The sequence below is a fragment of the Nycticebus coucang genome, chromosome 1 (genome assembly GCF_027406575.1).
Source record: "Nycticebus coucang isolate mNycCou1 chromosome 1, mNycCou1.pri, whole genome shotgun sequence".
Taxonomy (NCBI): Eukaryota; Metazoa; Chordata; class Mammalia; order Primates; family Lorisidae; genus Nycticebus; species Nycticebus coucang.
Window position 1 is genome coordinate 50,626,600 of NC_069780.1, and position 72,089 is coordinate 50,698,688.

General features: G+C 38.0%; 1 protein-coding gene across 1 annotated transcript; it reads right to left on the minus strand.

Moving 5' to 3' along the window:
• Window positions 1–10,805: 10,805 nt before the first annotated feature.
• Window positions 10,806–53,800, minus strand: LOC128590263 (uncharacterized). The gene is given in 6 exon segments (XM_053597547.1): window positions 10,806–11,182; window positions 15,555–15,635; window positions 48,549–48,680; window positions 48,683–52,166; window positions 52,169–52,651; window positions 52,653–53,800. Coding segments are annotated over 6 exon segments (5,643 nt in total). The 5' UTR covers window positions 53,739–53,800.
• Between the last annotated feature and the right edge of the window lie 18,289 nt (window positions 53,801–72,089).

Genomic DNA, 72,089 nt, shown 5'->3' on the forward strand with positions numbered 1-72,089 from the left:
TCTTGATAGGATCAAAGTTCAAAATGTTCAGGAAGAATATGAATGTCAATTATCAAGCCGATCATTATGAGCCATCTGTGCTTGACTAATCTCTGTGTTTTAGTGTGGTAAGCAAGCTCTAATAATACTGCTACTAAATTATTTTGTAGGTCATAAAATGAAGTAGTACAAACTGGGCTCATTCCCCTAATACACATATAAACATGGTTTATAGTCAGCTTTTTGAGAAATAAAAATTAATTTTTCCACTGATTATGACTTTCTTTACTAAATGACTTAATTTGACACAATTAAAATTTTTCCATGTAAATTTTCTATTTTTTTTAATAGCTGTGTACATTAGTGCAATCAAGGGGTATAATGTGCTGGTTTCATATACAATCCGAAACATTCCCATCAAACTGTTCAACGCAGCCTTCATGGTATTTTCCTAGTTATTGTATGTAGACATTTGTATTCTGCCTTTAGTAAGTTTCACCTATACCCATTCCAAGATGCACTGTAGGTGTGGCCACACCCATCACTCTCCTCCACCATAACCTTATGCTATAGTTGGGCTATAGCCTTCATGTGAAAGCCACAGTTTAGCTTCATAGTAGGGCTGAGTACATTGGATACATTTTCTCCCATTCCTGAGATACTATGCTAAGAAGAATATGTTCCAGCTCCATCCATGTAAACATGAAAGAGGTAAAGTCTCCATCTTTGTTTAAGGCTGCATAATATTCCATGGTATACATGTACCACAATTTGCTTGTCCATTCATGGGTCGATGGGCACTTGGGCTTCTTCCATGACTTAGCAATTATGAATTGGGCTGCAATAAACATTCTGGTACAGATGTCTTTGTTATATTGTGATTTTTGGTCTTCTGGGTATAAACCTAGTAAAGGAATTATAGGATTGAATGGCAGGTCTATTTTTAGTCTCTAAGTATTCTCCAAACATCCTCCCAGAAGGAACGTATTAGCATGCATTCCTACCAGCAGTATAGAAGTGTGCCCTTTTCTCCACATCCATGCCAACATCTCTGGTTTTGGGATATTGTTATGTGGGCTACTCTTACTGGGGTTAGGTGATATCTCAAAATAGTTTTGATTTGCATTTCTCTGATGATTAAGGATGATGAGCTTTTTTTCATGTGTTTGTAGATGGTGCATCTGTCTTCTTTAGAGAATTTTCTCTTCAAATCCCTTGCCCACCCTGAGATGGGATCACGTGTCCTTTTCTTGCTAATATGTTTGAGTTCTCTGTGGATTCCAGTTATTAGACCTTTATTGGAGGTATAACCTGCAAATATGTTCTCCCATTCTGAGGGCTGTCTGCTTGCTTTACTTACTATGTTCTTGGCTGTGCAGAAGCTTTTTAGTTGGATCAGGTCCCAGTAGTGTATTTTTGATATTGCTTCAATTTCCTGGGGAGTCCTCCTCATAAAATATTCACCCAGGCCGATTCCTTCTAGAGTTTTCCCTGCACTCTCTTCTAGTATTTTTATAGTTTCATGTCTTAAGTTTAAATCTTTGATCCAGTGAGAGTCTATCTTAGTTAATGGTGAAAGGTGTGGGTCCAGTTTCAATCTTCTACAGGTTGCCAGCCAATTCACCCAGCACCATTTGTTAAATAGAAAATCTTTTCCCCACTGAATGTTTTTAATTGGCTTGTCAAAGATCAAATAACAGTAAATAGCTGGATTCATCTCTTGGTTCTCTATTCTGTTCCAGACATCTACTTCTCTGTTTTTGTGCCAATACCATGCTGTTTTGATCACTATCGATTTATAGTACAGTCTCAGGCCTGGTAGCGTGATTCCTCCTGCTTCGTTTTTATTGCTGAGTAATGTTTTGGCTATTCGAGGTTTTTTCTGATTCCATATAAAATGAAGTATTATTTTTTCAAGATCTTTAAAATTGACAATGGAGCTTTAATAGGAATTGCATTAACATTATATATTGCTTTGAGTAGTATAGACATTTTAATAATGTTGATTTTTCCCAGCCATGAGCATGGTATGTTTTTCCATTTGTTAACATCTTCAGCTATTTCTTTTCTTGAAGTTTCATAGTTCTCTTTGTAGAGATCTTTCATGTCCTTTGTTAGGTATACTCCTAAATATTTCATCTTCTTTGGCACTACTGTGAAAGGAATAGAGTCCTTGACTGTTTTTTTGGCTTGGTTATTGTTGGTATATATAAAGCTAGAGATTAATGGGTGTTGATTTTGTAGCCTAAGACATTGCTGTATTTCTTTATCACTTCTAAAAGTTTTGTAGTAGAATCCCTAGTGTTTTCAAGATATACGATCATATCATCTGCGAAGAGTGAAACTTTGATCTCCTCTGACCCTATGTGGATACCCCTGATCGCCTTTTCTTCCCTAATTGCAATGGCTAAAACTTCCATTACAATGTTAAAGAGCAATGGAGACAATGGGCAACCTTGCCTGGTTCCTGATCTAAGTGGAAATGATTTCAGTTTAACTCCATTCAGTACGATATTGGCTGTGGGTTTGCTGTAGACGGCCTCTATTAGTTTAAGAAATGTCCCTTCTATACCAGTTTTCTTAAGTATTCTGATCATGAAGGGATGCTGGATATTATCTTTTTTTAAAAAAATTTATTTATTTATTTTTTTATTAAATCATAGCTGTGTACATTAGTATGATCATGGGGCACCATAGACTTGGTTCATAGACCATTTGACACATTTTCATCACACTAGTTAACATAGCTTTCATGGCATTTTCTTAGTTATCTTGCTAAGACTTTTACATTCCACATTTACTAGGATTCACATATACCCTTGTAAGATGCACCGCAGGTATAATAAGCTTTTTCTGCATCAATTGAAAGAATCATATGGTCCTTATTTTTTAGTTTGTTTATGTGCTGAATTACATTTATAGATTTACGTATATTGAACCAGCCTTGATACCCTGGGATAAATCCCACTTGGTCATGGTGTATAATTTTTTTGATGTGTTGTTGGATTCTGTGTGTTAGGATCTTATTGAGTATTTTAGCATCAATATTCATTAGTAATCTTGGTCTATAATTTTCTTTTCTTGTTGGGTCTTTCTCTTGTTTGGGGATCAAGGTGATGTTTGCTTCATAGAATGTGTTGGGTAATATTCGTTCTTTTTATATATTTTTGAAGAGGTTTAGTAATATAGGTACTAGTTCTTCTTTAAAGGTTTGGTAGAATACAGACGTAAAGCCATCTGGTCCTTGGCTTTACTTTTTAGGGAGATTTTGTATAGTTGATGCTATTTCAGAACTTGATATCGGCCTGCTCAACATTTCCACTTCATTCTGGCTAATTCTTTGTAGTTGGCATTCTTCCAGGTATTGGTCAATTTCTTTCAGATTTTCATATTTCTAAAAGTAGGGTTTCTTGTAGTATTTGTTAAGGATGTTTTGAATTTCTGAGGGGTCTGTTGTTATTTCATCTTTACCATTTCTGATTGATGAAATTAGAGATTTTACTCTTTTTTTCCTTGTTAGGTTGCCCAAAGGTTTATGTATTTTATTGATCTTTTCAAAAAAACAACTTTTGCATTTATTGATCTGTTGTATAATTCTTTTGTTTTCAATTTCATTTAATTCTGCTCTGATTTTGGTTATTTCTTTTCTTCTGCTGGGTTTGGGGTTGGAATATTCTTCCTTCTCCAGTTGCTTAAGATGTCCCATTAAGTTATTATCTTCCTCTCTTTCCGTTTTTTTGAGGAAGGTTTGCGGTGCTATAAATTTCCCTCTCAGGACTGCCTTTGCAGTATCCCAGAGGTTCTGGTAATTCGTGTCTTGATTGTTGTTTTGTTCCAAAAATTTGGTGATTTCCTTCTTAATCTAGTCTATAACCCATCTATCCTTCAGCATAAGGTTGTTTAGCTTCCATGTTTTTGTATGGGTGTGCAGGTTCCTGTTGTTATTGAGTTCAACTTTTATTCCATGATGGTCTGAGAAGATGCAAGGAATAATTTCTATTTTTTTCAATTTGCAGAGGTTAGATTTGCCTAGAATGTGGTCGATTTGGACTATGTTTTATGGGCTGATGAGAAGAATGTGTATTCAGTTTTGTTGGGATGAAATGGTCTCTAGATGTCTGTTAAGTTCAGATGTTGAATGGTTAAGTTTAAATCTAAAATTTCTTTGCTTAGCTTCTTCTTGGAGGATCTATCCAGCACTGCTAAAGGAGTGCTGAAATCGCCGACTATTATGGAGCTGGAGGAAATCAAGTTGCTCATGTCTGTTAGAGTTTCTCTTACAAATTGAGGTGCATTCTGGTTGGGCGCATAAATATTAATAATTGAGATTTCATCATATTGAGTATTACCTTTAACAAATATGAAGTCTCCATTCTTATCCTTCCTTATTTCGGTTGGTTTAAAGCCTATTGTGTCTGAGAATAGGATTGCAACACCTGCTTTTTTCTGCTTTCCATTTGCCTGGAATATAGATGACCATCCCTTTACCTTGAGTCTATATCTGTCTTTTAATGTTAGATGTGATTCTTGTATGCAGTAGATACCTGGCTTGAGTTTTTGTATCCAGTCAGCCAACCTGTGCTTCTTTTGAGGACAATTTAAAACATTCACATTGATTGAGAATATTGATAAGCCTTTTGAGAGTCCCATGGGCATTTTTGATCCTTTTTCGACTGTGGAAGTTGGAATTTGATCAAAATTTTCTGGGTGGGTTTACTTTTGTGGTGGAGGATTACGCTGGTTTATGCAGGATAGGTCTGAGAATATCCTGGAGAGCTGGTTTAGTTATGGCAAATTTCTTCAACATGTGAATGTCATTTAAGTATTTAATTTCTCTGTCATAAATGAAACTCAGTTTAGCTGGGTACAGGATCCTAGGTTGAAAGTTATTTTGTTTTAGGAGATTAAAAGTCGATGACCATCCTTTTCTAGCTTGAAAGCTTTCAACAGAGAGATCTGCAGTTATTCTAATATTCTTCCTTTTGTAGGTGATGGTTTTCTTTCTTCTGGCTGCTTTCAGAATTTTCTCCTTCATACTAACTTTAGTGAAATTGATTATGATATGTCTGGGGGATGTCTTATTTGAGTTCAGTCCTGCTGGAGTTCCGAAACTGTCTGCTATCTGAATTTCAGAATCTCTGGGCATGTCTGGAAAGTTCTCCTTCATAATCTCATGGAGCAGGGCCTCTGTGCGTTGTGAAGCCACTTTGTCACTTTCAGGGATCCCTATAAGACGAATATTGATTTTCTTTGAATTATCCCAGAGCTCTCTGAGAGAGTGATCTGTTTTTGCCCTCCATTTCTCTTCCTCTTTGAGAGTTTGGGGGCGTTCGAAAGCTTTGTCTTCAATGTCAGAAATCCTTTCTTCTGCTTGCTCCATTCTGTTATTGAGGGATTCTACTGTGTTTCTCAGATCTTTGAGGGCTGCAACTTCTTGTCTCAATGTGTCAAAATCTTTGGTCATTTTGTCTTTGAATTCGTTGAATTTTTGAGATATCTTTGGGGTTACTGCTTGGGATTGTGATTCAATCCTATTTGCTTTTCACATTCTGAATTTGATTTCTGACATCTCAGCTATTTGTTTGTGCATGGGATCTTGTGCTGTGTCTGCCCCATTGATCCTTGGGGGAGTTGATCTACTCTGATTATTCATATTGCCAGAGTTTTTCTGCCGATTTTGCCTCATGATTGTTTTTCATGGTTGCCTCTGGCTGTCCTCAGAGTTGGAGAGGTGTCTCTCCAAGATTAGACCCCAGCAGGATCACTCTATTGTTGCTGGATCTTTGTAGGGAGTGACCGTGTATGGTTACTCTGTGGCTGCCCCAGCCAGGGAGTTATGGTTGTGGAAGCAGCTCTGGAGTGCAACACACCCGGATCCAGCAACAGGGTGGGAGGTGGTGTGCATGATTCTGGGAGTGCCTGGCACCCAGTGACTTTGGCACAGAGAGCCCAAGGCTCCAGCAGTCTCTGTCCAGTAGAAGGGCTCTGAGCAGAGCCAGGGAGGTCTCTGGAGGGCATGTGGCTATCAGAGTCCCTGGCCAGATGAGTGGGCTGGTGTGGAGGCAGGGAGGGTACAGGAGGGAGGAAGCAGGGTTGCAAGGCTCCCACAGTTCCTGGTCAGGGCATGTGGAGGTCCAGCAGGCACAGGTCGCGGGTCAGGGTTCACAGTGCAGCTCTTATGCATGTCCAGACAGCACCAAGCCCAGGAGTTTGAGGTTGCTATGAGCTTTGACGTCACAGCACTCTACCCATGGCAACAGCCTGAGGCTCCCATGTGCCAAAACCAGTGTCACTCTGCCCCTGAGGGTTAAGGCTGTAAGGCAGCTCAGTCCCCGCCTTTAGGTTGCTCAGTCACTAGGTTACTAGTTCCCACCCAATCCTTGCTCTGCAATCCTGAGGGTGGAGCTTGCCAGGGCAGTTCTCTCACAATGGCTCCCTGCAGCCCACAGCCAAACACTATTAGCTCCATCCAGCTCAGTGGCTCAGTCTGGGGCCCTAGATAATGCCCAAAGTTCTCCACACTCTTGCTCAAGCTCTCCCCAAGGCAGTTCAACTGAGTGCCAAGTCCAAAAACACCAAAATGGTTCACAGGTAAGGCCTTTCCAGGTTGCAGTCTCACTGCTGCTTGTATGTATGGCTGCTGGCAGGATTAGGTTGATCGAACACATGCAACCACTTGCCATTTTTCTACTGTTTTTGTCATCCTCTTGGGGTCCAGAAGTCCCTTGCTGACTCCCTGTATCCTCAAAGGGATGATTATAGGCAGATCCCACCAGCCCAAGATGCCTGGAGTCTTATCTCCCCAGACTCACCATGCCCAGTTGCAGGAAAGCTGTTACTCAGCCGCCATCTTGGTCCACCCCCCTCATAATTTTTCTATTGATAAAATAAATTAGTATAGTAAAATAATGTTAGAAATTTTAATTTAATCTCCTCAAACAGTATAAAGGACCAAAGTTATCCAATTCTTTATTAAATTTTTAAAATCTAGTAACGTGTGTTTAGCGAATGAAACTATAAATTATTTATCTATAGAATAATTAAATTTAGCCTGCATAGGCACAGGTAATTTTAAAAGATATAATAATTTAATTTAGCTTGGCACCTGTAGCTTAGCGGTTACTGTGCCAGCCACATACACCGAGGCTGGCAGGTTCAAACCAAGCCCAGGACTACCAAACAACAATAATGACAACGTCAACAAAAAAAATAGCTGGGCGTTGCGGTGGGCACTTGTAGTCCCAGCTACTTGGGAGGCTGAGGCAAGAGAATTGCTTAAGCCGGAGAGTGTGAGGTTGTGGTGAGCTGTGACGCCATGGCACTCTACCTAGGGCAACATGGTGAGACTCTGTCCCCATCCCTCCCACAAAATAATAATCTAATTGAATTTATTATTTTGAATGTTTATGTTTCTATTCTCTAAAAGAAGTCCATACTATCTTAAATTAGTCCAATAAATTTTCCAGTATTATGTGAGTAGAGATATATAACAACTTCTTACTTCTAAAAAAATAAAAAATAAATAAAATGCAAGAGATGAATAAATTATCTTAAATAACAAAAATGCATCACATGGTATACAACTTTTATTTTTGAAACAGTCTAACTCCATTGCAGAAATGCAGTGGTGTGATTATAGCTCACCTCAAACACCTGTGTCCTCCTACCTCAACCTTCTCAAGAGGCAGGACTATAGGCTCATATCAAGATAGGCTCATATCATCTTGCTGGGTGAATTGTGTTGTTTTCTGTAGAAATAAGGTCTTCCTATGTTATCCAGCCTGGGTTTGAACTTGGCCTCAAGTGGTCCTCCTGTCTTGGTCTTCCAAAGCCCTGAGTCTATAGTCATGAGTTGCCATGCCCAGCCTGATACACACTTATTGACATGATTCTAAATGATATCAAGAATATGGGGGTTGGTGCCTGTGGCTCAGTGAGTAGGGCACCAGCCCCATATACCAAGGGTAGTGGGTTAGAACCTGGCCCCAGCCAAACTGCAACAAAAAATAGCCACGTGTTGTGGAGGGTGCCTGTTGTCCCAGGTACACAGGAGGCTGAGGCAAGAGAATCGCCTAAGCCCAAGAGCTGGAGGTTGCTGTGAGCTGTGATGCCACAGCACTCTACCAAAGGGAATAAAGCGAGACACTGTCTCTAAAAAAAAAAAAATATATATATATATAGAATAAGTGATTACTGATAAAGGAATAAATGCATAGATATACACATAAAGGGTGACAAAGAGAGACTCTGCCTCAAAAAAACAAAACAAAACAGATCTATAATTGTTACAATTTTCATGTGCTATGGAAATTCCATAAAACAGGATTGTTGTTCAAAAACATCTATATTAACTGAAGATCCAGATCTAATTTCCCAAGAAGATATGTGTGTGAGTGTTTGAGAGACAGACTCAAGGAGAGGAAGAGACAGAAGGAAAGAAAGTAGAAGAGAGGTGTATTTTGAGAGGTAATGCTTCGCCCTGAGGAATGAAAATTCCAGGACCCCTGGTTGGTAGCAGGGATTTCCTGACAATAACTGTCTGACAGTAGCTGGTAGACTAAAAGTGCAAAAAAAATTCTAGTTTGGTGCAGGCAAAATATACTGCAAATTTGGGTACAAGCATTATTTTCTTTTAAAAATAATTTGAATACTTGCTTTTAGAAGTCAAGTTGCATAGAAAATATAATAATTTACACTTGTAGGAATTGTTAACCAGGTGCCACATAAAGTACTTCATTGGTGTCTTGGGAGTTCTGTTCCTATTTAGTGGCTATTGAATCTATGTGTATTGACTGGTTTATACTGATTATTTAGCCTTTCATCAATTTTTGTGAAATTAATAAATTGACAGAACAGTTTCCTTGTCAGTTGGAGTCAGACTTTGACACACAATTTAGAATACTCCCGTATAGCTGGATTTTTTTTGGTCTAGAAATAGTTTAGATTTATATAGTTCATGTATTTTGGCCCTCAGTGAGCCTGCTCTCTCAACAATCTCTAACATAAACTGCCTGTCTTTAGTGAGCCCATGGTAGATCTGAGACAGCCGGAGGCATAGACCAGTATCTGAAGCACTCTGGGCAGGAAGAGTGCTGAATGCCAAGGTGGCCCGTGACCCCGGCTACTGGAGGAAATGCCCTTGGTTTTTGGTTACTATCACCAGGCAGGACTCTCAATAGCTTCAGGCTGCCCTGACTCTTAAATTACAGGAATGTCCCCTTAAGAAATGTAGGGTATCTTTGCTGAGCTGTTTCCAGTCAATTATTTGTATTCTCATTTCATGAGTTCTTTGCACTACTTATTTGCTATTTTGGTGGTGAACTAAAATGAAACACTCAAGATGCCAGTCAGAATTAACATTCTTGCTAGTCTTCAAAGCCAGGCCAGCACTTTGTGGTCTAACTCAGCTCATGTGCCATTCCACAAAGGAAACAGGACTGGCTAAAATCTTTCTGTACTCCACTGCATTTGTCAGTGGGAAGGTCAAATGAACAATCACAGGCTATCTTAAGGATAATCATCATATAAATGTAAGTACACTTTGGGGGAGAAAAAGGATACGAAAATAAGACATATAGGGAAAAGAATATATTTATCTAAGACACTTGAGGATGTTAGATACATCTACTGGTGAAAAACAATTCCAAATCCCTAACATCCCCATGAGCACCAGCAGAAATAAGGTCAGCTTCAGCTTAGTTAAGTCTTTGTAACTTAGTAACCATAACAATATCTGTTGAAAAGCTACCTCCCCCAGAGTGCCAAGTACCTAATGTGCATGCGATAGGGATGGTTGATGACCCTGTCTTGTGTGTCACCAATGTATTACACATATCCTCAGGGTGCCACACATAAGCCATGCAACAAATCTGAGGGTTTTCCCCCAAAACATCCATTTTAATCAAATATTTGGGAACAGGCAGCACCCGTAGCTCAGTCGGTAGGGCGCCAGCCACATATACTGAAGCTAGTGGGTTCAAATCTAGCCCGTGCCTGCTAAAACAACAATGACAACTGCAACAAAAAAATGCCTGGGCATTGTGGCAGGCACCTGTAGTCCCAGCTACGTGGCAGGCTGAGGCAAGAGAATGGCTTAAGCCCAAGAGTTTGAGGTTGCTGTGAGCTGTGACGCCATGCCACTCTACCCAAGGTGACATAGTGAGACTCTGTCTCAAAATAAACAAACAAACAAAACCCCAAAATATTTGGGAACAGATGAAAGATTTTAACTTTTCTATAACATACATATTTTCTCATCAAAATCAACATGGACATATGTGGAGTAGAAGAGAAATTTATGTGAATTTCAAAGACTGAAATATAGATAATTTTAAGGAAATGCCAGAGGTTCAGAGAGCAGTTTGCCCATTTTACAGTATCCACTCTCACTCTTATGACATTAGAGATATATTAAAGAAAATGTTTGAGAGGCATTGGTATAGGATTTAAAAAGTCAGCATTATAAAAGATTACTTAGCAAATACTTCTGCTACTAACTAGAGAAGCCAGGGAAGAAGGCACTCAGTGGTGTACATTTACATGTAGTAAAAGTGCATTAGATGCTGCCCATGGCCCTCTCAGATGCTCCTTACTTGGACAGGGAATATGTGCCCAGCTCCTGGACTTACTGGCTGCTAACCGCTGCCCCCTATGGTTGAGAATTGCTTTCCACCAAGGACCATGTTACCTGGAATGCCATAGCAGCCTCCAGGCAATGAATGGCTGACTGATAAAGAAGGACTTTTCGTACTCCAGGATTGATTGTCCCTGGGTCAGACCCCACACTAAAGGGTGAAGCTAGATTCCAACTAAGACCAAATCCATGCTTATCTTCCTCCAAGACATTGCTGGCTTTCATCACTCCTTGTCTCCGGAGAGAGTTCTCTGAATAAATCACTGAACTTTTGAATACCCAAGAACACTGCTTGTGGAGAATCACTCCCAGGCATCATGTTCGTGCCTGTTTCCACAGCTCCTCTTCCGTCTGTGATGTGCTTAAACCTCTCTGTAGCGCATCCTCCTTTTACACAGCCAGGGCTTTCTGAGCTTCTACCCTCCCCTCGGTTCAGCTCTCTGAACACTTTCTCCCACAAAAATTCCTGGCTCCTGTACTGTTTCTTTATCACTCTGCCTTTCTCTTGACCTTCTCCTTCTCCCTGGATTGGTCTGGGTGAAGCATTATTTTCCTGGGCCTGGAAGGGAACTTCAGAGATAACTTCAGAGTGTCTGAGCATACGGACAATCAACCCATTTCAATGTTTTATCATCCTTAAAATTAGCACATTTATCTTCATGTCCAATTAACATGTATCTTTCTTGACTTTAAGACCATTTTTCTGTTTATGGATCTAGTTACTTGTGCACATAAAGAATGGCTCCCAAGCAGGTCCGTCATAAAGATTGACCCCTGAGGTCTGTGTCTGGGTCGTTTTCCTAAAAGCTAGTTCTTCAAAAGCCAATACACCAGTTTGCCAAGTTTACTTGTTTCTTCTTTCTTAAGCTATTTACTTTTAATTGGCTGGTTCTCGTTTGGTTTTCAAAACAGGCCTACAGATCCAGACAAACAGAATATTCTTTGTTTTTTGTTGTTGTTGTTGTTTTTGTTTTTTTTTGAGACAGTCTCAATTTGTCGCCCTTGGTAGGGTGGCGAATGTCACAGCTCACAGCAACCTCAAACTCTTAGGTTCAAGCAATTCTCTTGCTCAGGCTCCCCAGTAGGTGGGATTACAGGTGACCGCCCCAATGCCTGCTATTTTTATAGAAAAGGTCTCACTCTGGCTCAGGCTGGAATATTCTTTATAGCACTTTTATGTGGGTATCCTGCAAAATAGTCAACCAAAATTAAATGCTTATAAGAAACGAGTACATTCTACAAATTGATCATTCTAAGGATTATGTTTGGCTTTTAAGAAACTGTCTTTTGGACAAGTGCTTCCTTCTGTTATATACCTGAAATACATATTCTTAATTTCCTTCTTATTTTCCAATATTTAGAACTAATTTCCACCTATCCATGATCATCTAAACTTTATGAATGTCAAAAACATTGGGATTTAATGTGTCTCCAAATATGTTCAATTTTTTGTTATTTTCCTATTTACTAGGATACACATTATTTACCACTTAAATTTTTCTATGTCATCCTATAAATAAACTACTTGAGAAGTCCAAGGTAAAGATTTTTTTTTCTTTTATAAGAATTTTTTTTTTTTATTTTTTGAGATGGAAATGACACTTGTCCACTGATGGTAGGGACTATGAATTATTCCCAACTATCTGGAAAAGAGCCTGCAAGTATTTGTTAAAAGACTGAAAAAAAAAATCTGGTAATTTTCTTTTTTTTTAAAATATTTTTCTATTTTCTTCTAGAAATTTTCTTAAAGAAATAATCATCCATGAAGACAAAGATTTGCTGAGACATTAATTAGAGTTTTTATGAAATTTTAAATGAGAAGAACAGGCGTAGGTCTAGTATCAGAAATAGATGAATTCAGAATTCAAAGTTTGCAGTCAATAATTCAACCTCTCTTTGCCCCTAGATTCTATTCTTCTTGATTTTTTTCATGGTGGTCCCCAGAACAATATTTCTACATCTGACACTCAGTCATTGACTCAAATTTGTCTAGAGAGCCAAAATATCTTGATTATTTTAAACTAAGAAATATCTCTGACAGACCAGAAACAATCCCACCCAAATCATAGGTTGAGAATAAATGAAAATTAGTGACTAGAAGGAAATTTGCCATAAAAAAAATGAAACATTTTCTAGATACAGAAACTAAAGATGCCTCTCTACAAATGACATTAACTTGCGATGAATTTCAATGTAGCCATTAAAAGTCAAATTGTTAAGAAACATTTCATTATACAAGAAAATATTGAAGACTAAATATTACATTAAACAAAAGCTGGGGAAGTAGCCAAGTGTGAGTGCCTGAGGCAAAGTAGATTTTGACCTGTGAAGAATGAAGAGCCTTTTGAGCTCAGGGACAATGGAGAGAAAATATTAAGTAAGACTAGAGAGATGGGCAGAAGCCAGATTATGAAGTGTTTCTAGACCAAAGCACTTATTTCACTTTTTGTGCCAGGTTCCATGAAAGGCATTATCAAATGTCTAGCAGTAAGTTTGCAGGATACAATAAATATTTTTAAAAGAACAATGTGACAAATGTACGTAGAATGGATTAGAAGGAGACAAGTAGGAATTAACATTATTTCCCTAGGAAAACCAGCACCCTTGTTTCTGTTTAGTTGTATATTTAATCCATATCCAATTATCTCACCCCCACCTTTTTAAGTATTTAGCACTCTACCACATACACATCCGTGTCCTTGGGAGCAGGAAACATGTCTATGTACCTTGCGAATCTTTCTACATCTAATATATACTAGGCAAGGGATCCTTGGTTGTGTGTTTCAACACAAAGTTCATGATTGCAAAGATTGGAAACTTTCTATGTGCTTACATATATTTTAACTTTTTTTTCTATTATCAAACATTACATTAATTAACAAAGCAATTCCATCTTATCAAGCAGGCCTTTTGGATCTTAAACAATTAATTCAATACTTTTTGAGAATTTATAGAACCCAGATTATATTTGTAAAAAACTGTCATAAATAATTTTAAAAAATAGCATTCATGTAAAAATTGACTTGACTTTCATCATTATCTCTGTTGTTTTGGGGGGATTAATAACATTTTTATAGGTAGGTACAACATAAAATCCTTCAGAAGATCAATAAAATAGTCTATTTGTCATGAATTCTCACATGTTGAAGTTGTTTCCCTGTTATCAAAGCATATATACAGTCAATTTTGTCTATGTTTATAAATAAATTTGAAAACAAAAATGATTGAGATTTTTTATAAGTGGAAAATATTAGATGTAGCAGCCCATGTGGCCTATGGCTGGGAGGAGTGAGAATTATAAGAAATACCTGTAGAGCTCAATGGAACACCTTGGTGAAAAGGGCATGGAGAGGGATTTAGTGCTCCTAACAAGCACGAGAGCTCACGAGATGAGAGCAGTGGTGAATTGGCAGTCTCTACACCTGTGGTGTCGAGAGGCACCTTATGTTAGGCTGGAGGAGAAGGCAGGTGGGAGCATGCGCATTCCATCACGGACCAGCTTACTCTGACTCTGTCCCCTCTCATACCTGTAGAATGTCAGCACTGCGTCTCTCTGCTGAAGATCACCAAGCTTCACTAAAGACTAAGATCTATCTTTCTAAGAAGACTGCTTTACTCTAAGACTCTCTCTCTCCCCTGTGAAAGTAGGTAGCCCTCAGGCACCTAAGAGAAATTGTTCCTGAGCAAGATAGCTTAGCGGTCCATATCTGGAACCTAGATGACCTGGCCAGTCCTAGGCCCTGGCAAGTGGTGGCAGCGGTGGGCTGTGACAATTAGGCACTTAATATTCACCCAAATCTTTTATAATCAGTATTATTATTCCTATTTTAAAGTTAAAAATATAGGAAATAAGGACATTTCTCGGGTTATTTAGATAATTGGTGGATTTAACTTTGATCTGTACATACACTGACAAATTACAAAGTTTTGGAGGGAGGAAATGGCGGACTAGTGGCAGCCTGCTGCACGTGGTTCCCAAGGAAAGAAGTTAAAGGTTCAGGCAGCTGCCTACACACAGATTGCTCTTCTTTGAAGCAGCACTGTGAAATCATAGAGAAGCAATGTGGGACACTCAGTGTGGAAAAAAGGTGACGAGATGGTGTTGTGCTGACTGAACTGCAAGATGGCTCCCCCCACCCCACAAACCCCTTACCTGGTGGGACTGTGGACCTACCTGAAATCTGTGCATAGTCATTACATCAGACAACAGGGACTGTGGGGGTCGGGCAATAGCTAAAGCCATTCTGAGCTCTCGGGTGCACTGTGCCAGGTCTGTACTGGGCAGGGGGATGACTGACTTGTGGCTTCACTGAGTCATACTCTGCGACTCAAAGCCAATCACTTCTTCCATAGACCACAATAGGATCTGGGCCCAGGAACTGAGGAGAGTGCAGCAGGCGCCTGTCTGAGAGGCTTTGAGTGACTGGTTGGGGGCGTCTCGGGTAGGGTGTGGAGAAATGACGGAAAACAAGGAAACTTCCCTCCATGAAGTCAATGAAGCCTCAGTAAATTGGTTCAAACAAATAAGAACAGTTAACATCTAAATCTCTGGCTGATGACCCAAGAGCTTGCTAAAATATTTGCATGGGAATTCAGGGTGACGGATTTCCAAGCATCAAGTGGTTGGCTCAAGAAATTTCAGCTGTGACATAAGATCTCCCAGGTCTTGTGTGATGAGTCCAATGAAGCTTCAGTAGAAGTTGTGCAAAAGTTCACTAGAAAGTTCTTAGATTTTGCCAGAGGCTTCAAAGGTAACAGCATTTTTACCACTGAAGAATGCAGACTCTTTTAAGGAGCTGCCTGACAGAAGTCTTGTCACGAAGGGTGACAAATGCAAGAACAGCTAACTTTCCACAGAATGTGTCACAGTTCTGCTTTGTGCTAGCTCAGCCAGAGAGATACAAAAGCCCTTGGTGATTGGTAAATCAGCAAAGCCACTTACATTTAAGAACCTGAAGACTGAAACCTTCCTCACTTGGAGATAAACAGAGCGGGGATGACTGGCGCTCTGTTGGAGGAGGGGCTAAGTGATATCAATTGAGAAATGAAGAAGAAACTGTCTACTGACACTAGACAACTGTCCTGGCCAGCTGCAAGGGAATCAGTCATCTCAGAAACATGACCCTGAAATTTCTGCCTCCAAACATGACCTACTGTGCCCCGCTCCTGGAGTGGGTCATTACTAAAACAAAACCTGTGGGCCACCTGTGGCAGCAACTTCATCCACTGCATCATTGAATACCCTGGGTGCTGGATCAATTCCGCTTAGAATGAGTTCAGCTGGAAGTGACAAATAAGTGTTCTGAGAAAGTTGGATATGTCACAATTTAAGAGCATGATGTTTGGGCCCCATCATACAATCCATCTCCCATAGCAGAATTCAAAGGAGTAGATTTTGAAGGTTTTGTTGCAATGGGTGGTGAGGTGACAGCCTGTGATGAACCTGACCCAGAAGCAATTTTCCAAGTGACATTGCTGGAGTACAGACCAGTTTAAAAATGCATGAAGTAGCTGATGAGTGAGAAAAGCAAGTGAGGATGACACAGAAATAGCAGAGACTCCAAAAGAAGAGGATGTCTGACAATGCAGGTGAAGTCATTTGCTGTGGGATAATTTCCAGGTGTGCTAAGTGGTGTAGCCAGTGTGGAGTGCTTTCTCCACTCAACGTTTGTAATATGAATAAGAATTGGACCAAGATTCTTTTTTCAGAAAGAACGATTAAGCCATGAGAAAACAGTAAATGTACTGATTTTGTATGATGCTATATGTATGATTTTATTATGTTTTGATTATGTATGATTTTATATGATATTCTCTAATAAAAGGTGTACGGTCAGGAAAGTAAAATGTATGTACATATCAGTGTAGTAGGCCTAGTTCCCCATGTTGACCACTTCTTCATGTTGACCAGTCTGCTACAGTCCCTTGGGTGGTCAACTTATAGAAGTTCTACTGTTAGTACACAGTTATCTCAAAGAACTAAAAGTAGACCTACCATTTGATCCAGTAATCCCATTATGGGGTATTTACCTGACAGAAAGAAAGTACTTTTATCAGAAAGTCATGTGCACTTGAATGTTCATGGCAGCATAATTCACCATCACAGAGATGTGGAACCAACCCAAGTGAATTAAGAAAATGTGGTATATGTACATGTACCACGTGGTATATGTACCACAGAGTACTACTTAGTTAGGAAAATAAATGGTGAACTAACATGTTTGTAACAACCTGAATGGAACTCAAGACCACTCTTCCAAATGAAGTATCAAAAGAAGGGAAAAACAAACACTGCATGTATTTGCTATTTAATTAGAACCAATGGACCGTCACACCTGTGCACATCGAGTAGTAAAACTCAATGGAAACCAGGTAGGAGAGGGGAGGAGAGGACAGGTATATTCACACCTAATGGGTACAATGCAGGCTCTCTTGATGAACGGCATTCACTTGGACTCAAATGGCACAAAGGCAATCCATGTAACCAAAATACTTGTTGTACCCCTGTAATATTCTCAAATAAAAAAAATTGTAAGTTTTTGCTATTCCTGTAGTTTCAGACATTTTCAGTGAACACTGAACTTCCTGTAGTACCCCTGTAATATTCTCAAATAAAAAAATAATAAGTTTTTGCTATTCCTGTAGTTTCAGATGTTTTCAGTGAACACTGAACTTCCCTATTCTCTCTGGTTGTCTTCTGGGCCTCACAGTACTTTATTCTTGCCCCAGATACTGTATTTGTTCGCTACATCTTAGCAGCCTGTTCATTTGCCTGTTTCCCCAAGAAGATCATAAATGTTCTAAGGGTAGGGATTGTGTCTTGTCTCTTTGGCACATGGTAGACACTCAATTAATATTAATATTTTAAAGTAAATGATGGTTTATATATATTTATTTTTTTCGTAGTAGCAGATTGGAAAATCAAAGTCTTATCACTTAAGGAAAGTATTCAGGGAACTACAGTAATATAATTTGTTAGTGCTATCCCGTGGTGAGAGGAATTTGAAGCATATTCAAAGGAACACACATGTAATGTGCAGCATTTTTTGTGAAATAAGACCATTTGGCACTACCTTAAAGAAGCCTCCTTTGGATTGTTCTCAAGTACACATTTGTGAAGAGGAAAAAATGGGAGTGGGGAGATGAACCTGCATATAGGCAAATTGACATCATTTGTCCTTGAATTGCATTTCAGCCAAAGAGACTCAAGTCTATGTTTACGTAGCCAAATAGCATGTAATGCCACTTGTGGGCATTTCAAAAATTTCATGGAAAAAAAATCGTTCTCAGATTTCTTATTTAATAACATGGGAGGCTGCCAGCAACGAGAAAATGCCAGACCTATTTCAGCTTTGAGGTTTCAAATCTAATTTACTCAAAATCAAATCTTATCAGATCTCCTAAAAATTAGTTGCTACTGGAGCTTTATAGAAGTGTGTCATTTATACACCCATTTATACTTGCAGAAATAATGCTAAAAACTTCTTCTAACCTAAGTTTTTTTTTTTTTTAATGCAGTGCGACTTTGTTTAAATGTACTTTGTTCCCAGCAAAAAAAAAAAAATGACATGCAGAGAAAGGAAAGGTGGATTTTCCAAAATTGGTTCCTATAAGACTCAGGTTTTGAGTTAGAATTCACAATGTTAATTTAATTCATTCAACAAAGATTGCAAAGTAGTTCACTGAAGATTACTATCTAGTAAATTGTTGCATTTCTAACTTAGTCTGTGTGTACCTTTTAAATACACTCCTGATACTTTGATTCTCAATTAAAGGGTTGCTGGGATCTTAGAAGTGCGTTGTCATAGTGGTTCATCTATTTATTGAGTAAAATTGGATAGATGATTATTTATATAAATGTAATATATATTTTTCCTCTTAACATAGTAATTAAAATAGTGAGTAATCACATTGACTCCTGAAACTTCTCCAAACCAGAAAGAAAGATCTTTTAAAGGTTCATTAGTAGCCTCTGAGGCAATAATTAGTGGCATCTCACCTCTGCCTAACATGCAAATTACTTTACCCTTTTCCTTTTATGTTTTATTTCCATTTCTCCCATTCATCATCTAGCTTCCCAAGGTCTTTTGTTTGTTTGTGTTTTTTCCTTTTCTTTATTTTTTTTTCTCTTCTTTATGTTACAATTGCCAGGGAATCTCAGGTTAGTGTAATTTAAAGCCCCCTGTGAAGTATTGTGTAAGACCGACGTCACGAAGTCACTCAGGGGACAAGGTCTGTGCCTGGCATCCTTTTGTTCACTCCGTGTTTCCACAAGCTCTTCAGTCCCGAGGTTGGGTGGGGGAAGAGGCACATATCATCCTCGTGGTTTTTGTCTTTTGTTTCTCCCATGAGTCTCCCTGAACTAATTCCACTTAACAAGGAACGTGAACTACATTTCAGAATAGACTTTGTCGGAGTTGGCGGACACCCGCAAAGCAGAACCCAAGCTAGCCAGGACAAAATGACAGAAAATAAAAATAATGACACTCTGGCTTTTTTTCTTTATATTTTCTCTTCATGCTGTGTGTAAGCATCCATCACCCTTTGCTCACAGTTGGGCTCAGGTTTCTACAGCCATATCATAAATTGGGCAGTAGGCATTTTAACTACTTATCTTCATTTTTGTCAAATCGGGTCTCACTTTGCCTGAAGCCAAAAGCTCTTATTAGGTAATAACATTCACCCCTACTTGTTTTATAGTATGCTTACCTCTATTATTCCTAGAGACTGCACACACACACACACACACACACACACACACACACACGTACCTCCTCATGTTTTCTCTTTTGAGGCAACTTGAAGCTTGAAAACTGTAAACAAAGTTGTTTGTGATCCTAAACAGTAGACGGTGGTTTCTTATAATTTCAAGGTGGCTGTACATTCCTCTCAGGAAGACCAGAGATTCCCTGGGTTTTCCCACAGTTCCTTTAAAACGTGTCCCCTTAGCCCCTCAGGTTGCCGCACACACTCCCACTCAGGCTGTCAGCTTCTGTAGCATCAGCCACAGAAGGACCACCGTCCAGGACCTCTCACTGCTCTGGGCAGCTTAGGGAGATTACTTGAAGGTTTCCTGGATATCGTAGTTTAATGCATTTTAACTGTTGCCTTCTGGGGATAGAAATCTAGTTTTCAATTTTCAAGCCAAAAAAGAAGTTAATAATCTTGTTTTTTGTTTGTTTGTTTTATTTTCATTGGTACCTAGGAGGAGAATTTTCGGGTCAGCAAAATTCGTCTGTACATCTTTAACTTGAATTCACATCCTGTAGGTCATGACTAATAGATATGAATTGCTAATATAACATAGAAATGCTAGGCATATTAATTACTATTTCAAAGCCTTCTGAAAGGTTAAGTGAGTACTGTAAGAAGTATGAATGAAAATAGTACTTACTGTGAGAGAGAAATAGAACATCTCTGTAATGAATGATGTAGCAGTGAATCAGCTGTCAAAACTAAGATGTTTACCTTCTCAGAGCCTCAGTTTACTTAACTGTACAGGGAGGATAGGAGTTCTGAAGATTAAAAGAAATAATTTATATCAAGGTCCCCTAGTAAGCAAACATACACATTTTCTTTTGTTATTTAGGTAGTGAGTTTAAGGGACTAGCACCCACAGAGTACAGTGCTAACCTTGCTAACAAACAGAATCATAGAAATCAGTCAAACCCTATTCACATATCGCATTAACGCTAGCGGAAAAGACAGACTTTATAAATTTTCTCCATTGTAGAAAATGTTAATGCTGCATACGTACCAATAACAAAAGACAAAGGCACATCATGTTCGAGCACCTCCTGTAATTGCAGAAGTCAAAAGTGACTTGAGTATTACAATTTTCATGCATTTTTCTTCATTCTTAAAATGTGTATAATTTTACACAATGAGAAGAGGAACTTTACCTAACAAATGCAAACAGTATAACCTAATCCTTTGTATCCTTGATAAACCTGAAACAATTTTTAAAAAGGAAAAAATATACATAATTATATTGGCCCTGTTTGTATAATACAAGATAAATGGTCTGAGGAACTCTCCAAGAGGTAGTAGAACCTGCTCTGGAGACTGAAGCTGAGAGAGGGCAATATTTCTTACAGTCCTAGGAAAGTCCAGGAAAGAGCTCGTTTTTTTTATCTGAGCCTTAAAGGAGAAGGAGGTATGACGTGGAAGTGTATTTTCGTAATGCCAGTGACAACCAGGAAACCAATAGTGTCAAAATGATACACCAGTCAGCTAGCGAGTGGTTCCAAACAGCTAACATGTCCTCTTTAGTACTTTTCAGGACAGAGTTGAAATTAAACATATGGGAAAAAGATTGAACTGAATAACGAAGTAATCACTCACATTATGTATACACACTACATGGTTAAAAGGATCAAATGGTGTGAACCGAGATAGTAGAAATTAAGTTGCCAAATTTAAAACAATGCTCCTATATGAGTTATTTGCCATAATAAAAATGTCATTCCATTAGGTCATACAATAGAACAATTAAATTAAAAATTGGTGAATAATATACATGCCTATTTTGCATGCATGTGTTTATAATAGATCAATTTTTGGCGTCCAGAGACGTAACTTGGCCTATTATGGCCTTACAGCCAAAATTTGTTTAAAATTGTGTTGATTACTGGAACTAATTTTCCAGTTGTTGTGTTTGTACAGTTAATTCTCTTTGTTCCGTGCTGAACTTTTCTCTAAGCTATTTGCTAAGTTGAAAGCCTATTTTTTATTCTCTGAAACTTCTGCCCTGGTTTACATACATCTCTCCCAACAGTTCTAGAGTTTGGATGATTTGAATACCACATGTGGAGAAAACGTTTGTAAGTGAAAACCGATCTGCCCCTAAACAAACTGAGCAGCACAGGGAAGGTCTTCAGAGGGAGGAGGTGGGGCTAGGCCCAAAAATAGGAGTGGGGAGCTGGGGAATTGTTTGCTCCGGGTAGCTGCCTACAGATTCCAGATCGTGGCCTGTGTGTTGATAGTCACTTTGGTCTTAGGTTAGCCTCTCCCTCCTCTCTGTCTCCTTCCCTCGGTTTCTATCCCTCTCTCAGACACACACACACACACACACACACACACACACAATCAACAGGCAAAATTTGATGTCCAAATTGACTGTCTTGAATTCATGATCGGTTTTTACTTTGAGAGGAGAAAATATAAGAAATTCCACAATCAGAAGTGACACCATTATCCCAGCTGGGATAGGAGTGGACATAAGTGTCTAGACGGGGCCACGCCTCTTTTCTTCCCAGCTTTGAAACTTTGGTCAAATTACTTAAACTGAACACGTCTCAGTGTCCTTACATTATTATGGGAATGATATTTTTGCCAATATCACAGGGTATTGTGAACATCAAATGAAGTATCATGTGTAAAGCACTTAGCACAGCTCCTGTACAGTAAATGTAATCTAGCATTATAAAAATTAATTGTTAAATATAACTATCACTTTAATCACAATGCGTAAATGCAATACCCAAGAGAGATAGAGCAAGCAATATAACTTTGGGCAAGTTATATGAAGAGTGATATACGGAAAAGCCACACGTTAGTGCTACTGAGTTTTTACCCCAGAAGTAGTCTGTCATGCTCTAATTTTATCTTTCTCAGCATAAAAATAGTATAGTTTTTCAATTTCAATTACATGTAAGTAAATGTTTGTAAAGACTTAAAAAGTTCTAGGCAAGTAAACACATTCTTAAGAGTGAGCTGTAAATATGTAGACATTTAGTTTGTGTTTGACTTTGAGAAAATAATTCTTTCCATTTCTCAATTTGCGTGCATTCTCCTAAAGTAATTGTAATATGTCAAGAATGTTTGTTGCTGCTCTTGAAAAGACAAGGTAAAAGTAATTGGTTTCTCTAAATAGTTATAATTTATTAAAGGCCTTGGTTTCTCAATGTGTTTCTTAAAAAACAAAAACAAAAACACTGCTCTTAGAATAAAAATGTTAATGCATTCGTCACTGACATCTGAGATTCTTCCTTGAAAAGCAGGAGAGACAGTATGTTCAAAGTACATTAACCAGGTACATCTCCCTGATGGTTGCTCAGCAGACGTCTCAGGGGGGAAAAATGTAATGGCAAAAGACCAGGTCTACAGAAACGCTGAGAGAAATCGTACACAGAGGAAGTGCTCCATTTCCTTTGTTCTTTATGTGTTCTATAAATATTTCATGTATTTGCTAAAGCTGTGTTATTGCTGGAAGCCAGCCTTTTCCCTTGTTTAATTCTTCCCCCATCCTTGAAGGCTAGAAATGTTTGAAATATAGAAAGAGTCTGCATTCCTTGCACATGTTTTGTGAATAAACAACACGTGAAAATTAGGAATGAAAACTTCCCAAAACGAAGAGAAAGGAAAAGGACTATAATGACTGGCAAGAAAAACGTCTCATAATATCTAGAGCTGAGGTTGGAGCAATGACATTTACCAAAATTCTGTGAATTAAAAATATGAGCAGTCCCAATAGAAATGAGGGTCAGTTCTTTCTTCTCATGGCTGTGTTTGCCTTCCTTGGCCCATGTGGCAAGAACGTCATGGCTGGAGGGGCTTCCTTAGAAAGCTGCCTGTGGGTGGTTCATCACCAGTTGTATTTACTTCAGTGCTAAAAGGGCATATTTCCTGTTTAAATAGTGTACATCTTTGAAAGTAAGGGACCTCTACTAGAAACAGCAACAAAACCATTTCACTCACTAACATGTTAAACTCAGAAGCTGAAATAATGGGGGGAAATCAATAAATCAGAAATAAACATGCAATTCTCTTCCTTTGGGGACCCAAATGATCCTGTTGTTTTAATTTCATCTGGGTTGTGAAATGAACAGAATTACATGGAAACATTGGGCTTTGGGAGACATAGGCTTTAGCTTCTCTTCTTTTATTCACGGGCACATGACTACCATTTTGTTTCCTCTTGAGATAATACGTGTGTTCTGAAACAAAGCATAATAAGTTGAAAAGGCGTGATCTACTTCAAATTGGGGAAAATAGCACAATACAAATTCACGAATATTTAATTCACAAATAAAAATGGCAAAAGCTACAATAAATTCTATGCTATGTTCTGTCTTTTTTGAAAATACTTACACTGCTTAATTAATGTGACAGATGATGTGGTAAGCATCGGACATTTATTATGTCCTCCATTTTCAGCCAGTTTTGTGAGTCTCCATTTTCCTGAGCAGGACACAGAGGCTCAGAGAGGGTGGATCCTTGTCCATAGAGCCAGTGCATGTAGACATCCAAATTCTAGTCCATACTTATCCCATGAGATACCTGAGCACTTAGTCCCTAGGCATTCTCCAATTAGAAGTTTGAAGGTTGCACTTGTTCAATTCTTATTGAGAAGCTTGTACTAAAGACATCTGAATCACTGAAGGTTAGGAGATCCGATGCTAGGGTTACCATATAATGTGTAGTCTTTCAAACTAGGATACTTTCTTGAATGAAAAAAATGTGCCAATAATGGTTTCCTGGAAAAACAGGACTGATCAAGGGAAACTAGAATGTTTGTTCATTCTACTTAACATACAATCTTGACCAATTATTTTATAATTCATGAATTTTCTAGCATCAGCCTAATATTAGAAATTATTAAATGTTTGCTGCTAAAATTCAGATTTGTTTATATACATTATCTCTATCATTAGGAATTATTATCTTCTTTTTATAGATAAGAGAACTGAGATTCAGAGCAGATAGACTGAATGGTAAAAGAGGGTTTAATTATTAACAGACAAAACCAAAATTCACCCCCAGATTTTAAAAATTGCCCTTTATTACTCCTTCCTTCCTGCCTGCCCTCCTTCCTTCCTTCTTTCCTTCTCACTCTCTCTTTCTTTCTCACTAAGAAAACCTTATCAACAAATTGCTGTGCAACCTCTCTCTTAATTATTTCAGTCATATAAAATTCTTTAGTATTCAAGAGAGAACCTTAGTAGACAATCCATTTAAAACACTATATAATGAAGGCAGACTAAACAGATGCAATGATATTTTGCCCCACTTCAAGTTTTTTTTTTTTTTTTTTTTTTTTTGTAGAGACAGAGTCTCACTCTATGGCCCTCGGTAGAGTGCCGTGGCCTCACACAGCTCACAGCAACCTCCAACTCCTGGGCCCAAGCGATTCTCCTGCCTCAGCCTCCCAAGCAGCTGGGACTACAGGCGCCCGCCACAACGCCCAGCTATTTTTTGGTTGCAGTCTGGCCAGGGCCGGGCCCGAACCCGCCACCCTCGGCATATGGGGCCGGCGCCCCACCGACTGAGCCACAGGCGCCGCCCACTTCAAGTTTTTAGAAATAACAAAATGTAAATTTTTGAAAGAAAAAACGTATTGGTATTATCACTGGAAAACTAGAACGAGTGCCACCATCGGACCAAAACTGTGGAGGCCTCATGAAAGAAAGTGGAGGAGATGGAATCAGCTTGTCAAAAGATCCAAAGCTCAAAAAAAAAAAAAAAAAAGAGGGAGGCTACAGAGGACTGAGTGAATCTAAGGCCATCATGCAAAGGAGAAGTGTTTCTTTTAGCAATAGTCAAGATAAATAATTGGGGCTTTAATTCAGAAAAGTTATAGGATGATATAACAAAAGCACTTGTGTATTTTTGCTGATTGACAGACAGACATTCCCTTATAGGTTAAAGCACTAAGAATGTGGCCACCTAGGTATAAAAGGAGGGGCAATGGCAAACTGAGATTGAGATGGAGCTGGTGCACACTAGGTGGGCTAGCCATTAAAATACTGTAGGACTTGCCTTCCAGTTACTCAAAAGACACTGCTCTTAGCCCCCTGAATGCCCTACATGTCTCCCAAGCTTCTTTTCCAGGGCCTGTAGAGCTCCTCACCACTTGGTGCCCAAAGGGTTCTGGTACTGCAGGAAAGTGTAAGACCCAGGTTTGGTTGTCTGACCAGTGCCCATTTTGTTGCTCAGTACCTGTGCCATATGAGGTGAAGCAGATAATAATAGGCTTGCAAGATGTTTACTGTCTCCTCTTTCTTGGTACATATTCCGTTATGATTAAAAGTGGCTATGTGACTTCTGTGTAGAAATGGAATGTGTGAGGAAATGACATGTATCACCTCAGAATGGAAACATTTAGGAAATGTACTCTTTACCCTCCATGGTGAGCATGGAAGCCATGTGTTGAATTGTCAGACCGACAACCTGATGGAACCCATGTCAATCTGGGTGTCCAAGCAATCTGAAAATATATGTTGTTTGAAGTCATTTGGATCTGGAAATTGATTACTAACATAGAAATATGTGGCCTGACAATCTATAGAAGTAAAATAATTTCTAGATATCCGCTGGTGATGCCTCACAGCTGGTGACACTTGAAAGGTATGGGGTCTCCACACACCTGGAAGACAAAGTCAGCACAATCATTAGTCTCTTCCCTTCTCTTCAGATAACCCTCTGAACTGGCATCCCTCAAGGATCAGGACCAGGAATCCTCCAGTGTATACGGATGGCCAGAAAATCACAAATCACCTAATGTTTGAGGAAAAATAACACCACACACAAAAAAGTATTATTAAAGTGAAGAAACTAAATAAACTAAAGAACTAACATAATAGAAATATATAATTGATAGGGGTAAACAGATTTCCAAATAATATCATTAGAGATATTTGACAATCCACTGCAGTCACAAAAATACATCAGCTATAGACATTGTAAATTCATTTGATGTCATAATAAAATCTTACTACCCATCAGAGAAAAGCAGAATGTAGGTAGCTGAGAAGAAATTTAGTGCATTATAAGAATCAGGCAAGGAAGTCTCAGAATGCAGTGCAAAAGCTGACAAATAAGCAACACCCAAAAAGAGAATAAAAAATGTAAAGAAGGCTTAATTGACTTTGAGGACAGATTAGAAAATTCTAATATCCACTCAAAAGAGATTTAGAAAGCTTGAACAAGGTATATAAAGGGAAGGAATAATCCCCAAAGCTTAGATAAGACCTTAAGAACTTAAAAAAATCAGCAAGAAAAAAATTAACAACCCCATTAAAAAGTGGGCAACAGACATGAACAGAAGTTTTTCAAAAGAAGATAGACAAATGGCCAATAGACATATGAAAAAATGCTCAACATTGCTAATCATCAGGGAAATGCAAATTAAAACCACAGTGAGACATCTTCACCTTATTCTTACTACTCTTGTATATTATTGTTTTGCCTTTTATTAAAAAGTACAAAAACAATAGATGTTGGTGTGGATGCAGAGAGAAAGGAATGCTTCTACACTATTGGTGGGAACACAGCCACCAAGGAAAACGATATGGACATTTCTCAAAGAACTACCATGGAGCACTACTCAGCCATAAAAAAGGAAGGATTAATGCCTTTTTCAGCAATTAGGAACTAGAGACAATTATCCCAAGTGAATTATCACAAGAAAGAAAAAACAAATACGTCATGTACTCTCTAATAAATTGGAACTAACTGATGGGTACCCAACTGTACAGAAGGAAATAAAAGTTATTGGACATCAAGCAGAGAGAAGTGGAGAAGTGAGGAGGGGTAAAAACCCACCTAAGGGATGGATGCAACTCGGATGAAGGGCATCCTGATTCAAGCCACATATCAGAAAGCCACATATCAGCCACATACCTGATTCAAGCCACATATCTGTGCCCCCTTAATATTTTGAAATAAAAAAATGAATAAACAAAGACATATTCTCTTAAACATCTTGAAGAAATTTCAAAACAATGACAAAAACAAAATTTTAAATGTTTTTGAGAAGCCCAAAGAAATAGAGCAAGCAAGACATTTTTGAAAATAGGAAACTCTGAAATATAAAAGACAAGAGAATATTGTTTCCAAATTTCTCATAAAGGAGTATTTTGATCCTAAAAATCCATCTCCAACAGTCTTTGTTAAATATCTGCTGAATTCAGCAAAAATATAACTTTAGTGGCTTAAATAAAGTTTTTGTTAAACTAAATATTTTATAGTAAGGCAACCCATAACTGGGACAGCAATGCCTCAATGCCATTAATATCCCAAGCTTCTCTATCCAAGGTTCACCTGGCTTTGGATGTGGTTTTTCACCTTCACAGGCATCTAATGGCCAGAAGATGACTATTTTGGTCTCATATCTGCATTACAAGAAGGGAAGAAGAGGAAAATAACAAAGAGAAAGCAGCTGTGCCTCTATTGGAAACTACATTCAATATTGCGCCTGTATTAAAGAGCAGACATGCCCAGAAGAATGTCCTCTGCAGCTCTATAGGAAAATCCATGTTCTATACCCCTTCCTTCAAAAGAGCTAGGAATCAGCCTTTTAGAAAGAGGCACACTACCATAAACAAAGCTGGGGTTACAATAGAGAGGAAGATACCTAGAATGGAGGTTGAGTGGGATATCAGCGAAGTCTGCATGTGATTTTCCTTAGTGTGGCTCACCAATGCTGGCCACCCTCTTTCCTCAAGAGTATGCATTATTGAATTATGTTAATCGGCTGCACATTTGAACATAAAGTAAAATCGCATGACCAAACATATAAATAAATAATACCTTTGAGATCACGGTGCTAAACGTAAAATCATGGAAGTATTGTAAGGAGAAAGTCTCACATTTTCTCCATGTGCTTCTGTTACTGTTTATAATAGTAAAGAGGATACACTCTTGTATTCTTTGTGTAATCATTTTAAGTACAGAACAATGATGCAGCATTTTACTAGGAATGAATCAACATCTTTGTCCACTCTATCACCTATTTGTTACACACTTCAATGCCAGAGCAGAGCAAATCTAATGTATCATCCACATGGCTGTGCTCCAAATATTAGACAAACACAATTATTACAATGTTCCTAAGTTTTCCTTTATCCAGACTGAACCTGCTTTGTCTTTTCAGTCACGGCTGATATGGATTGTGTCAAATTCTTCACATCTCTGCCTCCTTCTTCGAATGTGGCAACTCTACGTCTTCATAAGGCAAAGTAAATTTTTGTCATAGGCAGAATAATGAGTGTCTTTCTTCTACTTATAGATATAAATGTTGCTGACTTATTCTTCCATTAATGAAGACTAACCCTACATTCACTTTTTAATCAACTCAATCATACAGTGAGGACATGTAAAGCATGCTGATTTTATCTTAAAATCTATTATATAGTTATTGGTAATTAGCCATGCCTTTTTCTTTACTTTGTTTTTTTTTTTCTGGAGAAAGTGATTTTTGTCTTTCCTCCGCTACTCCCTGAAAATTCACTGAAGTCCTCAACTTGCGGATGGAGGCCCACCTGATTCATAAGGATTTGTGCTTTTCTGCCTGCCTTCAAGGCTCACAACTAAGTCACCCATTTAAACTTGGGGACCAGACATGGTGCTAGGCTACTAAGTCATCACATGAGCTAATTTTGGGCCAGAGAGATATAGATTATGTTGCTTACTGAAAAGTGCATGGAGCCAAACAGATCAAATGAACCCAGGGCCTTCCAGAACTGTGTATTCTTGGGCATATGACTTGATCTCTTCTTTCTAATACAGATGGAGAATCTAATCTTATCTTCTACTATTATTGTGGGCAATAACGAAGTAACAAAAGCACAGTTGCCTAGGGTAATGCCCACCGCACAGTAGTAGCATCTAGAGGAAATAATTGTTACTGCTGCTCTCCCAGAGATGACACTGGGTAGTTCCGCCTTCCTCTTTTCAAGTTACAGGTTTCAAAATTCACTCGACTATACTGAACCATTTATAATATAACCAGGTGTAGATTCCTACTATATTTTGGTGTTAAGTTATGCCAATAGCCCAGCCTACTCTTGAGGACCTTATCTGGAACCTAAGCCAGAGGACAGATGTCTGACCTTCTTATCAGTTCTCTTCTGTGGAGCACTCTGCTTTCCTGCCCACACCCCAGCTCCCACCCTCACCTGACGAGTATGTTTCTTATAATTAGGTCTAGGCTTGCCATGCCCTCTGGGGACTGTGCTCAGATGTTTTGATTGTTTGAAGTCCATGTTTGCCTCTGGGTCAGTGATGAGGTCACCCTGGTTATCAAGTTAGAATTGGGAGATTTGTCCTTCTCTCTCGGTGGTGGTAGCAGTAACAGGAGCTGCTGATACTTGCAGAAGTAGAACCTGCAGAGAATTCAAGCTGTTTATTTGTTAAACTGTGATGGTATAAAATTACAAGCTTGGAACTGAAGTTTGGTGGCCACAGCAATGCTACCCTCGTCAGCATGGTTTTCCACATTGCTCCTGGCTGCTGAGCTGGAGTCTGATTTTCCAATATCCCTGATATTTCTTTAAGATGTCCAGTATTATTTCAAAGCACTAGATACACAATTTTGAGTATTGGTTAGGAGTGCGCACTTTGGAACCAGAATGCCTAAGGATAAATCCCAGCTCTCCACTTCCTGTGTGACATGAGGATAAGTAACTTAATTCTGGTATGCCTCAATTTCTTCATCTGTAAACAGGAATAATAATGGTGTGAGGAATCAAGGAGCATGTGACATCTAGAAGACTCTGTGGCATGTATCCCTCACCCCATAATTGTAATATTAGATCAATTTTCTCATTAATGAGGTAAAGTCTGGTTCTTACAACTAAGAACTAAGACTGATAACTATTAATATTTTGAGTTTTGATGAGGAAACTGAAGCTCAGAGGAGTTTACCTAATACCATAAATTTAAGGAAACATGGATGTAAAAATTGGGAAATAAAATTCAGATTTATTTTAACCTCCAACTCAGTTCAATTTGTTTCTATTCTCCTAATATAGAATGAATTAAAATATTGTTATACCAAACAAATAGAAGTAACTTCGCTCAAATGCAGTTACACGGGAAAATAAAAGCGTTGGATAAGAAAAATGTCCTCTAATTATACCATTACTACATTTAGGAGACCTTCTACCAGATTGAAATTCCAGTCCTCAATAAAATCATAAGAAAAATGTGTCTGTGCGTATTAAGAGATAGCATGCACCCAATAACTTAATAACACTATTTGTTATGACTGTCTTGAAGTTAATCCTATTATAGCTATTTAGTGCCCTGGAAGCAACCAACATTACTAAAACAGAATGTGGGTAGTTTTTCTTTATTTTTTTTCCCTCCATCTCATTTTCTTGGCTTCGGAATTCAGTAAGCTGCAAATCTCCACCTTATTTCGGATATTAAATGTAGCAAGGTTAGCAGAAACTCTTGATATAAGGGCTTATCTTTCTCTCTTGCACTCACCAGGCATAATTTCATCTCTCTTGCTGTGGCTGCAAAATAAAAATATGTGTTCCAAATGAAACAGTCAAGCATTTCAGGTCTGAGCTAAGCTCCTTTTGCTGTAGTCAAAAATACTTTGTACCTCCGTTAAGGAAATCATGAGGAAAAGGACAGTCAGTTTTAACCTGATGTGTTTTCCTTTGTACAAGCCCTGCTTCAAATGAATATACATATTTACCTTTTTAAAATGATCCTATAAGTCCTCTCACATCACTAAGGCTAATGTTGATGATTTGATGGGAAACACAGAAATAGGTCTTTTGTAGAACATGTTATAATTGCATCATTTACATATTTATATAGAGTTAATCATTGAGCTTCATATACTAAATGCTGTTCTAATTGGCTCTTTTAGAAATTAGCCATGGTTTGCTCTTTCCTACTCTAAGTTCACTTCTGAATTTTAACATAGTATAACAAAAAACAGCATTTCTGTTATTTTCAAATTGTGTGTAACTTTGAATGTTTTAAATGGGCATACGTATTGTTGCATTTATAATTTCTCTATGCTATGCGCTATTTTTCATTTTTATAATCACCAGGAAGACAAACATTAAACAAACAAAGTTGATAAAGTCTCCATTTATGAAACCAAGCTAATCTAAATTAGTTTAGAGATTAATCTTCATTAAAGACATGTGAGCAATAATGTTTGATTAAGTCACATTCCAGTAATAGGGTCCATTTCGTGTCCTTGAAGAATAAGACTTTACTGTGTGTAGTGTGTTTAAAAATATATAAAGTGCTTTTCTCATTGATTTTCTCATTTAATTCTGACAACTGTATAAACTATCCAGAAGGTTTTACTGTTACATTATCAGTTGAGAAGATGATGTCTGCAGAGGTTAAGCTGCATTGCACTACCCCCTGAGGGTGGAAAAAATGGGCAATAAATGGCAAAGCTGGGACCTGAATCCATAATCCCACTGTCTCCATCCAGAGCCCTTCCTATTATAGCAGTTTCTCTCATTCTGTCAGCGAGTTCATGTGAGAATTTGAAAATGAAGTCGGTTGATCTATCTCAGAGGTCTTGCGCGGGTCACCAGCCTTTCTGCAGAATACACAATGCTATGTTTCAAGGCTCACCTGGAGATACACCCTATCCCAGGCTCCCTAGCACTGAATATATATTTTATTTCTTTCCCTGTAGGCAGTGCTGAGCCTGAGATGATAGAGGGTCCATGGTGCATCACCAATATCTATTGGTTAAATGACTAAGTGGTCTGGACATGCTCGTGATCTCATAGAAAGAACACTCAACTCAGATTCGAAATGTTTGACACTGTCTGTGGTCATGGGCTCAAGTGATCCTCCGAGGTTTGTGTCACTATGAAATTCATTCTGAGTTGAAGAGTTCTCAAACAGAAACAAGAGGCTTGGCAGAGATGTTTCAGTCTGTTCTAACGTTTGGGATTTTGCACGGCAGTTAAGGAGCCTGAGTCAGGGTCCACTTTATAGTAGAGGCTGACCATTCTTTTGTCCTTCAATTACCAGGTATTCATTTTTGTTTTTTTCATACTTTTCTTCCACTCTTACTTGAGTAATCGGGCGCTTGGTGATCGTTGTTCCTATGATTACATAGCCCAGAGAAAAATTAAAATCTCTCACCTATTTAGATCAGCTCTTATTACTTTTACGAAAGAACCACTGCAGGCTAAATTTTAAGCCTGAGTTACATTACTCAGTGAAATAATTGCTGCACCCAAAACACTGATATTTTATTAAACAGTGACATTTTAAATTTGGACTTATTGATCTTGGCACTGCTGCTCAGTTAAAAAAATACAGAAACAATTATAAAACTTTTTTCTTAATTTTTTGGATGTGTGATACAATTTTTTTGTCATATCTAAAGAAAAGTCCACATGACTACCTACAGCATAAGAATGTAAGACAGGTGGCTTCCTATTAGACTTTGGTATGTAATTGTCTCTGTGTTTTGAATAACTTAGGTATATAGATCGAGCACAGTAGTATAGAAGGAGTTTGCTAAGATTTCAATCTAACTTTGTAATGAATCTGGTGCTCTATCATATGGTAGATAGATGTAGGGAGAGATTTCTTATCCCTAGGAACAATGAGTTTCTTTGCATGTGTTTTTAAGCCAAACCTCAATGTATACAACTCCTATTCATCTCTTGTAACATACATATTTACACCACTTATGGTTACTTGTAAATATGTTCTAAATGATTACATAAAGTCATAAAAAGTGTATGAAAATCGATAACAAATACACACACACACACACACATATATATATATTTGAGACAGAGTCTCACTATGTCTCCCTCAGTAGAGTGCTGTGGTGTCACAGCTCACAGCAACCTCAAACTCTTGGGCTTAAGCAATTCTCTTGCCTCAGCCTCCTAAGTAGCTGGGACTACAGGTGCCCACCACAACACCTGACTATTTTTTTGTTGTTGTTGCAGTTGTCATTGTTGTTTAGCTGGCCCAGACCGGTTTGAAACTGCCCGTCTCAGGGTATGTGGCTGGCGCCGTAACCACTGTGCTACAGGTGCCAAGCTAGACATTTTATATATTGACTTTGGTTGATACATAAATAGATTCCTCATCTCCTAGCTTCCATATTTCTCAATTATAACATAAAACTTTGAATTTGATTATTTGTTGAACCCTTTCAAATTCTAAACTACAATGATTTCTCTCTCATCAAAAGATGAAAATCAATTTTACAACTAAATATTTTCTTCTCTGGTTTCTTAAGTAATTCTGTAAGAGTGGCTTATGTATTCTTGCACATGTTATAAAGCCTGTTAGTCACATAATAATCAACAAATGTTAAAAGGGCATTAATTATATTGAAGACATTGCATGCCATAAAATGTCCAAGAAAAGAGAAATTGTTTATACCTTTAAAGATAATACAATCCAGTTTGAAGACAATGAATACCTGAAAAGTCAAACAGCCTCCTAGAATCATTAGGTAAATGACGTTATAAGGGAGTTAATAAATAGGGCCTGCTCATCCCATGAACAACAGGAGCTGAGTTCAGAAGGCGATGAGCTGCGGTGGGGACGGATGGAATCAGGGGTTCTCATAAATAGTGCTTTTATTTGTGTCTTGAAGGATGGGGCTAACTGAATAGGTAAGGAGAACACCATGGCTATCTTAGCTAAGAGCCTTGGAGACATTACTATGTGTTGGATGCTTTTACATTATTATGTGACAAGATATTATGGCAAATATTCTTATTCCCATCTCAAATGAAGCAAACAGAACTATCAGAACTGAAACTCATATCTTAGTCTCTGTCCTTGATCCTCTGTTCTTCTACTTTAACCAGAAGCTGAATGTATTTGTTTCATAATTCTATCATTATTTTGCTTTGTTTTATTTTATTTTGGAAGGGATTGAAGAATTAATTAGTATTTGAATTGCAAACTCTTATTTCACATTATACTTTTCATAGAGGTGACTGTGGTATTACTATTCTTGTAAGAAGAAGCTGAAACAAAAGAACTTCTAGGAAGGGATCCAAATTAGGACTGGAACACTGCAAGGCATTAAACTGTGAATTTTGTCTTAAACAGTTTATAGGAGGAAACATATCCAGAAAAGCCAATTGTGTAGCTTCTCTTTCACATATGGCCAATTATTATTCTTTTGACCCCAATGAGCTCATAACTTTTTATAAATCTTTAACATACAGGCAAGGACTGAAGTAGCTAATGAGGAAATCTAATTATCGTTAGACTGAGTAGTTTTTAAGTGCTAACCTTGTACCGGGTGTCAAGCCCATTGTCCCCACATCATCAAGAATAATGAAGAGTTGAATATTTTTGATAACTACTTATCCAAATGTGCCATAATTACTCACAAATTGCAGTTCTTAATATCAGCTGTATGGTAGGAGGAAAACATTCTTTAAATAACAGACAATTCTCTCTTACATCATCTAGGAATTCTAAAGGTCAGAATGCTAGTGGAGTCTCTCTCTGCCTTCCTCCTGGAAAACAAAGGGGGGCCCTGGAGGAGAATGTGCTGGCGGCTATTGTATACATTTTCAGTAAAGACAGGAAAGGGATTTTATGAAATCAATAGCTGGGCTCCTTGAAAACCCTAATCAGGGACTAATGAAAATCCCAGGCCTTCTCTCAATCAAAAGAAACAAGGGAAGTGTCACTTTGACATCAAAAACTAGCTTCCACAGCCTTGAAACAGTTTTCTTTAAAAGAACATGAGGTGGGAAATGGAAGGGAGGCTGGGAAGAGGGGTAACAAAATGTCTGTAGTCAAATGTGATCCATTTTACCCCTTATTTCCCTGATACTAATAATTCCGTAGTGTACTTTTATAATTTCACTTTGAAGAATTAATCCATATATTTCTTTCTGAAATCAATAAATTCTTTCTCTAATTAAAAAAAACACATGGGTGGTGCCTTTAGTCCCAGCTATTCCAAGAGGCTGGGGTGGGAGGCAGGATGCCTTGACCCCAGGCATTTGAGGCTGCAGTGAGCTATGATTGTGCCATGGCATGCTAGCCTTGGGTTTTCTGCCCACATTCATATCTATGAAAGCTTTCCGTATACTTTTAATCAGATGGTAGAAAAAGGGTCCATCACAGTGTAGACAAGCCACTCAGAAATACTATGTGTCCACAGATCTTTTTAATAGTCCATTCTTTCTGGGATACAGCACCTTGGCATTAATACTTTACATATGACGGCCAAGAATGAGAATAGTGTCTCCTGTGAGACTGTATCAGTCACTGGGGCAGAATTACTTATGCTAGCTCGAAAAGATATGTTTTGATAGGAACCTGTTACTGGGTACTCCATCTCCCTTTGCAAATGTATCTGAGTGTCAGTAGGAACTTTCAAACAACCTGAATAGATGTTCCCCTCCGTAAGCTCAGGAAGGCTGTGTGAACTATTTGTCTATGACAGTGGTTCTTACACATAATACTCTCAGGAACCTTTATACTCTTAAAAATTACTGAAGATAACCCAAAGAGTTTTGTTTATGTGGATTATATCTTTTTTTACTTTTACATATACATGTGTTTATTAGGTTTCCAATTTTTGCCTTCACAAAATTAAGAGGCTTAAAATTTAATAACAATAACATATTAAGATAAGGACTAGAAACAAAAACCTAGTAAAGAATGAACGAACATAAATATATTCAGAAAAGAAATCAGAGAATTGCTGCATCAAAATATTAAGCAATAATAATAATAATGCAAAGAAAGTAACATTCACATTGTCAAATAAGAGTATGTCTATTATAGGATGCTTTAACTCTGAGATTCAGTATGGATCAGTTAACTTCTTATAGATATGGATTATATCTTTCAATTAAAAAGATATGTTTAATTAAATGTTTAATTAAAACAGAAACAGAAATTTTGAAACAGCAATAATAACTCATGAAATGTGAACACACATGATTTAGTTTTATGGAAAATAACTTGGAGAAGGGGTAGTTTTTTGATGTTACTTGGACATATTAAGCAACATTTTGAACTTGGTTGCATTAAAATCCATTGGTTTAACTTGTTTTACTGGTCATGTGGAAAATTTACTAAATTATATAGACTTTTCTCATGTTGACACATTTTATTATATATTATTTTAAAACATTATTTGTTAACATTATCACTGATGTCATCAGAAAAGTCTTTAGGTCCTGGAAGCTGTGGAGTTCATAGTGGTGTATACAAGTTTTCTAAAATTCTAATTTTCACTAGATAGCTTGAATTACACCATTGGCAATAAATACCATCAGTTGTTTTCTTTGAAGTGATGGGCTTCTTTCATTTGCTTTTGAGAAAATATTGGCCAGATGCATATATACAAATATGAATAAGCATAATTTGTCTGTTATTCATTGAAGGAAAAAATAGTATTCCAAGAAAAACATCTAGTTCAGTTTGCAACTCAAGCCAACTCCAGTAAAATGTTGTTTTACTTGTGCACCCATTTTTTGGTGTGTACCCAGCAAAAGTGTTTTATGCATATGCTAATTTTATCACATGTCTAAAAAAATCACATGTTCTCAAGGATGAAGATTTAATAAAATCAGTCCTATATACTGTTTCATCAGGACAACCTTGTGCAAAACTGGTGATTTTTTATAAACTGTGGTTTTGTGGTGATGAAAACTGAAATGACTGTAGTATAAACTGCTGCCACTGTTTTGATCCTTCCTAATCATCACTTTTGTGTCATCAGTGCAAATGTTAGCACAATGAAATAGGAAAATAATGCCGTTATATTATTATGAAAATAGGTTTAAACTCACAGGCCTCTTGAAAGTATTGTAGGGAACTCCCAGGATGCACAGATTATACCCTGAGACCACTGATCTGGAACACGAAGGGTTGTAATCTCAAACCTTATCATTCAGTGTTCATTAAAGGAAGTGCATGAACTATACGTACAGGATGGAAGGTTTCTATTTGTAATATACATAGATATACAATACCCACATTAATAATAGCTCACAAATTGCTTAGGAATTGCAAATATTAGGAGTCTAAATCCAGCTAGACTTCATTAAAATTTAAAATATAACTACTCATTATTTCGTTAAAATATTTTACATCTACAGATAATACTTCTTAATTTTTTTTCCTGAAGGTTATAAAAAATACAAGGTAAGAATAATAGTGTTATCTAATTCATACCTGGTTGTTCACATCAGGGAGTTAAACAAAATATTATTCATCTCTAATGAGACATAAGTACTTCAGATGCTAAGGTAATATATGGAGTTACGCTACTCCGTCACATGTAGTTTTCAGTTATCAGTGAGAGCTAGTTTCGTGATCTTCATAATCTCATTTTAATTAATTCACTCCCTAATATTTTGAGTCCCTGAGCTGATGCACTTGAGTGGTTAGTGTACGAAGATAAAGTACAACCTCTGCCCTTGGGATGCTTATTGCTTTCTTGTGTTGCATATAATTTAAGGTGGTAGATGCTTTAACAAAACTGAAATGCAAAAACTATGGAATTTCCCATACTGAGGGAGTAATTTAACTCTTCATGGAGAAGCAGGGATGGCTACATGGTAGAGGAGAAATTTAAAATTGATTGATTCTTGAAGCCAAGTAATTAAACAATTATGGCCAACCTCAATGGCTTATGACTGTAATCTTAGCATTCTGAGACACTGAGGAAGGAGGATCACTTGAGTTCAGGGGTTTGAGACCAGCCTGAGCAAGAATGAGATTCCCCATCTCTACTAAAAATAGAAAAATTTTGAATTTTTGGATCATGAATGCTTAACCTGTAATACCCCAATATGGTAAGTATGATTATTATCTTAATTTTGTAGATGTTGAATCTAAGTCACATGTGGGTAAAAAAAAATCCATGATTAAAATCATTAGCAAATGGTATCTATATTTAAACCCAAGCAGTCCGGCTTCACAGTCTGTGCTTTTGATCACTGTACTGTTCTGGAAGCTAAAACTATTTGGAATCTAAAATACATCTAAAAATTAATTAATACTTGCACTGGCATCTGTATCTTCTACATCAGCATCCGTTTTGTCCACAGAAAAGGCATACTAGCCAAGAAATGATGTAGTCCTGTGAGAATTCACCATATTCTGTTCCGACTTCACTCTGAAGTGGAAAGCAAGATATTCCTTGGAAGGAGGGTCAGATAGGAAGATGGTGAATGTTAGACTTGAGTAGACGTGTAAAGATTTAGAAGAGTCACAATGTTGCACACAGAAAGAAAATAACCATCCTTGATACAGCTAAAGCCTAAAATCTTTTATTTTTAGTGGCCCATGTCAACATAGTTGTTAATTTTTTTTAAGAGATCTTGATTGAGATACAGAAAACTATTTGGATTGGTCCAGGGTTAAGAATAACATAGAATTGGCGATATTTTCAAAGGCCTAGCTAAAATCATGGACTTAGATTTAGGCTGAATAGAAAAAGTTCTGACAAAATGCTGAGCTTTATTATTTTACTTCTGACTTTTCTGTCTGTGAGAAGGACATTCTGGAAATGGCAGAGCAGCATTGATAAAAAGATATTGAAGTCCAAGATAAATGGGAATATTGTTATGAGTGCATAGAGTTTCCAAAAGAATGTGTATTGATTGTTGCAGAAAGGAAAAGAGTTAGAATAACTTTTGAGCTTGGGTTCCAATGCTGGTGCTTGTGATAGTGAGCAAATTATTTAAATTCTAAGCTTTCTCATGTATAAAATAAAGATGACAGTTATAATTTACCTCTGAGCATTATAAGGGATTAACTGAGTTAAGCCATGAAGTGCGCATAACAGTTGCTTGGCACAGAGTAAGGACGTAGCGTTCACTCTTAACTACTAGTATCAATGTTATCATAGGCTAAAGGAATAAAAAATACAGATTTGCTGAATGAAGAGTTCACTATGCAATAGCTTTTGTTTCTTAAGACAGTCAATCACATTCTGACTACCTCAAAGGTAATTTAAGTAGATCATTCTAAAAGTGAGAAAAATAGTAAAGAGGATTCCTGATGTCTATGATCTTATAAATAGGAGTTGAGGAGGAACATACTTCTTTGTCATTTCTCTAAGTTTGTCCCAATAAATTTTAATCTTATGTATAAATTGGTAGTCGTATCCCTAAACAAAAACATGAGTTTATATTATGTAATTCTTCAGAGCCTATGATGTTTTTTCCCCTGAAATAAAAATAATCAAAAAAATCACAATGATTAGGTATTAAAACTGAAAAGCTGGCCTAGTATCGTGGCTCATGCCTGTAATCCTAGCACTCTTGGAGGCTGAGATGGGTGGATAGTTTGAGCTCATGAGTTCGAGACCAGCCTGAGCAAAAGTGAGACCCTACATCTACTAAAAATACAAAAACTGAGGCAAGAGGATTGCTTGGGCCCAAAAGTTGGAGGTTTTTTGTGAGCTATGATGCCATAGCACTCCACCAGGGCAACAACTTGAAACTGTGTCTCAAAAAAGAAAAAAAAAAAAAAACCTGAAAAGCATGCATACGCAAAGCTAATTCAAGTCCTGTGGAATCTCAGTTCTACGATCACCAAAATATCAACATCTTCAGAAAATTAGGTGAATAATCCCTTTATCCTGGCCTTAACTAAAGCCTGTATCTTCCCAGATTTTGAGAGGCTATTACTTGTTTTCCAGGGCAATTATGAATACATGGATCAATTTGCAATGAAATAATGCTTGTGTTTAATCACCCAGATCCCACAATATCAATAAATTGTCAAGGAGTCTTTATTTATTTGACTGTTTTTAAAAGAGAGTTGTATATAAAAAAACATTTTATCACAAGGACATTTGCCCTAGAATGTTTATAGCAGCTCAATTCACAATTGCAAAGAGTTGGAAACAACCCAAACACCCATCAACACATGAATAGATTGATAAACTATGGCATATGTATACCATGGAGTACTATTCAGCCTGGAGTACAAACTTCTGCTATCATAATGTGGTCCAGACTGTGATAGATTTTTGATTGTACATTAAAACATGCATAATATACAAATCTGAATGGAAATTAATAATGCCTATTTTTTGGTGACTTTAGAAAAAGCAGGCTGCTTTCTGAAATCCAGGTTTCTGTTTCAATGCACCATCCTCCAGAAAATAGAGTTGCCAATAAAGCTACATAAGCTAAATATTTTTATATCTATGGTCGTATGTAGGCAGTGTTCAGAACCAGCAAGCTTCCTCTGCCTCTGTCTTTTGAGAAAACACAATATTTAAATAGTCATTAAATGTCCTTACTGTGGTGAGATAAGCCTGTGACCATTTAGGAGTTTCTCACGCATATTTAGACTTTAAACAAAGAAGCTGAAGTAAATCAACCAATTTTCAAAGTTATGCGATCTTTATTATGGCTAATATCTGATCATTTAATTGGAAAACATTGGCTTATACATAAGATCTTTTTAAAAAATCATATTAAGGAACTTTCAGATTTCTATTTCTTGAGCTTTGCTTTAATATTAGTTAATATGGTAAGATTAGTGGGGAATCTAAATGATAGCATTAACTAATGGCTAAGTTATCACACATATGAAAACCTGGAATTCAAGTTCAGATGTGCTGTCTTCCGTTTCAATAAATGTTATCCTCTCACCTCTGCCTTTTCATAAAGTACACATTACCTTCACAACTGACTTTTCTGCAGGAGAGTAGACTGAAGAGGAGCCCAGTAGCCATTGAAGCGATTTGAAATTGGATGTCATGAGTATGAAATGTGGGGAAATCACACGCAAAAATATTTCTCTGTTTATTTGCTTTTGAACAGCTAATGCATAGCCAGGTGGAAATGTTAGCTTGAGTTAGAACCTGGACAAAGTAAAATTATTATTCCTGGGCTATGTGTAAAATGAGGAATTCAGTGATTCACAAAAGAAAAATTGTTACATTAGACTTCATTACAATTTAAAATTTTGCTACTCACCTGACCTTATTAAAATAATGAAAAGAAAAGCTACACACTAAAAGAAAATATATGTGAATCACCTATTTGATGAAGGATTTGTATCTAGAATATATAAACAGCTCTCAAATCTCCATAAGGAAACAAAAATGCATATAAAATGGGCATAACATTTGAAAGACACTCACCAAGGAAGTTATGTCAATGGTCAAGAAGCACAGAAAAAAGTGCTCAGCAATCATTAGTGCATTAGGAAAATGTGAATAAAAACCATGGTGAGAAATGACCACACACTTATTATAATAACCTTTTAAAAATTAAAAGGAAAGAAAAAAAAAACCTGACAATATTAAGTGTACTGGGAGAGGTGAAGAGGATTGCACCGCTGTTTGAAATGCAAAACTTTGGCTAAGAATATGCAACTTTGGCCAAGAGTTTTAGTTTCTTTTAAAGTTAAACTTGACATTATCATATTACCCAGTAACTCTATTCTTAGATATTTACGTTGAAATCAAAGCTCATGTACTTGTGAAAATCTGTATGTAAATTTTTATGCCAGCTTTATTCATAATTGCCTGAAAGTGAGACCAACCCAAATGTCCTTCCAGGAGTGAATTGATCAATAAGGTGATATATCTATATAATGCGACACTACCCAGCAGGACAAAGGAACAAATTTTTAATAACTGGAACAACATGGATGAATCTCAAAAGCATTATTATTAAAAGGAAGAAGCCAGACTCAAAAGGCTATATGCTATATGATAGCATTTATATAACATTCTGAAAAGGGCAGAACTAAAGAGACATAAAAGTGATCAGTGGCTACGGGGCCTCGAGGTGGATAGGGAAGCCAAAAGGGCTTTGCAGAGTGACTGCAATTCTTCTGTATCTTGATTTTCATGATGCTTGCATGACTGTAAGCATTTATCATGTAAATTACATCTCAATTTAAAAAAAATAATAATAAAAGAAGAAACCTGAATTATAATTACCAAACTCTCTAATACATGGGACAGTCTACATAAATCTACACAATGCTTAATGCTTACATACAACTAGAAAATTTGTTTTGGCAATTCTAAACCAAAACCTCGGTCCTTTTTAAGGTGCCAACACAAAGGTTGTTCACCTGTCTTAAATATCATGAATATGATTGTAACATCATTAATGATTATTGAATTAATTCCTCCTTGAACATAACTTTTTCAGAATAAGAACTGTTTTCAAAGGTTTATCTTTTAAGGTGCCCTGACTGGAAGTGAACCTATATTCTTGTACTAGTGTATAAATTAATATAATATATATTTTTAATTCTCCTCTGCACTATTCCAAAACAATACCAACCAAGGACTATAACAAAGGGTTTATTTAAAAAGAAAAAAGTTGTTTGCCTATACTAATGAAAGCTGCATTCTTTTTTTAATGCTGCCTATTATCTCTCTGTGTAATAAAAACATCACAAAATGATATTGGTATGCCCTCTATTAATTAGAATAAGAATATAAACATACAGAAATTTAATTTTGTGGAGAAAATAAGGAGAAACTGAAACAGAATTTCTGGTTAAAACTTCACGAAATTTTAATATCTCTTTTCTATCCAGCACAAACAGCACTTGGAACCAACCGCCTTTGTTTTTAACTTCTTATCAAGTATTCTGGTGTTGTACAGACATAATACAAAAAAAAAAAGTACTAGGACATTTTAGATAAAACAGTTGAAAAGTGATGCTTAAAGCTATTCCACTTATCTGTATGATCAAGGGAAATTTCTCATGAAGACAGGTTGAGAAAGTAAGCTATAGAAATAAGAATTTGGTTTGTAACTTTTTCCACAAAAATACCCACAAAAATATTTCAGATCTGAGCCATGGGGTTATCCCTCATACACAATAAATTAGAGAGGTGATGTGAAAGGTATCAGTTGAATAGTGATAAAAAAGCTGAGTTTGGAAACTTTATTTAGAAGCAAGTATATTTTTTATGATTTATAGGAGAAAACACACACAGAGAGCGCTTACAGAAAACTTTAAAAGTTCAATTATGAACACAATAAAATGCATTGAATTTTTGGATCAGTATTTCTTCAGTTTTGAAGAAGAACAAAATAACGTCTATCCCTAGGCCTGCTAGCTTCAAGAGAAAAACATTGCATACCCAAGTGTATCATTTAGGCGAACAGGATAAGCAGGACTCATTTGAATGCTGCAAGACTGTGTGACTTATCATTTGGCAAGAAAAAGTATACACCATCTAGTCAAAGACTTCAAATAACAAAGGGGAACTTAGCAAGATGATTAAAAAGTGAAATGCCAATTTAATTAGAATAGATGTTTGCATATATACATGCATACCCTACATAATAATAAAATTAATTTAAGTATATACATATATGTGTGTGTGTGTGTGTAACGTATGTATATACATCTAAAATATCCCACTGGTGATAGTTTATCTTCGACAGACAATAACGCCTTACAATTATCAGAACGAACTAGTGGAATTTATTCTGGGGTGAGGGAGGGAGGCATCAAAAGAGATTTCTAGCTTTCTTTTCTATAGTTTTAATTTAAAAAAATTTCCGATTAATATGAGGGTACAAACAATTAGATTATGTTTGCATTTGTGAGGTAAAATTCTTGTGGTGTCTTTGTGTCCCCCACCCATGAGGTGTACATACACCTTACATCGCACCCATCAGGTGGGAGCTCACTGGTCCCCCTCCCCCCTCCCCTCCCTCCTTCTCTTCTTCCCCCAACTTGAATTGAATTGAGTTTTTCTCTTGTGTGGTCATGCATGTACTCGTTCATCTACTGGCTTCTTATTGGTATTGAGCACATTGGCTACTTGCTTTTCCATTCTTGTGAAACTTTACTAAAAGGAATGTGCTTCAATTCATTCTATAATTTTTTAAACAGCAAAATGAACTAACCCAGCTGGCTTCCTAAGCAGCTCCAATATCTAGCACTGTCTACATGACAAGTGATATGAGAAATAGACACAGATGGCCATTCATTTGTGCTGCACTTTTCCCGACTCAAATCCTAGAAACATTGGATAATCAATAAAAGAAGCTGCAAGGTCATTGGTACCGAGAAGTCTTTTGGCTTTCACTGGTCACCAGACACATACTCTTCTCAGAAGCAGAATTATCCTCACATCCTTCTCACATCCCCGCTCCCCTTTTTTTGGTGACCAACCCTATATTCTCAGTTTTTATTGTAATCTCCACTACTATGAAGACAGGAGGAGCTCAAAGACTAGCCCTTCTGATCTACGAAAGTGAGGATTTGGGCTAAGTCATCTTCAGTATTTCAAAAAGCTCAAAAGGCGTTTGCCAACAGTCTTAAAAACCTAATAAAAGTAGCAATCTTTTTATTTTTTGGCTGGAAGTACATTAACCGAGGTGGTTGTCATAATGGTAGAAGACCAGATTGATAGTAAAAAGATTTGCTTTTGAAAAAGAAAAATGAGGAAGCAAAGTTTAATCAAATAAAGGCATGTTATTAGGTAGACCATATCTTTCAACATATGGCTACAAGTGGCAAAAAAAAATAAATAAATAAAAGGGAACCGTATACTAGACTGCCTGTCTTCCTCTTCCCAAACTTGGACAGTGTTTTAAAGTTAACTAGAGAGAGTTAAGAAAAGAAACTTAAAACATCTCTGTCATTTTTAATTCAACAGGTTGATAAAAAAAACTTTAGTTTATTTGTAAAAAACTTTAGCTTGTAATATTATTTTTTAAAAATGTTTATCAACAGGCCAGGCACAGTGGCTCACACCTGTAATCCTAGCACTCTGGGAGGCCAAGGTGAGTGGATTGCTTGAGTTCATGGTTTGAAACCAGCCTGAGCAAAAGCAAGACTCTGTCTCCACTACAAAAATAAAATAGAAAAACTGAGGCAAGAGGATCACTTGAGCCCAAGAGTCAGAGGTTGCTGTGAGCTATGACACCATGGCACTCTACCCAGAGCAACAGCTTGAGATTCTGTCTCAAAAAAAAAAAAAAAAAAAAAATGTTTATTGATAACTGTTAACTAAAATTTGATAAAATTTTCAAAAGGCTTAATCATTTTAGCTATTTTTCAAACTGTTGGGTGTATGTGTGATATCATTTTGTAAATGCCAAGTAAGTCAAAAATATCATTAATCAAATTAAATTGATTTAATTTGGAATTGGCATCTGGAATGCCAATTTTAAATGCAAACATAGTATAAGAGCTTTTAACTCATACAGAATTGCAGAAAATACACAATTTGTATTTAGGAGCTCATATATGCATACATGTTGTATGCTCACCAGAAGCACGTAAAAGCTGCACACAGCCTACTGTTTTAATTTTAATTTTATTTTGTTTTTTATTTCTTGATCCATGCACATTCCACACGTTCTGTCAACACTCCCAACTTTTGTCTTACTGATGAATAAGGAAGGATTAAACGGAAATGAGATTATGGACTTCCCATTTCCCTTTCCTGGTACGTCATCATTGTCAACATCATTAGCTAATATAAACAAGCAATGGGAATAAGAAAGGATATGAAAAGATTTCTTGGTTGGTTGGGGTTCTCAAAATGTCACTATCTGATTTCTGCTTTTAAGCAATTCTAGCCTTTTCATATTTACTGTTTATCTTTTCAATATGTTTGATTTTTTCCCACCTCCTTAAATATAGTCATATGGAAATATAATCATAATAACTATTTTGTATTAGTATCTTTATTCTAGCATTTGTGGTGAGTCATTTTTGTTAGATTTTTGTTTTTTACAGGTTATAATTCCCTGATTCTTTACATGCTGAGGAATTTTTTTAATGTTGGATGCCAGTTACTGTGAATTTCTCTCTGTAGGCTACAACTACCGACTGATACTGAAAGACTTGGGGCAGAACCCCCCACTCTGCCCGGAGCTCTGACCACCCCAATCAACCGCAAGAGACGTCGCTTGATGCAAAAACGCAAGAGGATTTTTATTCCTGCATGCTGGGACTTGACTCACAACTCTTTTAGGAGCCGAGAAGTCAAGCCCCGCACAGCAGTTTTTTACAAGCTTATAAAGGCAAAAACTACAAAGTAGGCGGGAATAGCAGACATGCCAGGGGCTCTAATAAAGTAAGAGAGAATACACACACCTGGGACTCTAACTAGATAAGAAGAACTCTAGTTCACTATTCAACTGTCTTAAGACAAGACTAACAGTCAAATATTTGCTGCAGCTCCTGGGGCTATCTCCTGGAACAGTTACAAAAGGTCACATTCCTATGGTAGGGAGTGAGAAGTGGTCACATTCTCATGGTAATATTTTCTTTCATTCCCCCATTTGTTTTTTTGGGAAGTTCTAATCATGGAACTTCTGGCTCTATGTATTCATTCTCATGGCTATCGTCCCGGCGGAGAGACTGGTAATGCTGTCTGAGCATTAATACTTGTACAGCACTCACTCTCTCCCAGACGAAGGTGACTATACGGTTGAAAATGTAGGGCCCAAAGGTAAGAATTAGAAGCAGTATAATAAGAGGGCCTATTAAACTGGAAACGAGAGTGGTGAACCAAGGTGATCGGCTGTACTAACTTTCAAAGCCATCCTTGATGGGCCTCCCGATCTCGTTGTCTTTTTTCTAGTCTCTCCCTGAGTTTAGACATGGAGTCTTTTACCATACCAGAGTGATCTACATAGAAACAGCATTCTTCTCTTAGTGCAGCGCATAACCCTCCATCTTTTAGGAACAGGAGATCGAGTCCCCGTCTATTCTGCAATACTACTTCTGATAGGATGTTAGTCACTCTTCTAATTTTGTGATCGATTGTTCTATGGCTTTTAGGTCCTCATCTACAGCTGCTCTCAGTTCTTCGAGATACTGTGGGGTCTGGACAAGCGCAGCCGTTCCTGTTCCTACTCCGGCTGCCACCCCTATACCCATCAGGACAGCTAGAGTAATAGAGACTGGTTCCTTCTTCTGTCTACGGGGTCTGATCGAATTCTGCCTCGAAGGAACTCACCTCATGATAGATAACTCTAGGTATTAATTGTATGAGGATACAGTAGTCTGCAGTGGAGTTAAACACTGATGAGGAAATGCACGGAGTTAGCCTGGTGCTGCAAGCCCACCATCCTCCTTTAGGGGGCACTAGATAATAATTGATAGTGGTTGATGGGCTTTTAATGGTCTGATTACACAGATGCTGGCGATTTTCGGGGATCGTGCCTAGGCAAATGCCTCACCCAGAGACTGCTGTAAGGGTGATCTTGGATCCCCAGTCACAGGAATTATGGGAGGTGGTATTTTGGAAGATACCTGAGAAGGCGATCCCTTCATAATAGGGCGGGCCTGAGGCTAGACACAACCAGCAAGATTCGGTAAGATTAGGGTTGGAAGTATTGAGGACATTGAAAGCCCCCTGTATTAAGTTAAGAAGTCTCTGCCCGGTGCTTGGAGTCTCTGGGGATGTTACCTGGGGAGACAGTTTCGCAGGCGATGCGGTTGTGCTGGCCTCAGTAAATTGGGTGCTCCCCGGAGTCTGGGGCATACGGGGAGAAATAGGTGGCCTAGCTGGCGGCTGCTGTCCTGAGAGTACGATGTTGGGTCCTATCTGGACAGCGACGGGGGTCTCTATTTTTAATTTGATGAAGAAGGTAAATCCTTTATCCCACCCTGACATATAGAAACGGAATCCCCATGTTCTTCCTTTTATCCAATCTCGGGCTTGTTTCCCCCTCTCCGTGAAGGAAATATTTAGGGGGTTTGACCCTGCTCCGGTACTGCTCCTCTTTACGGTTATTAAGTCCCAAGAGGAGAAGGGGTGCCAGAAGGCCTGCCCAGTCGTCTCACATCCCCATTGTTTACAATAGAAATTTTCTACCCCCCCACATCTGTTGGCTTGGCTTCTCGTTCTCCCGTCCCGGGGACAGATATAGAACTCCGTTTGTCGCATCCGGCGCTGGGCGGGCAAGTTGCCACAGCCAGGGGCGTCTGCAACGTACTGGCCTTGGGATGTGGAGCCTTGGGTAAGTGAGTGCTTTGTTAAATGGTGATCAAGGCTTGATGGAACCTCTTTAAAGGTCTCATCAGAGATATCCCAATTATCTAGCCCTGCTATTAAGGCGCAAATATCTGGGGTGAGGGACGGCCACCAGGTCCAAGGAGGGTCTTCTTTTGTAGTACTCCATACTACATCACCAGCCTGAGAGAGAACCTGCCAGGTTAACCTCTGGGGGGCATGGGGGTTGGGACCAGAGCTACTTATCACCGGGAGTTGTATCAGCAGGAGCAGGGCTACTGCTGCGAATGCAGAGCTTGAGGGGGTTGTCCATCTTTTCCACTTTCCACCCGGAGTCTGGCGGCGGTGCTGGTTTGACATGAGATGCGTGGATCCAGGCTGCGATGCCATCAACTTTTATTGCCGTGGGGTTGTGAGCAGCACTAGGTATGGTCCTTTCCACCGTGGTTCAAGGTTGGCTGTCCGGTGGCGCCGGATGTACACCGAGTCTCCAACCTGGAACTGGTGAGGTATTTGCAGATCCCCGGGCTTGTAGGCCTCGATCAGCCGGCTCCACACCTCCTTTTGCACAGTTTCAAGGGCTTTTAATCTGGTGTATAGAGATTGAGAGGAGTAAGATTCTGGGGAAGGGAGGTGCTGCATGGCAACAAGCGGGGCGTGAGCTCCATATAGGATTTCAAAGGGGGTCAGCTTGAGAGTGCTAGGGGTGTTGCGCACACGGAACAGGGCAAAGGGAAGGAGGACTGTCCAGTCAGTAATGCCAGTCTCTAAGGATAATTTAGTCATGGCCTCTTTTAGGGTTCTATTCATCCTCTCTACCTGCCCTGAGCTTTGGGGCCGATAAGCACAATGTAATTTCCACTCAAGCCCCAGGATTTTGGCTAAACCTTGATTAACCTGGGCAACAAAAGCGGGACCGTTGTCGGATCTGATTACCTTGGGTAGCCCAAATCTTGGAAAAATTTCTTCTAATATTATTTTGGCTACGACTTGAGCAGTCTCCCTTTTTGTAGGAAAAGCTTCGACCCATCCTGAGAAAGTATCTATGAACACCAGCAAGTACTTGTATCCGTATTTGGCCGGCTTAATCTCTGTAAAATCTGTTTCCCAGTAGCTCCCAGGACGATCTCCTCGGAGTCGTCTTCCCTGAGGTAATGTGCTAGGCTGGGTGTTTACTAATTGGCAAGGTCTGCACTCTTTTGCAGCTGCGTCAACGAGTTTACTTAATTCCATAATATAGTATGGGGAGGACTGAACAATAGTTCTTAGATGCTTGGGGCCCAAATGAGTTAATTTATGAAGTTGTCTGAGAAAGGTGATCGCCTGCTCTTCAGGGAGGATGATCTTTCTTTCCGGAGTTTCTCGGATCCCCTCTGGGGATTCTAAGTGGAGGCCTAATCTGTTCATTCTCTCGAGATCCCGCTCCGAATATTTAAAGTGTTTGACAAGGGGGGGTGCTATTTCTTTAAGGCTAGGCCTTAAAGTGTTTTCATATAGCGGCAGGATGTTGAGCCTTTGAGCTGCTAGCTTAGCTTCTCGGTCAGCTCTTTGGTTTCCCTCGGCAACTCTGGACCCCCCTTTCTGATGCCCAGGGCAGTGGATAATGGCCACTTTCTTAGGGAGGTGAACAGCCTCCAGTAGACTTAGGATTTCTTCCTTGTGTTTAATTTATTTTCCTGCTGAAGTCAGCAGTCCTCACTGCCTGTAAATGGCCCCATGAACATGGGCCGTAGCAAAAGCATACCTGCTATCGGTGTATATGTTAACTTTTTTCCCTTCTGCCAAACGTAAAGCCTGGGTCAAGGCGACCAGCTCGGCCTTCTGGGCCGACGTCCCTTCAGGCAGACTACTTGCCCAGATGGTCTGCTTATCATCCACTACCGCCGCCCCGGCCACCCTTTTACCTTCTATTATGGAGCTGCTCCCATCAGTGAACCATGTCAGCTGGGCATCCGGCAGGGGCTGATCACAGAGGTCCTTCCGAGTTCCAGTTTCCTCAGCCAGTACTTCTTGGCATGTGTGTAATATATCTTTCTGGACAGAGGTATCAGGTAATAGGGTAGCTGGGTTGAGGATGACAGGCAGGCCAAACTGGACTCTGTCTCCGTTTAATAGGAGACTCTGGTAATGTGTCATGCGGGCATTAGACAGCCACCGGTCAGGAGGCTGTCTGATGATGCTTTCCAAAGCATGGGGGGCAATGACTGTCAACTTCTGCCCCATAGTCAATTTGTCTGCATCTTTTACCAGTACCGCTACTACCACCACAGACCTCAGACAGGCTGGCCAACCACCAGCGACGGGGTCCAATTTCTTGGAGAGGTATGCTACCGGTCTTTTCCATGGCCCTAAAGGCTGTGTCAGCACCCCTCGGGCCACTCCTCTCTTCTCATCTACGTATAGGACAAAGGGCTTTGTTACATCTGGTAGAGCCAGGGCCGGGGCTGATAATAATGCCTTTTTAATGTTGTCAAAGGCCCGCTGTTGGCTGGCACCCCACTCGAAGGCAGTGCCTTCCTTGGTCAAAGGGTAGAGGGGAGCTGCCAGAGTAGCAAACCCCGGTATCCATAAGCGGCAGAACCCCGCAGTTTCTAAGAATTCTCGCACCTGGTGGGGCGAGCGGGGAACTGGAATCTGAGTCACAGTATGCTTCCTGGCTTCTGTTAACCATCTCTGCCCTCCTCTTAAGGTGTAACCCAGGTACGTTACCTCTTTCTGGCAGATCTGGGCTTTTTTAGCAGAGGCTCGATATCCTAAGCGGGCTAGTTCTTCTAGCAACAGTTCTGTGCCCTGATAGCACTCTTCTTTTGTTGTTCCAGCTAGTAGTAAGTCATCTACATATTGTAGGAGCGTTACCTGAGGGTGGCTGGCGCGAAAGTGAGCTAGGTTTTGGTGGAGGGCTTCATCAAAGATGGTTGGGGAGTTCTTAAACCCCTGTGGAAGTCGGGTCCATGTCAATTGCCCCATTGTTCCAGAGTCCGGGTCTCTCCATTCAAATGCGAAGATGTTCTGGCTAGAGGAGTGTAGTCGGAGGCAGAAGAAGGCGTCCTTTAAATCCAGGACAGTGTACCAGATATGGTTTGGAGGGAGAGAGCTTAACAGATTATAAGGGTTAGGCACGGTGGGGTGGATGTCTTGCGTCCGCTTGTTTACTTCTCTTAAGTCCTGCACAGGGCGATAGTCTCCTGTGCCGGGTTTCTTGACGGGTAATAAGGGCGTGTTCCATGGTGACTGGCATTTTACTAGTATGCCCAGCTGTAGGAGACGCTGAATGTGAGGCTTAATTCCTTCCCGAGCTTCCTTAGTCATAGGATATTGGCGCACTGCCACAGGAGTGGAAGTAGCTTTGAGTTCTATGACTATAGGCGGCCTTTCTGCGGCCAGTCCCATTCCAGCAGTTTCGGCCCATGCCCCGGGATATTTTTCTAGCCAGTCATGTATGAGACTAATCCCTTTCTCCCATTGCTTTTCAAAGAGTCTATGTTCATCCTCCAAACGCATGGTCAGGGCTGTTACTCTCTTATTCTGGGTTACCTCTGGGCCATCAGGAGTGAAGGTGATCTGGGCTTCCATTTTGGTGAGTAAATCTCTCCCAAGGAGGGGCGCAGGGCACTCAGGGATAATTAAGAATGAGTGGGTTACCCATCCCACTCCCAGATCTACTGATCTTCGGGTAGTCCATGAGTACTGCTGATGCCCTGTGGCCCCTACAACCCAGGATTTTTTCTTGGAGACGGGTCCTGATGGTTCAAGTAGGACTGAGTGTTGAGCTCCGGTGTCTACAAGGAACTCAACTGGCTTCCCCTCCACCTTAAGTATTACCCTAGGCTCAGGGAGGGGTTCCGAGCCCCATCCCCGCTAATCTTCTTCTTCCTCTAAGGCCAGTACTTTTTTGGAGAGTTCTTTCTTTTTTTTTTAGGACATTCCCTGGCCCAGTGCCCCTTTTCCTTACAGTAGGCACATTGATCCTTATCTAACGGGATGCGGTTGCTCAGGCTACCTGACTTCTTAGTTCTACCTTGGGTCTGTTCCTGGCTCTTCTCCCCTACTACTGCGGCCAAAATCCGTGTTAAGTTTTTCTCCTGTCTTCGGTCTCTCTTATTTTCCCTTTCTTCTCTCTCTTTCTCCTTTCTCTGCTCTTTTTCTTCCTCAGTTTCTCTTTTATGGTATACTTTCTCAGCTTCCTTAACTAAATCCTGCAAGGTATAGTCCTGCAATCCTTCAATCCTCTGCAGCTTTCTTTTAATGTCTACAGCTGACTGCCCTATGAAAGTCATAGCCACGGAAGCCCTCTGTTCTTCAGAGGCAGGGTCAAATGGGGTGTAGCACCTAAAAGCTTCCATTAGGTGCTCATGAAACACTGAGGGGGGGTTCCGTGGCCCCCTGTATTACTTCTCTTACCTTAGCCAAATTAGTGGGGCGTCTTGCCGCCCCACGGAGGCCAGCCACTAGAGCCTGGTGATAGACTATCAGTTGCTCCCTACCTTCTGCCGTGTTGAAGTCCCAGTCAGGTCTGGAGAGGGGAAAGGCAGCCTCGATGATGTTGGGGAGCTGGGTAGGACGCCCATCTGCCCCGAGTACATTCTTCCTAGCTTCTAGTAAAATCCTCTCCCTCTCTTCAGTAGTGAAGAGAGTCTGTATGAGCTGCTGGCAGTCATCCCATGTGGGCTGATGAGAGAACATCAGGGACTCTACCAGCCCAGTCAGGCGTTGGGGGTCTTCTGAAAAAGGGGGGTGATTAATTTTCCAGTTATACAGGTCTGCGGAAGAAAATGGCCAGTACTGGAGGGGCTGGAGAGGAGGTGGTCCCTCATCTGTTGCCACCGGCGGGGGGCCGTATGCCCTCAGGGGTAGGGCAACAGTAGTGTCGGGAGACACTCCTCCCCGGCGGTGACTCCTGGTACTTTGTGCGGGCCCCAGTGAAGGTTCCCCCGGGGGTGCAGAGGGGGCAATCGCCGGATCCGGCGATGCTGGTCCTCCCTGCCCCCCAACAGGAGCCAAGGCGGGAGGGTATGGGGGAGGAGGGAGTGGAGGGTTGAGGAGAAGATGATCAGTCTGGATTTCCAGGTAGATCTTCTTAGGGGGGTCCGAACTGTCGCCCCCTTTTCTGGGACCGGAAGATTGGACAGCGAGCACCTGAGGATTAGACGGGGGCCTGGATGTGGCAGTCCACGGCCGAACCCAGTGGGGCGGATTCTGCACCAAGTCCTGCCAGACTATGATGTAAGGTTGTTGATCCGGATGGGCTCCCGGTCCTCTCTGAAAAACAATCTCTTTAATAGCAAAAATAAGAAATAAGTCAAAGGTTCCTCCTGAGGGCCAGCCGACGTTAAAAGTAGGCCACTCCAAGGAGCAGAAAGTCTGCCATGGGCCTTTTTCAACCTCTACTGACAGATCACGACCTCTTCTCTTCACTTCAGTCCAATGATCTAGAGTTAAACTCAGAGGGGTTGTCACAGTCTGTCCCATCGTCAGTGGATATGTCAGAAACACAAATAACAGAAATAACAGAAATATTACAGGTACAAGGACCCACCTACCACACTTGGTCCTTCACAAGCCTATAACAGAATCAGACGGGCGCATTTCCCGTAATTTTTGATCGAACAACCAGACTCGACCAGCGCCCTTACAGCAGGAGACAACCAGGCGTCCCTGGTTCTCCTCAGTTCCTGGGGCGTCCCCCAGGGTTTCAGCCTGTGGTCCTCCGGGCACGTCTACCGGCCACTGTCCGGCCACTCTCACGAGGTGCCTAACGGCTGCGAAATCGAAAGCGCGCACACAAAGTCAAACAAAAGGACTGAAGACACAGACTAGACAGTTTTCGGGGTACCCCTTTCTTACCTCCAAGGTCGACTCTGCAGGTGAGGGGTGGTCGTTATCTCCCGGACGAGCCCCCAAATGAAAGACTTGGGGCAGAACCCCCCACTCTGCCTGGAGCTCTGACCACCCCAATCAACCGCAAGAGACGTCGCTTGATGCAAAAACGCAAGAGGATTTTTATTCCAGCATGCTGGGACTTGACTCACAACTCTTTTAGGAGCCGAGAAGTCAAGCCCCGCACAGCAGTTTTTTACAAGCTTATAAAGGCAAAAACTACAAAGTAGGCGGGAATAGCAGACATGCCAGGGGCTCTAATAAAGTAAGAGGGAATAGACACAGCTGGGGCTCTAACCAGATAAGAAGAACTCTGGTTCACTATTCAACTGTCTTAAGACAAGACTAACAGTCAAATATTTGCTTAATAGTAAACATTTGCTGCAGCTCCTGGGGCTATCTCCTAGAACAGTTACAAAAGATCACATTCCTATGGTAGGGAGTGAGAAGTGGTCACATTCTCACGGTAATATTTTCTTTCAATACCTGTCCATGGCCTGTTAGGAACCAGGCTGCACAGCAGGAGATGAGCGGTGGGTGAGCTAGTGAAACTTTACCTCTATTTACAGCCGCCCTCCATTGTTTGCATCACAGCCTGAGCTCTGCCTCCTGTCAGATCAGCAGTGGCATCAGATTTTCCTAGGAGTTTCTACCTTGCTGTCAACTATGCACAAGCGGGATCTAGGTTGCACTTCTTATGAGAATCTAATGCCTGGTATCTGAGGTGGAGCTTAGGTGGGCCCTGACTGATTCTGTATTATGGTGAGATGTATAACTATTTAATTATATATTACAATGTAATACTAATAGAAATAAAGTTCAGAATAAATGTCATGCACTGAAATTATTCTGAAGCCATCCCTGCACTCCTAGTCTGTGGAAAAATTTTCTTCCATGAAACTAGTCCCTGGAGACTGCTGGGCTACAAGATATTTTAGTAATTATTAATATTTTTGTGTTTCTTAAGTTTTGTGTGGGGCCACAGTTATTTTAAAAGTTCTATCCCTTTGAGTCTTAATTTAACTTCTATTAGGCAGGATCAAAGCTGCATTTATTTTAAGTTTAAGTTTTTCCCACTCCTGAGGCAAGACCCTTCTTTGTACCCTGACTGATACCTCTGAATTTTAAAGTGTTTTGTTGTTGGGGAAATCACTGTTCCTAAACCTATGTGAGCTATGCCAACTTTTCCTGAAAATTCTTTTGAATGGTTATTTCCTTGGCTTCAGATAGTTTTCTCACATGCATGGACTGGTGAATATTCAGCTAAGCAATCAAGGAGGACTCTCTCCAGATCTCTGAGGGTTCCTCTCCAGGAGCTCTCTCCTCTCTCCTATTCTGCCTTGTGAACTCCATGAACAAGGGAATCCTTAATAGTATTGGGCTTGGTCTTCCCTTCCATGCACAACAGCCTGGAAACTCTCTAGGTAGCAATCTGGGGCAATCACGGAACTCATGCTGTTTGTGCCCCATCTCTCAGAGATCACTGCCCTTTTTTTTTTCTTGCTATTGTCAGAAGGACTTTGGATTGATAACAGAGGGTGCCAAAAAAAGGGTATATGCATTTTAAGAAAGGAAAAAGTTGTATTACTATTGCAATATTCTATTCACATTTGACTTCGTAATTAAAAGAATTGCTTAAATGTAACTTGAATTCATCTTTTGCTATTGGTGTACACTGAATATTATAATTTCAATATATATATTTTTTTCCTTTTTAAAAATGTACATACCTTTTTTTGATACCCTTGTTTATTTTAATATTTTAGTTACTGGGGGAAGGAACATAAAGATGTCACTCCATCTTGATTGGAAGCAGAAGTTCAGGCAATTTTGACTTTTTAATTAACAGATCAATTTTTCATCATTCCTAATTTCCTAATAAATATATGAGCATTTAAAATTATAATTTCTTAAGCTTACCAAAATTAAGGGGCTTAAAACAGCATACAAATGTAAGGTCATTATTTTCATTCTGTGCCTTGCCCTTCATGGTTGAGTGCCCAAATGTCTGATTGCTCAGGATGGGCTCCTGACTAAACTGCTGGTGTCACTAGGGAGGGCATTAGAATCTCAGAGATAAGGCAGAATCTCAAGCTCCACCCAGACCTACTGTCTAATTCAGTTTGTGCTGCTATAATAAAATACTACAGACTAATTTATGACAAGTACAGCATTTTTTTTTCTAATGGTTCTGGAGTCTCAGAAGTCTAAGTTAAAGGCAATGGCAGGGTTGGTGGCTGGTGAGGGCTGCTGTTTCCAGGATGGCATCTTGTTGCTGCATTCTCGAGAGGAGAGAAACACTGTGTCTCACGTGGCAGAAGAAACAGATAAAAGGATAAAAGAAGCAAACTCCTCCTATTAAGTTATTTTTGTAAGAGCATCTAATCCCATTCATGAAGGTAGAGCCCTTATGAGTCAACCATGTCCTAATGGCCATACCTCTTAATTCTGTTGCACTGGGAATTCAGATTCATTATGAATTTTGGAAGGGACAAAAACATTGAAACCGTAGCACCTATTGAATAAAAATCTTCATTTAACAAAATCGTCAGGTTAAACATGTGAATGTCAAGAGGCAGTGCACCATGAGTGACAGCTAAAGAAAATCTTAGACCTTATTTTCAGTCTCCTGATAGGAATTCATAGCTAAGGTTAAGGATTTCATCCATTAGCCAGGGCACCCATCCTGAGAATACAGTCTTTATGCATTATATCCAGCTCTGACCATTTCTAAATGTGCAAACTTGGATAGGATAGTTTTTAGTCTCTATTTCTTCATACACAAAACATAACTAATAATATCTACTCCATAGGAATACCATAAAAATAAATATTACAGGGCAGCACCTGTGGCTCAAAGCAGTAGGGCGCCAGCCCCATATACTGGAGGTGGTGGGTTCAAACCAGGCCCTGGCCAAAAACTGCAAAAATAATAATAATAATAAATGAATAAATAAATTACACTTAATATCTGGCACATAATAACTTCTAAGGAAATGGTAATGATGATTATTATTAGGTTATTATGCTGTAGGTTCCTGGAGGAAAGAGTAATGTCAAGTTTCACTGCATTCCCCATACCAGCTATGAGAATAGATATTTAATAAAAGTTGGATGATTAAAAAAAAAAAAAAGTTGGATGATTGATTGATTGCAACAATACTTGAATACTTTCTAGGTAATTAAAAAGTAAAATTGTAGTTAATGTAACTAGTTCCACTGAGTAGATTATATGACTCATTGAACAGTCATAAACATTGGAAGAGAAAATAGACCCTCTCAACTTCATTCCCATTTAGGGGTCACAGTATGTTGAACCTGTTAATTTTCAATGTTCATCAAGAGAATTTCATGTGAAATTAGTTTCACCTATTTCTTGTTCCATTTTAAGCAACAAAGACACTCTGCTTTAGTGACATATTTTTGTTAAATACTCCTGCCACGTTCTAATTGAATGTGCAATGACCCCTATTTTAGTGCTACATATCACCTTGACTTTGTTTTCCAAATTGATTTTTTGAGAAATAACAACTCAAATGAGGAATAAAGAAATTTCAATCCAATGCATTATGATTCAGTGTGTTGCTCTTTAAACACAGGGATAATATGACTGCACTACCATTTCTATGACACCAATTTTAAGATTTTATTCCTAGACGTCTGCTCTTTCACCCAGTTTTGATGAAATTTTGGAGCTAATCTACCAGTACTCTTTCAGGTTATCCTATTCTATGATACAGAGGAGGCATATTTGAAAAAATATGGAAAACTACACATATAATTGGACTGCAGTGAACTGAAAAAACGATTATAACTAAATGAAGAGAATAATCTAGCAAATGGCCATTTTATGTCAGAAATTAAATTTCTTAAGCATTATCCAAAAGCTATATACAAATAATATACCAGAGATATCAAAATTATTTCTTAAATTAACTTAATTTTCAATATTATGTTATAAATGCAAATACTATTATAAAATTATTTTAAAGTTATAATATACTTCTTTATTTGAAATAAAAATTATATCTTCTAATTAACATTGGAAGTTTTTCTTTAATTTGAGAATTTATCAAGTTTCAATAAGGAAAATTAGATTTAGATATGAAATTTGCTATCTGAAAAAAAAAACAATTGTTAAAGTAATTCACAACTAACATGTTTTTCTATGAAAATATACTCTTCCATAAATGTGAAAACCATGTTAGACAAATGATTTAAATGAATAAGATTTTAAAGAAATAAAGAAAATGTCATTGGTCTATATAACTTAGTGGTTAAAAGCATGGCCAGACTTCCCAGGTTTATTCTGTTATCTTATAGAACCCATTACGAACACTAAATGATAGGAATGCATACTTTCTGGCACATAAAAACCATCAAACATCTGTGTCTTAGTCTATTTAAGCTGCTGTAACAAAACACCATAGTCTAGGTGGTTAATCACCCACAGAACTTTATTTCTCAGTTCTGGAGGCTCAGAAGTTCAAAATCATGGTGTGGGCAGATCTGGTGTTTAATGACAGACTTCTCACTGTAACTTCACATGGCAAAAGGATTCTCTGTGAAATCTTTTTTGTACAGGCACTAATCTTATTCCCTCATGACCTAATCACCTCCTCAAACCCCCACTTCCTAATACCATCATCAATTTGTGGGTTAGGATTTCAACATATGAATCTTGGGGTACACAATCATTCAGACCCTAGCCATATAATTAAAATCTACTGAATTTATAATATAAATGTTTGTAGGGTTTGGTCTCTGCCCTAACAATTTTTTAATTAAATGTGTCAGTAACATACATACCCTAAAAATGATGAGGAATGTGAAGTAATCTCCATACAATAATAAGCCAGTGGTATAGCCAAAAATGATAGTCATTTCAGGGTATAGTTTATTTTGCCCTCAAACATTTTTATCTTACAGATAACGTACCTTCAGTTTTTTATCTTACTGAAGTACCTTCATTTTTCCAAAGGCCTTCTTTGGCCTTTTCTGTGAGAAAAGAAGAATATTTAGAGATATGTAAAAAAAAAAAATTATCTTCACTCAAATTGGTTATTCTAATCATTCCACGTTTTTGTTTTTTTTTTTTTTTTTTTTAGCTTTTGGCCGGGGCTGGATTTGAACCCACCACCTCTGGTATATGGGGCCAGCGCCCTACTCCTTTGAGCCACAAGCACCACCCTAATCATTCTACTTTAATGAAAGATAACTTTCTAACTATTAATAAGACATTTATGTCATATGAAGAGTTAAAGTAAAAATTAAAAATACTACATTACATACTTTATGGACTTCATAGACACAGATAGATTATATAACAAACAAAGAACAATTTTTGAGGAAGGATTTAGAAATGTGACCACTTGAATACAGATACCTTTGCCTGTATTCCCAATTTATTTGCACTTCCTAAGTCAAAATGCTGCTACAGCTTATAGATTACTGAGAAATGTGAGGCTGAATTTGGAGAAGTTCTCCAGATAATTGTTATTAACAACAACTAATATTATGCTTGTTCCTCTAAGGCAGCGGTTCTCAACTGTGGGTCATGACCCCTTTGGGGGTTGAACGACCCTTTCACAGGGGTTGCCTAATATCAGATATATACATTATGATTCATAACAGTAACAAAAATTACAGTTATGAAGTAGCAACGAAAATAATTGTATGGTTGGGAGTCACCACAACATGAGGAACTGTATTAAAGGGTCGCAGCATTAGGAAGGTTGAGAACCACTGCTCTAAGGACTAATTGAAACCCTAGAGATCAGCTTTAGATGTATAGTAGACAAATACCAGAAATCAGCACATCATGGAAAAATCGGATCGTTTTTGTCCCTTGAGCTAAGAGAGGGTCAGGAACCCAGAGCAGAAAGTCTTCTGAGTACCCTAGCAGTGACACTGGCAAACTCCTGGGCATATATTGCCAGCCCACAAAGGAGCTGTCCAAGCCACCTATCCCAGTTGGGTCGGTGAGGGTCTTCCAACAACTAGGTCTCATAGTGAGTTCTCTAAGGAAAATAACCATCCGTTTAAGACTCTCCAGTACGTAGAATCATCAGTCAGCATCTCAATGACAGTCCAGTTAGGACAGAGAAGTCACAAGAATTATCTTAAGAGCAAGATCTTAAAGCAGGGTGCGTGATTCATAAAACCAATGTTCCTTAGTAACTGGAAAGTTGAAAAGAGAACTCATGCAGGAAGCAACTACAGCGAGCAGGTATCACCCCCAGGGGCTCAAGGAAAAGGGGAACGTGTGTAGACATTAAAACTTGGAGGAGAGTTCCCATGGGGCTGGGATCCAGACTTCGGAAGGCAGGTGTCAGCCAGCTGGTGCTGGCAATCGGAGGCAATTGTAAAAAGCTGTCTTTTCAGCGTTGAAAACATTACAAACAGGATTCCACTGCTACTGTGGCTCCGCACAGCTGCTGCTCGGGTGAACAAGCATTGCTAAGGTGACACAGGAAAAAGAAACTGTTAGGAAGCTACAGGAAACACACAGGAAGAAAACAGGAACCTTCTGACAAGTTCCTTCTAACTCCTCCCAGCCCCGCAGCCTCTCCAGCGCCCCCTATTGACAAGTTTAAGGGGAAGCTACCGACAAAGCCTAAAGGAAATTAGTTGGCAGTCACAACGTGGCACGTTCTACAACAGATGGACAGTTTTGGAACAGAAATATGATAACTTAGTAACTGACATACCAAAAAAAAAATCAAACACACACAAAAAATAGAGCAGCTGGGAGAGACAAGTGAAACTGGAAAAAGTGGGGGAAATAAGGTGACTTAAACGGCAGGATAAAATAATCTTTCTAAAGATTAAAAGATGTTTTAAATATGATGTTCTGAAAAAACAAATAACCAGATAACTTGAAAGAGGAAATAGTTGCCACTGAGTTCTAAATTAGTGGCAAGGAAAATGAAGTCAGATACCTCAAAGAACAATATAAATTGAAGTAATGACAAAAAATTGTTAAGGGGGACAGGAATACAGATGTAAGGGAACTAATACGAGGAATAGGAAATTTAGGAGAAATAAATGAGCAAACGGAGGATTAAATAAATGTAAGAAAACTTATTGGAGCCAAGCAACGCAAGTCTGCAGTTTAAAAGTTTCACAAAGTTCCAGGACACATTGGTAGTAAAACCTAGGAATCAAAGTGTTCAACCTAAGGTGAAGAGAAATCTTTCAAGCTTCCAGACATACAGAAAAATTATCATCACTAGAAGAGTAATTAGACTGGCATCAGAATTCATGTCCAGAATTAGGATAGGAAGCCAGAAGTTAGAAGAGAGTAAGATTCCCCCAGGTGATTGTAAGAAAAAGAACTGTAATAACAACAACAAAATAATAATAATAATAATAATAATAATAATAGAAGAAGAAACACAAACTCAATTTCTATGAGAAAGATGCAATAATAAAATAATTTTTAGTACCAAACAAGTAAACAAAATAGAGGGTTACTGAACCATAAACTATTTTAATTGCTATGTATTCTTACAGACTATTTGGAACACAATTTCTCATGACAAAGAATAAGAAAAAGGGGGTGGGGGAAACACATTTCACAGCCAAGAGGTAATGTGTATATCCCTGGTGTCTTTTATGTATTGATTGTCTCAAATGTTTTTTTTTTTTTTTTTTTTTTAAAAAAACCTTCTGGAATCTGTGTAAATTCATCAATCAGATGTAGGAAAAATCTTTTTAACAAGAATAGAAACTCAGAAACTAACAAAAATGCAGACAAATATTTACACATATAAAAAGGCACAACAGAATGCATACAGAGCCCGTATTTGTATGTAGAGCTGTAAAGAAAGGCCATTTACAGAAAATACTCTCAGACTTAAAAGATCAAAATGAATCTATAAAAAAGCAAAATGAGATGAGCATAAAAATGAAAGTGGTTCATTCAAAGTCTTTCAGAAAAAGTAGATTAAGAGCATCATCTATTAATTCTACTAAATTTATAAACAAAAGAAAAATCCTAAAAATTGTTCTGGAGGGGTGGCAGCTGTGGCTCAAAGGAATAGGGTGCCAGCTACATATACTGGAGGTGGTTGGTGGGTTCAAACCCGGTCCCGGTCAAAAACTGAAAAAAAAAAATAATAAATTGTTCTGGAATAAAAATATAAATATCATTTTATTTAAAAATGATATTTTAAATAAAAATTTTAAATAAAAATAAAAATATCATTTTTATATAAGACATCAGTACTCAATAAGTATTTGTTGATGAAGGTAAGTTCTGATTTTTTCTCCTTCTCTACTTTAGGGAATTTTAGCAGGAGACTCATTATTAGTTAGGATATGTTGCCATTGAATATTTACTGAATTATTGAAGGAAAGAAACAAAGAATCAGACATCAAAATAAATTACTGATTTAATAAAACAATCATTAGTAATCATGATCATTAGTTATCCCTTCATTTTTTTTTTCCCCTTAACCCAAAAGAAAAAAAATTGAATTTTTTTCCTAGGGTGTGTGTGAGTATGTATGTGTTTATTGTTTCCTTTGCAGGTTTGTGAACATTTTTAGTTTAGTTTCTACCCTGCTCAACATCTTCTAATGTCTTTCTAATTTTACTCACCATTGTTTAATTTTCTCAATGGGTAGAAACAGGAACTTGAGAGCTGGGTTTCCCTGCTGTTTTCAGGAGCATGAATACTTGAATTGGAAGGAAGAGACTATTTATTCACAATTGCTCACTGCTGAATCCAAAATGCCAATGCAAACATTCTCATTTTGTTTCTGAAAGGTTTCTATGTTTGTTTTGTTATGTATGGTAAGGGTGACTTAGAGAGATTACACAAGAAGGACAGAATAATTCATAACTTTGTGAATACAAAGTTCAAGAAATTCTATTGAATTCAAATTACATATGTGACTTAGAAATAAATGAAAGACTAAAGAAAATATGAGAATAAATGAGAGACAGCGAAGGGCTCTAATGCAAGAGCCATACTTACTGACCAGCTGTGTGTGTTATTTATAAGGTGCCCAGGGCAAAATCGTGAAAATGATTTCTATCTTTTTCATCCCGTCTTTATCTTTTCGTTTCTTTTATTCATGATGTGTGCTCTCTGGAACAGCCAGAGCAATCGATAAAACTAATATTAATTACTAGATAATCCACCATTGTAAATAGTCTGCCACTCACATCGCTATTGGCCTTTAGCCTTGACTCTCTTTTGATAGCTCTAGATCAGCAGAGGATTCAAGGACACAAAATATGTGTTAAGCAGTCTTTTATTTTAATTTTTGCATGTATTGCCTTCATTTTAAGAAAATAAGAAAATACTAATAAGCAAAAAAAAAAAAGGCTTTGCAACTGCTATTTCTGCTTCAGCCTTGGTTCCCTTTAGTTTACTTTTCACTAAGAAACCACAGTGATCTTTTAACAGATAAGTCAGGTCACTTCTAAACTGAATAAATCTTTACTATTGCCCTTAAGGCCTATCATGATCTGACCTATTATCTTCTGACTTCTTAACTCTGCCCAGCTACCCTGGTCACCTGGCTTTTGCTTCAAATACTCCAAGCAGGCTTGCCTGGAGGACAGATACCCACGTGCCTCCTCCTCTCACCTCTTTACACATTTACTCAACAGTCCCGTTCTCAGTGAGGTTTTCTCTAGCTGTTATGTCAAAAGTTGCACACATCTCACAACATACATAACCCACATACCCCCCCACACACACACACATACACACACTATATCTCTCTCGTATCAGTATTTTTTTAAGGCATGTACTTTCGTCACCAGATTGTAACTCCATGAGTGCAAGGATTTTCATCTGTTTTGTTCACCACTTATTCCTAGCACTTAAAACAGTATCTGGATACACTGATTGCTCAGCAAATATTTGTAGAGAGAATAAATGATTATAAACATCTGGCTGATTAACAATCAAACTTAAGAGATGGACATATGGAGCTTACTGTTCAAAGTAATTTGGGGTATTTCTCTTAATGGTCTAAAAAAGAGTCATGTCTAAGACAACTATTGTATTTGTGTGTGTGTATGATATCTGAAAAAGTTTCAATGTTTCAATGTCAACCATTACATTCTTAAAAATACTTGAAATAGTAAGTATGATAAAATGGTAGATTCATTCAGAAGTCCCAATAAATTCTAATCGTTGAACACAGTTACATAATCCTTGAGAAGACTCTTATCTGAAAAGTAAAGACCCTTACTCCTTAACTTTTGAAGTCATATCTTTGCAACATTTAAACATTCCAGATTAATTTGAGGGATACAGGAATCTAAATCTTTAATTTGGAAACTAGTTTCCTCTAAAGTAAACTAAAAGTGTTTCAATAATCTGAACACAGTTTGACCTTGGGTTGAAAGGGAGGGAAGAATGCTGAAGAAATCACCATGTAATCTTATACCCTTGGTATTTTGCCACATTTTAATTTTAAAGGAACTTTCTGGCATCTCTCTCAGATTCATCCACACACCATATTTACATTAATTACACTGAGAGACATAATTATAACTCATGGCTAATTTGTTTTTAAAAAGAACAGAAAGAACCCACAACAAGAAGCATGTTAGAAATAACACTGAGAATATAATTTAGGTATTAGACTTAAACCATTTAGTATCAAAATACAGGCTTCCATTTCTAAGAAGCTTTAACTCTACACTATTACAACATGACCAGATTTGCCTGAACAATGTAAGAGTAAAATTCCACAGGAAGGGACCCTTAAAAATGTGTCTGTGTTTTTCTGTGTGTGTTTTATTTAAGCAAAATAGTTAATTGCATGTGTTTTCTATCTATATACAATTGCATTTATGAGAAAGATTCAACATTGATTATGCTCATTCTTAAATAAATTAATCAATAGCTTATCTAAAATTAAAAGATGAATTTCAGATATGTAATTGGAATGTTTTGGCACCAGATATATAATACAAAAATGCTCTAGACATTGACTTTTTAAAGTTGTTCAAGGTTTTAGAGATTTTTTTATATATCATAATGTATATAATATAAAGCCAATTTTTAAATTTAAATTCATTAATAAATTTTAAAAATCTTTTTTTTTTATTGTTGGGGATTCATTGAGGGTACACAGAACCAGGTTACATTGATTGCTTTTGTTAGATAAGTACCCTCTCATAATTGTGTCCAGCTCCCAAAAGGTGTGCCACACCCCTTGTGCCCCCACCCCCACCTTCCTCCTCTTTCTCAGCTCTCCCCATCCCCCAACCCCCACCATGTACTAGCACCTTAATTGTCCTCATATCAGAATTGAGTACATAGGATTCTTGCTTCTCCATTCTTGTGATGCTTTACTAAGAATAATGTGCTCCACATCCATCCAGGTTAATACAAAGGCTGTAAAGTCTCCATCTTTTTTAGTGGCTGAATAGTATTCCATGGTATACATATACCACAGCTTGTCAATCCATGCGTGGGTTGGTGGGCATTTAGGCTGTTTCCACATTTTGGCAATTGTAAATTGATCTGCAATAAACTAGTGCAAGTGTCCCTCTGGTAAAAGAATTTTTTTCCTTCTGGGTAGATGCCCAGTGATGGGATTGCAGGATCAAATGAGAGATCTAGCTTGAGTTCTTTGAGGGTTCTCCATACTGCCTTCCAAAAAGTTTGTAGTAGTTTGCAGTCCCAACAGCAATGTAAAAGTGTTCCCTTCTCTCCACATCCACACCAGCATCTGCAGTTTTGAGACTGTGATGAGGGCTATTCTGCTGGGGTTAGATGATATCTCAGGGTGGTTTGATTTGCATTTCTCTAGTAATTAGGGAGGATGACAATGAGCATTAGTTTTCATATGTTTGTTAGCCATTCATCTGTGTTCTTTAGAGATGGTTATGTTCATCTCCCTTGCCCAGTGATCTAAGAGATTGTTGGCTCTTTTTATGTTTATTAATTTGAGTTCTCTATATATCCTAGTTATCAAGCTTTTGTCTGAATGAAAATCTGCAAATATCCTTTCCCAATGTGTAGGTTGTCTGTTTGCTTTGGTTGTTGCCCCCTTAGCTGTACAGAATTTTAAAAATCTTGATGCAAATGTCACTGTGCTATGTTTATGAAGACTAAAAGGCTAGATTTTTTATTTATGAAAGTTTAAGATTTTATTTTTTCACATTTAATAATTTAGTATTAATATTGCTGATTAGAACTTACGATTTTAACTATGCTTATCTTCAAGACTTTTAACCATACGATGAATACAAATACATACTAAAATGTTTTATTATGGAAACATGCTCTAAAATTAACTGCTAGTCTTGACTGTCTAAGATGGAAGCAGCCATGCATCTGACGTCTACTGTCTGTCCTTTTACTAACTGAGCCATTTCAACTACTAATTGCTACTTGCTGCTACCAGAAACCTCTTTAGTATTTATCCCTAAGCCCTAAGTGGAGGACCTAACTCTTTCTCTCATTCTAGAATTAAATTTTTAAAAAGTTTGCTGTCCTTGGTTATAGCTGAATCTCAAACTATCCCGATTTCTGTATGTGCTCATTTAATTAATGGATTCCCTGAAAAGTCTAGTGAATGGAAATTTTGCCTATTAAAAAATGGGTAGATTACATAGTAATCCCAACACTATTTTGGTATTTAAAAAAAATATATATATCTTTTATATATATATAGTGGATATGTAGTAAAAAATGAATGCAAATTAGGTTTATACAACATGTGTTTCTTTTACCTTTGAGAAAAATCTAGTGTTTTGCGTTCTTATGGTAACCTATAAAATGTTTTAATCTTTAAAAGTTAAAGTGTTTGAACTCACTATCTAGTTTTTTATATCCACAATAAGAAGCTCAGGCTACCAAATGATCGATGATGATGAGCAGTATATGTCAGTTGAAAATAGGTATGTGTTGAAATCTTGAAAAATATGTAGATAAAATTTAAGGCAAACTTCAAAACATTTCTGAATGAGATGTAATGCCTATAAATGCACATGGCTTGAATTCAAAAATATCAGAATAGCTTAAATACAATGTAAGATTCAACTGCACAAAGACCAAAGAGCCCTTACTATGACCCCCCAAACAGTAGGTGAGAACATTGTACATTAAATGAACAATTTTCAAACTGTATGTTAAGGGTGATAGGCATAGATATTGAAGAGATGAAAGGGTCAGGCTGTAGTGTATAGTGATACCAGGCCCTCCACATCCATATGCACATTACCCTGTGAGTAGCTGAGATGGCATTTGAAGAATTAATGTCAGCTCAAGAATTGAACTTGATTGATCTAAGGAGAAATGTACTTCCCACCCATCGCACCTGTCATTGATTTCTTTAGGCATGTGCATGCGTTCTAACCCTGGCCACAGAGACATGAGATAAAAGTTTCCTGTAGACTTCTGGAAACAATTTTCCTAACTTTCAAGAGATGACAAGGGAACATCATGCACTTTCTTCCACCAAACACTAAGAATAAAACTCAGATCCTAATGCTACTAGCAGCAAAAATCCTAAGGACACTCTGTCTTATGATAGATAAAACTAGCTACAAGTAAGCATATCAAAAGACAAAAAGAACCTGAAATTTTTTTTACATATGAATAGGAGAGCAAACTAACCCTCAAACCAGGCCTTCTTGTGGAGTACCAGTTAAATGAGTTAGGAAGAGCTTTTAAGCCAATTTGATTTGTGTATTGCTTGCAGTTTCAAGCATTGTAATTAATGCAGACATTTGACTCAAGGATACAATAAAGCATAAATTTGCTAAAGCTACAACCCATAAAAGAGAATGTTCAAATTTAAAAAGAGAGAGAGTGAGAGAATGTTATAGTAACAATTTAAAAGTGTCTGAAATTTGTAAAAGAAAGGATAAGGTGAAGGCATATTTGCCTTGTTCTCCATAAACAGTCCTGGAAAGCTATATACGCAAAGCAACAGCTGCCATTCAATTCTTCTGTGATTACCAACTCTGTGATTATCTCCTACCTGGGATTTAGTATGCAGATTCAACCTCTAAAATGGCTTGTAGGGGGAATTTCATAGTTTAAAGTTTGAACTCTGCTTGGAAACCTCTTTGAAGATCAGCCAAGAAGATTATGGTAGTGCAAATAACCCACACAAGCTTACAGCTGTCCCCTGTACTTCATGCTGAGCAAGCAGTCCTTTTCCCAACATGATAAAAATCAAGTATCGCATTTTATAAGTTATTATATTCTCATCTCTAAAATAAACTAATCTCCTCTTTATTTTTTTTCTTGTTTTTGGACAGGGATGCTCAAAGTCTGCATTCTTCTTAAGAAGTAAACATGACTTACTAAAAATAATTTTTTTTTTTTTTTTACCTAGATTTGATAGCAATCCAAAGAAATGGTTCTACAAACTCAAAATTTACTAGTTTGCTTTACCTTATATAGAAGTGGTGGGCTATATTATGATTTTTACTAAATGTAACCCTTATAATCTTTTCTTTTGGAAAGTAGTATAAATTTCTTCTAGACATAATTTTGAAAATGTTGTTTTAGAGTGAACAAAAATGCATTTTTATAAGGACTGTATTTTAACTATTTTTCTGAATATAAATTTCTGAAAAAGTCACTTCCTTTCTAATGCCAAAATTGTGTGAGCACAAGAAATTATTGTGTAAATCTAGAGTACTTTAAGTACGATTAAATTAAAACAACTTGTAATTAAAGGCAATCAAACTAAACTTCTAAGCAATTGGAATTAACAAAAGCAATGTTTCTTTAACTTGTAATCCACATTAAAAATCAAATTGGTCACCTCAACTTCAGTTATAAATCATGATTAAAATAATACTTTAAAGATTAGTGATTTTAAAAAATCTTGCTCTGAATAATACAAACATCAGAATAACAAATGGCTTCCTTAAAAATGAACCATTTATTTTCAGAAAATAAAAATGTCAGTTTTACATATATAGTCAGGTTTCAGTGACAGCATATAAACATAACTACTTTTACTTTATTTATAAAAAAAGATGATTAGAGACCAAATTTATAAAATTTACTATACATAGGAAAAATCAACTTAGGTATATAATTATATTGGTTCCTATTACATAGATCCTGTTTTTAATTATGTTTTCCCTTCACAGCACCATAGATGAGATTTCATTAATCTATGTACCATTTATATGAATCATTTTTTATTATGAGTTACTAGTTATTAAAATATTTTTTTATAATTCTTCCTAATTAGTGATGTCATCTCCAGCTTCACTAAACACCAGAAAAATAACCTAAAGAACTATGTTGCATTGTAGTGTTTGCGTCGAAGGTTTAGAAATACTGACTCTATAAAGTATGAGAAATAAGTACTAACATGAGCAATTTTATGTTGCCTCTTACATTTATCATTAAAAGTAACATTTTTAATACATAAAAAATTAATATTAGGAAAACTAAAATACACAGGTAAAAATATAAAAAAAATTGAGGGCATTATTTATAACATTACAGAAATTGATAAGAATAAAAACAGGAATTTCCTTATACGTATGGCTAATGTTACCTACTCGCCTTTCAGCGCTGTGCGTTGATCTGCCCCAGGTTGGTAACAAGTTTCACCCATCATTTCCCATGGAGACACTGAGACTCACCGGCACCCAGAATGGCTGGAGGTGGCTGTGTATTTTCTAGCCAGTTTTCCCAGGTGGAACAAATTACCTCATACTGTTATCAAATCTGTGATACGTATGCACCTCAGTAACATAGACACTAACCAAATAATTGACGTATTCTAAACATAGACACATTTCCCACAACATAAACAATGAAGTACACTACTTAATTGTTAGTTGCTAAAACCAAAAATATGCAGGTACTGTGGAGAAAATATGAATGATTAAGAATAATGAAATCATTTTCAAAAAAGAAATTAGATGCCTAAAAAGTATATGAAAAGATTCTCAGTTTTACTCTCTTAAGAAAGAAAATAACGGGCGGCACCTGTGGCTCAGTCAGTGGGGCGCCAGCCCCGTATGCCGAGGGTGGCGGGTTCAAACCCGGCCCCGGCCGAACTGCAACCTAAAAATAGCCGGGCGTTGTGGCGGGCGCCTGTAGTCCCAGCTGCTCGGGAGGCTGAGGCAAGAGAATCGCTTGAGCCCAGGAGTTGGAGGTTGCTGTGAGCTGTGTGAGGCCACGGCACTCTACCGAGGGCCATAAAGTGAGACTCTTGTCTCTACAAAAAAAAAAGAAAGAAAATAACCTTCCATATTAGCGATACTTTAAACAGTTCAAAATATCCAGTCTGGGGGAGGTGTAGGCGAGCAACATTTAACATACACTGTTGGTGGAAGTCAAAATAGGTGCCATATATTGGGGCAGAGTTTTTACTATATAGCCAAATAGTAGTAATTAGATAACATAATAAAATGAAAATAGAAGTGATTTCTTTACCATGCATCTCTCCAAGGAAATCTTTGCAAAATTATGCTTGTATACATGTAATAAATGTATTAATTTCAAAGTTGTTCATAATAGCAACCAATAGAAAAGCAACTTATTAAATTTTTTTCATTCATTTCTTCCTTATTTTCTTCGTTGAGTGTAAAGCTTTATTTTCTTCCTTCTTTTTATTCAATACGTATTTAACAGAATGTTCACTAAAATTTTGTGTCAGGTATCTTGTAAACTCCTAACAAGTCATCATAGGGTTTTACATAAATGATTTTTTTTTAAATTTTAGTATTCTTTTTTATTTTAAGAATATTATGTTGGCTGACTCAAAAAAGGGATATGACCAGAGTAGTTATGCAAAATTTAAACACTGGAATCTATGCAGACAATATTAAAAAGGGGGATGGTCTATACACATTGACTCGGAAGCAGCACCAAATCATATTAATGTTATGAAAGCAAAGAATTAAAACATACACATGCAGGCGGCGCCTATGGCTCAAGGAGTGGAGCATTGGCCCCATATGCAGGAGGTGGAGAGTTCAAACCTCCCGGCCAAAAACTGCTAAAAAAAAAAAAAAAGAAAAAAGAAAGAAAGAAAAGAAAACACACATGCATGTGAAAATATATAAGCATTTCTTTTCAGGAGGAAGTGTAACAACAATTTTAATCTAATTACCCTTAGAGAATGGCAGTAAAAATTAAAGAAACTAAAGAGTCAGACATTTTATTTTTTTACCTTCAAATATTTCTGTATTGCTCATGTTCTTACAAGGTTTTTGTGTAACTTTTACTATTTTTTAGGATTAACAAGCTTTGGATTATAGATCACTTTATTTTCTTTATATATTATAAAGTAAACATGTTCATATTCAGTATTTTTAAAATGTTTTCTTCAACTTACTTTGTTCTGAATATTTGGCTCAAAATATTTTATAATTATAAGAATGTTCTAACAATATTTAATTGATCTTTTTCCATGGGTTTTTGTTCCTTTATAAATAAGATTAATAACAGTTTAGAAAATATAATTTAAACAAAAAAACAAACCATTTTATTTCAGCTCCTTTAAAGTTTGTTGAGTTATCCAACTGTATGGTATATTTTCCCTCAAAATGCAAGAATTAGAGTTCGCAGTGTCAACAGCCTACATTTCAGATGTACATCATGAGTTATTTTTGCATGCAAAACTCACCACAACAAAATTATTGCCTTTGGTGTGTTCTATTCATTAGAATAGAGGGGCTTGAAACAAAATGTATGAGCCACAAAATATAGGGTCCAAGGGTAAATTTTGTGTTTGGAAAAAGATAAAACTCTAATCAAAGAAATAAGGCAATCTATAAGAATCCATTCTCACATCTTTTTAGACTGTTTTAAAATTAATTTTATACTATAGTTGCCCTTTTCTGACCGGCTCATATTATAAAGTCTTCATGGTCATCCATGTTGTAGCATATGTCAAAATTTCTTCTCTTCTTAGGGCTGAATAATATTTCACTGTGTACACTGGCCACATGTTCTTTATCCATCCATTGATGGGCATT